The sequence below is a fragment of the Populus euphratica genome, unplaced genomic scaffold (assembly GCF_000495115.2).
Source record: "Populus euphratica unplaced genomic scaffold, PopEup_1.0 scaffold14.1, whole genome shotgun sequence".
NCBI lineage: Eukaryota > Viridiplantae > Streptophyta > Magnoliopsida > Malpighiales > Salicaceae > Populus > Populus euphratica.
In genome coordinates, this window is record NW_011499876.1 from 1 (window position 1) to 56494 (window position 56494).

General features: G+C 29.1%; 6 protein-coding genes and 1 long non-coding RNA gene across 9 annotated transcripts in view; 4 read left to right on the forward strand and 3 right to left on the reverse strand.

Moving 5' to 3' along the window:
* The first annotated feature begins 8292 nt into the window (after window positions 1-8292).
* On the forward strand, window positions 8293-9684 carry LOC105128339 (transmembrane protein 258-like). Its single transcript, XM_011029951.1, has 4 exons — window positions 8293-8391; window positions 8499-8605; window positions 9280-9358; window positions 9458-9684. Exons 1-4 carry the CDS (start codon window positions 8389-8391, stop codon window positions 9503-9505), a joined length of 237 nt encoding a protein of 78 aa, XP_011028253.1. The 5' UTR covers window positions 8293-8388; the 3' UTR covers window positions 9506-9684.
* Window positions 9685-11190: 1506 nt separating this feature from the next.
* Window positions 11191-12515, forward strand: LOC105128340 (uncharacterized). Its single transcript, XM_011029952.1, has 3 exons — window positions 11191-11551; window positions 11648-11768; window positions 11867-12515. The coding sequence occupies exons 1-3, from the start codon at window positions 11366-11368 to the stop codon at window positions 12040-12042; spliced, it is 483 nt and encodes a 160-aa protein (XP_011028254.1). The 5' UTR covers window positions 11191-11365; the 3' UTR covers window positions 12043-12515.
* A 107-nt stretch (window positions 12516-12622) lies between these two features.
* Window positions 12623-15333, reverse strand: LOC105128341 (serine carboxypeptidase-like). The gene is made up of 9 exons (XM_011029953.1): window positions 14865-15333; window positions 14566-14734; window positions 14333-14452; window positions 14067-14210; window positions 13817-13967; window positions 13612-13700; window positions 13221-13479; window positions 13009-13142; window positions 12623-12910 (listed from the first exon to the last, which is right to left on the reverse strand). Exons 1-9 carry the CDS (start codon window positions 15200-15202, stop codon window positions 12788-12790), a joined length of 1527 nt encoding a protein of 508 aa, XP_011028255.1. The 5' UTR covers window positions 15203-15333; the 3' UTR covers window positions 12623-12787.
* A 2346-nt stretch (window positions 15334-17679) lies between these two features.
* LOC105128343 (vacuolar protein sorting-associated protein 24 homolog 1-like) lies at window positions 17680-36385 on the reverse strand. 2 transcript variants are annotated; one of them, XM_011029956.1, is made up of 7 exons: window positions 36375-36385; window positions 21059-21223; window positions 20804-20880; window positions 20484-20586; window positions 18738-18859; window positions 18174-18356; window positions 17680-18082 (listed from the first exon to the last, which is right to left on the reverse strand). In XM_011029956.1, the coding sequence occupies exons 2-7, from the start codon at window positions 21168-21170 to the stop codon at window positions 18002-18004; spliced, it is 678 nt and encodes a 225-aa protein (XP_011028258.1). In that variant the 5' UTR covers window positions 21171-21223; window positions 36375-36385; the 3' UTR covers window positions 17680-18001. The 2 variants fall into 2 exon arrangements, with proteins under 2 accessions (XP_011028258.1, XP_011028257.1); XM_011029955.1 differs by lacking the exon at window positions 36375-36385 and having other exon boundaries at window positions 21059-21327.
* On the forward strand, window positions 31212-33593 carry LOC105128342 (uncharacterized). The gene has a single exon (XM_011029954.1). The coding sequence runs from the start codon at window positions 31763-31765 to the stop codon at window positions 33440-33442; it is 1680 nt and encodes a 559-aa protein (XP_011028256.1). The 5' UTR covers window positions 31212-31762; the 3' UTR covers window positions 33443-33593.
* Window positions 36386-40569: 4184 nt separating the features above from the next.
* Window positions 40570-42747, reverse strand: LOC105128345 (uncharacterized). Of its 2 annotated transcripts, XR_842837.1 has the most exons (3): window positions 42616-42747; window positions 40950-41367; window positions 40570-40919 (listed from the first exon to the last, which is right to left on the reverse strand). It is a non-coding gene; the product is annotated as an uncharacterized LOC105128345 (long non-coding RNA). The 2 variants fall into 2 exon arrangements; XR_842836.1 differs by having other exon boundaries at window positions 40570-41367; window positions 42616-42742.
* A 13225-nt stretch (window positions 42748-55972) lies between these two features.
* LOC105128344 (uncharacterized) overlaps window positions 55973-56494 on the forward strand; it is a 9989-nt gene continuing 9467 nt past the window's right edge. The window contains exon 1 of the mRNA XM_011029958.1: window positions 55973-56465. Within this exon, the coding sequence (XP_011028260.1) occupies window positions 56301-56465 (165 nt within the window). The 5' untranslated portion in view covers window positions 55973-56300. The remainder of the gene's footprint in view (window positions 56466-56494) is intronic.

Here is a 56494-nt window from a genome sequence, read left to right on the forward strand (position 1 = left end):
CCGATATGATCTAATAGCCTTGACGGGTTTAAAGATAACTTCAACTACTGATAAAAATATAATTTGACTAAAAAAATTCAATGTGATATTTTTTTAACAAATATTCAGACAACAACATCTTGGATAGACCCAAGTTAATCCAAGTTAATATTTTAAATTCACGACTCGGGTTATGAAATCATGATAACTCCATATAAAATAAATTAACATAAATTACAAAACCCATTCAATCAACCCAATATTAAAAAATAAAATTGAAGAAAAAATAATTAAAATAATAACTCGGGTTAACCTCCTAAATCCATAACTTAAGTCATGAGACCAGGATAATTCTATAAAAAATAAATAAAAAAATTATAAAGCTCAAACTCAATAAACTTATTGTTAAATAATAAAATTTTAAAAAAAATCACATTGCATACACCATCTACGTAAAAAAAGATGGAGAGCTTATAGAGGCTTGAACACCCCCATCCAGTAAGCAAATCTCTATCTTTTACTAAATCATTTATTTATGCTTCTTTTATATAAAATCTTTTACTTTCTTAATATTTTGGTATTTTATTTGTATTGAATTAGTTTAAGTTAAAGTTCTTTTTAATATTGACTCTTGACTATTTAGAAATGTTTTAAATTTTAAAATTATATTTAGATCCTTGACGTTGTATTTTTATTGTATAATTTGAAGTTAATTTATCTTTAAATTTGAATTAGAATCACGTATGTTGAATAATTAATGTTTTTTTAATTATATATATAGTACAAGACCTCATAACAAAAACTCAATTAGAACAAAATTGATAGCCCTAATTAAAATAAATTATGAATAAATAAAAAATTCATTTTAAAAAACACTTAATTGATATGCTTATGTGAAACCCTTCCTCACCTTAGTTTTCAGCTTCCATTTTTTTATGTTTTAAGCTTTGTCTCTTTATATATATATATATATATTAAAGCTTAGAATCAATCCTTATAAAGAGATATTTGAATCAAATTTCATTTCATTTGTAGACCTTGCTTATAAATATATTTAAATAAATTATAAAAATTTTGCTTTGGTATATAAATTGTATGCTTATAATCTAAACTTGTATGAATATTAGACTACAAATTGGATAACTAATTTGATTAGTATGCATTGGTAATGATAAACTATTCAACATATGTTCATCGGCCTAATAATTTTGTATAACAAGTTTGACCATTAATTTTAAATGAATGAAAATATTTAAGAATATAAATAAATTAAAGATTATGATTAATTGGTTTTTAATGTTAGTGTAATGTATAAAGATATATTTTTATCAAATATTTTTCCTATTTTTCTATGCTTGATAATGTTAGAAAAATCTTGGAAGGAAAATGAATTATAATTAAGGAAGATTATCCAAATTTCCGGTAAGAAAAACAAGCTCTTTTCGAAGTAAATGGCTTAAGTTTAATAATATTTAAAGAAAGTTTTGAACAAAGCTATGAGTCCTTCTTCTATCCATTCTTCAACTTATGATATCATTGATTTGAAAGGGATAGAGGCTATACGTTTACTTCTTTATAATTAAAACTACAGTAAGAATATAATTAATTAATTTTAAATATTATAGAACATAAAAGGCAAGTGTCATCGTCAACATTGACTCTTTTACAAGAAAGATCCTTGCTAGCGCTCGTCTCTATTTCTCAACGGTTGGCAAGCCAAGGTAGAAAAATGTTGCAGGCTGTACCCATTTGATAATTATTATATTGTTAAAACATATTAGTATATTATTATTTCTAAGTTGTTAAAATGTAATGGATGTCGTTAATTGCCGTCAATTTCTTTACAGGCTGCATTTGACTCTGGTGTTTCGACCTCTTCTTTCGTGCTTGCTAGTCACTATATTAACCAAAATACTGTGATTAATTAATTTTTGAGACTGCAAAGGAATAAGAACAAATGCAATTACAAGTAAGCGAGTAAAAATCATACGTAAAACCCCACCTTACTTCTTTCTTTTGTCTTTTTAGTGGGATTTAGCTGCTAACGTTTTTAGGGTTTTAGCTAATTGTAGTTGACGATGAAAGAAAATGATAGCACCTCAAATGATTTAAAAACCAAACATTTGCATAAACTTCGCCTCTATTTTGTTCTATCCAATGGCATGTGGTGTGGCTCATGGGTTCGGGTTTGGTTCAATCTCGAGGTTGTTTTGGATAGCTTGTGGTGATTTTCTTCAGAATAAAAGAGTTTTTGAGTTATCAACAACAATTATAAGTCGCTTATGGTATGTAAAGTATAATATTTTAAATGTGAAAGAAAAAGTACCATTTAATGTAATTTTCTCAAAAATTTAACACTTCTCCTTCCTACCTCTTATAATTTATAAATTTTGTAAAGCTTCTAGAAATATTTCTTTACTCTGAATTTTGGGTATTTTTGCTTATTAACATTGTTTTTAAAAACAATTGGCAAAATAATTCATTTTGAGACAAAATTGACAAAATAGCATAACTTTATATATGTTGCAATTAAAAAACATGACATTTAAAGTTGTCGTTGATGTAAAATGCAGCATTTCAAAAAAAAAAGGATCGTATGTAAAATGCAGCATTTCAAAAAAAAAAAAAGGATCACACAAATTATAATAACAAGAAATAAGAGAGAGAAAGAGAAAGAAAATATTATAGATGCACATCAAAATTCTGATTACGATACCACTAGTATCATCAGAAAGATCTTGATGAGATAAATTCAACGACATCAATAAAGGTCACCAATAGTAATTAAAGTGAATCACATTCTTCATCAAAAAGCAAGTGAACAATTACAATGAGAAGAGAAGAAAGAAAAGAAATGAACTCTAAAAGTACATCAAAACTTTAGTTATTACACTAAATGTATCATAAAAAAGGTATTTATGAGATAAATTCAACAACACCAAAAACAAATAGCTAATAATGACTAGAGTGGGTCACACTCTCTTTTTGAAGAAAAGAGAGTCATTTGTCACGTATGACTTACTTTAGTCACCGTTGATGATATTTCTTGATTTCATTGAGTTCATCTCGTCGAGATCTTTTTTATGATATCGTTGGTGTCATAATCAAATCTTTTGTGTTCCTTGAAGTTTTTTTCCTTATTTCCTTTTGTTTTCTTTTTTCTTGCTCCTCATTATAATTGCTCATTTGCCTTTGAACATATAGTATAGTCCACTATAATCATCGTTTATGATATTTTTTGATGTTGTTGGATTTATTTCATCAAGGTCTTTTCGATAATATCGATGGTTTTGTAATTGGAGTTTCAATATGCCTCTAAATTTTATTTTTTACTAACTTTCTTTTTCTCTCTTTCCTCTTTTCTCATAATAATTTATGTCGACTCATTTAATTTTTTTGAACATTTTATTATTCCTATAAACAACATTTTAACATATCATGTTTTTCAATTGCAAACTGTGTTATTTTTCAAATTAATTATTTTTAAAACTATGTTATTTTGTTAATTTAAAAAAAAACAATAATAATTTTCAAAAACAATTCTAAATTTTATAAGCTAAACATGTTACAAATCATCATCACATCAAAATGACCGAAGGCATATTTTAATTAACTTTTGTCAACAAATCATATGACTAAGGAAGAGTAAGCTTCACATCTCATTATTTGGATTCAATCTTTTTCATTTTCCATGATGAGATTTCCAAAATTAAAACCTAAAGTAATACAGCACATGTCAAATTCAAACCAAAACAAAAAAAAAACAACTAAAAAACACAAGATGGGTTTTTTGACATGTTAATTACGTTAATATATCTAAGGTAGCATTAATTTATAGAGTTTTATATCATGAGAACTATTATGGACTTGATGAAGTATTCAGATCACGCTGAAGAACAGTAACCAGAGCCTCTTCCACCCATCATTATCGAATATATATAAAAAATGGGGAAAAAATCTTTGGAAAAGGTCGTCGCTAGCCTAGAGAAAACCAAAACAGATGAGGACCAAAATGCAATTTCAGAAAAAAAGAGGGGCTTCTCCATGCAACAAACAAGAACAAAAGTCAAACAAGTCTCGTCTGGGATTCGAGGAGGGACTAAAGACGGACAAACATCAGTCTCGCTGTTGCTGTCTTGATGATGATGCCACAGATGGCGAACGTGTACCAGACAAAATAAGAGCAAGACAATCAACCTTAGGATGATTCGTGCTTTGTTTTTTATATTAATTATTATATTAAAAAAATAAAAGAGGAGGGTTGTGCAATTGGGTGCACCGCGGATGGTGAGGAAGACACCGGGATTTGTAGTCTTTTAACTTCTTTTCCTTTTTCTACGGAAAAATAATTATCTTATTAGCGAGGATAAAATCGTGTTTTTCATGGAATATAAATATTATTTGCAAATTGATTCCGGACAATTTAGTAAGTTTATATTTTTTTCACGATTAAATTACATAGATACTATCGAAATGCAAAAAAAATAAAAAGTTAATATAATTACATCATTATCTTTCAAGATAAAAAATAATAATAAAGAATAAGTCAAAATCAAAAGATATTTTAATATTTTCATCATTTTTTTTATACTCTATTTGGATTAGGAGTAAATTATTATTTTTATAAATTTAAATAAACAAATTAATGACAAGTGTCATGCACACAATAGTGAGAGGACATTGCCCTTTTTTTCTAGACAACACACTTAGTGAAAACATATTTTTTTGGGATGGCTCGTGTTATCCAGTTCTCAACAATTCAGTGGTGAATAAGTTCTTTTCTCGCCTCTCTTTTATCTTTCTTCTCTTATTGAAATTCACATCAGATTAGTCAAAAAAACAGGATTTTCTTTCTATTTATTTTGTCTTTCAATTGTGATCATTTTTTTATTAGTATTTATTTTTTTTGGATTTTTTTTAAAATCAAATTCATCCTTTTTTATTTGATTTTGTTTAGTTTTTATATCAAATAAGATATTCATTTTTTTATTGTTATTTTTTATCCTTTTTTTAATTTTTTTCTTTCATTTTTGGTCCTCAATATTTTATTTCATTTTTTTATATATATAGATTTGGTCCACATTCTTTTAATTTCTTCTTTTTATTTTTTTATTATTTTTTTCTTTTAATTTCTCTCTCAATATTTTATTGCATTTTTTATCCAATTTTCATCTTCATTCTTTTAATTTCTCTTTTTTCTTATCCTTTTCTTAGTTTTTTATTTTTTAATTTAGTCCCTCATTATTTTCTTTCATTAGTTTTTATATCATATTTTGTTCTCATTATTTTAATTGCTATTTATTTTTTGATGGTTAAGAATCTTGTTCAAGATTTTTTTTGTTTTTGCCTTTTACGAGATCATCTTGATTTTATGACCTGGGTTGTTGGGTTGCTAGAAAAAATACTGAAAAAAAAATAAACAAAACAAAATGAAGTGACCATCTATCTATATTCAATAAACCAATTCTATTTCATTCAAGAATAAAATTTATTTTAAAAAATAAAATTAACAAAGAATAACAAATAAAAATACATGAGGTAACCCAATAAAATAAAAAAAATGATAAAACCAAATTTATAAAAGAGCATGAAGAAAAAAGCTCAATCTCTAATTAAATAAATATTGAAAGATGAAATAAAATAAAAAAACACTAGCTTAAAAAGATTATAAAAAAAAACAAAAGCAATCTTGGGCAAACCTCATAAAGTTAGGTTAATTTTTAAAACTTGCAACTCATAAAATATAAGACATAAGCTTAACCAAGTTCAAATCCAAACCAAATAAATATTGAAGAATTAAATTCGGTAAAAAAAATATCACTTTTGAAAATTTTACAAAGAAAAAAAAATAATCAAAAGAAAAAGAATAAAATTTATCAGGAAAAAAATTACAGAAGGTGAAATAAAAAAAAACTCCAAAAACTCTCTTAGACTATAAAAAAATAACAATAAAAAAATAAGAATCAAATTCGACAAAGTAAAAAATTGAACAAGTTTGAAATTGAAAAAAAAATCTAATTCAATGAATTATTTAAATATATATATGTATATATATATATATATTTGGAATATATTCAAATTAAAAAATATTAATTTAATATTTTTTAAATAAAAAATATTTAAAAATTAGGAGCTAGGGTGCTGAGAAAGAGAAAGGAAAGAAAAAAAATAGTTATTAATGACAAACAGACCTCATATCAATACACACGTCACATATTTTAGGAGGAGATGTTGAGATGATTCTGAAGTCACATTAGAATAGCTTTTTTGGCTACTGTGATCAATTACATGCATTGTCACAACAACAAAAATTGACACGTTGATACCTGTGTAATACACACTAATTTTTTTAATTATTAAAACACTCAAATGAACCCACCCAACCAATTAATTACAAGAAAAACGAATACCTTTTAATCTAAGAGTTAAATTATTTGACATCAAAGACACCAAGATCTTTTTACTCTACAACAATATTAAAAATAATGAAAAGTCCCTTCATTTTCTGGTTAGTTTTATTTTATTTTGAGAGTAAAAATATTATTTTATCATATGTTTGTGATTGAAAATATAAAACTATCCCTAGGTATAAATTCAAAAATTGATTTCTTTTAAGGATAGTGTTGTAAATTCACTATACAACCCTGAAATTTTTATTTAAGGCCAAGAAAGAAAAAATATTGTTCGTGTTTACAATAAATTTACCCACAAACACACGATATAAAACTTTTAAAATTTATTAAAATTCTTTGAATTGCGTGTTCAATGTTGTTTTCAATCAAAGAAAATAAATAGTCTTCACTTTTTTAAAGAATTCATTCCAAAAACGACATCTTCAAATTCTTTTAAAAAGTGAAGACTATTTTTTACACCGTGCATGCAGTTTACTGCGAATGATGCTCTCCCCATGTATCGTACTGAGGCAGCCGCACCCATTTGACATCAAACATAGAGTTTTCACTATTCACGAAGGCCCGCAGCTCATAGCCCATCTCAGTTCTCAGCTTTGCTTCAAACATTTTGAGCCCACTACTTTTAAGCTTCATTATTATTTTTTAATTTTTTATGTGTTTATTTATTATTAAAAAAATAAATAAAAAGTATTTTTCAGTTGAAAAAATTTATTTATTTTTTAAAAAAAACTTTTCTTTTATTTTGGATGGAAACACTTTTCAAAAAGTTATGAAAAATTTAGAAATGTTATATTATCGGCTAATTATATCAAATTTGGTTCTCAAACTTTTGATTGTTATATGTATTTTATTTTTAATATTTTTTTTTAATTTTATTCTGTAAAATTTAATTTTTATATTAATTTTGGTCCTTATTTTTATCATTTTTATTTGTTTTTTCTTATTATTTTTTAATTGAAATTTTTTATATATCAAATTTGGTCCTCATTCTTTTAATTATTACTTATTTTATTTGAAATAATTTATGAAATGGTAATTATTATTATTTGAATTTCTTCATCTTTTAATTTTTTTATTTGTTAGATTTGATCTTTATTATTTTAATTATTATTTATTTTATTTGAAATAATTTATGAAATTATATTTTTTTTTCTTAATTTCATTCTCATTTAAATTTTTAATTTGTCAAAAAAATTTCTCATTATTTTAATAAAATTAAAAAAATAAAATATTAACAAATTATTTTTCAGCTCTTTTTTCATGAGATGATCAATTATTGAAAAGTGTTTTTCAATTTATTTTTTATTATACTACTAAATATTAAAAAATAATTTATTTTTTAAAAAATTATTTTTAAAAAACCCTATTTTTCAATAAACAAACGGACCTTATTTATATAATATTCATGGATGCATTCACGGATGAACAACCACTTTTAAAAGTAAAATTATCATGAGAAGTCCGGAGGTTTTCATCGCACACTTAATGGAATATTAAATTGACCATGGGTAAATTTTTAATAATTATTCTCTTAATCACTGGGGGTTGGGTTGGAAAATCAATGGACATATGCAATTCTAAAGCCTCTCAATTTAAAAAATAAACATTTTTTCTAGGAAAACATTTTCCTATATAAAAGGAATAAACTTTCCACTAAATTCACTTTTCATGAAATAAATACTTTCCGATAAATAAATAGACCATAGTTAAAAAAAATAAAAAGTATCCCAATTCTTAGTGCTAATCTCCTCTCCAATATTAAAACGGGCTGGACTAAGGAAGCAAGTCCAACTACCCTGGGCCATCGCATTAACAAGAAAAGGCTACACCCAACTGAATATCGGCCCAAAGTAGAAGTCCGCAGTCCCTCCTTTTATTACTACTTTTAATTTTATGATGCCAAGCATTCAAGCAGAGCAGAGTAAGTCTGGGGGCGTCGTCAAGTGAATAACGAGACCAAAACATCTCTCAAAACAAACAGCACTGATACAAGTCAATGGTAGAAGATCAATTGCTTTTATTATTTTTTTATTTTAATAGCTGAGAATTGGATTGATTTACGTAGTTGTTCTGCTTCTTGATTTTTTTTTTCTTATTGAATTGAAGGGTTCAAAGGCAGCAGCAATATCGAGTCCAGTCCCGGTGGCATGGTACCCAACCCTAGCAGTCTTCATGCTGGCCATCGGCCTTATTGTCACTGCTTCCTTCTTCATGTAAGCTAAGCTATGCTGAAATGAATTGTTGCTGGAATTATTGTTGTGCTTTTGCTTCATTAGCAGTTCCTTTCCTCCACTAGATCAGATCTACATGTGATGTAATTTGCCCAAAAAAATTCAATTACCAGTCAAGGTGATTTGTGATTTTAATTTAGGGCTTTTTTGTATTTGTTTTTCATAGAATGTTTCTGGAAACCACTTTCTAGATTTTCCCACGTTGAATTTTAGGAAAGTTAGTCAATGGAAATGGTTACTAGTCACAGCTTAAAAATTAAGGCTTTTTGTTATTATTAGGAAAACGTTTTCCTCCATGGAACTTTTCGGCAAGCAAACAAACGAGGCCTTAATTTGATTTGTTTCTCACATTTTAATCTTCTATTTATGTTTTCCATGAGGTAATACCACCAAAAGTTGCTTCAGATTAATTATTACAAACATCATCGGCATACTTAATATACTGTAATAATAAAGATTAACACTCTATGGAGCAGGCATTTCGTTTTCTTTTCTAGAACAAAGAGTTTTATTTAAATTTAAACATGTAGATGAATTATGAAAAGATCTGCTATTTTGTTTAATCATGTTGTTGATGAACCATGAAAAGATCTGTTTGTGTAACAGCACGTGCCATCTCGTTTCTGATGTTATACAAGCGTGGTTTGTTTGTGCAGTTATGAAGCAACCTCTTCTAGGAGAAATCGCAGTTTGGCAAAGGAGCTTACAACAGGAGCAATTGCCTCTTTATTTCTGGTATGATTTGTTATGCTTGTTACTCCCCCATCACCTTCTGATTTGTTATTGTTAATTCTGGTTCATTGCTCAATCTGATCTCTGATGTCGCTGGTGCAGGGCTTTGGGTCCTTGTTCCTGTTACTTGCTTCTGGTGTTTATGTCTAAGTTGGTCAATTTTGAACCAAAATTATGTCAAGCAGGATTGGCTGCATATGATGAGATGTTTAATTCTGCCAATTTAGTTGAGAACTTGGTGATCAATGATTTATGGACTATGATGTTACATCATTAATCTTTTTGAGTGATTTATGAATTCAGGAGGCTGTCCTCTTCATTTTTGCTGTGCTAATTTTCAAGGTTGCTACTACTCATCTGCTAGGATGCTCTAAGCTTCCCTTTCCTCTTCCCCATTTAAGATCCCTAGGCAGAGCCTTGACCAATTAGTGGAGACTTGAAACTTTACAATTGATAACCAGCCGTTTAATTAAGGATAGAGAGAATAACGTGTATTACTGCTTTGTATTAGAGGGATGGATGGCAGCTTGTTATTTATCATTAGTTTTTAGTTGCTCACATCTTTTCCACCGTGTGTTTGAGAGATGGATGACAAGCTCATGATTTATCAAATCAGATGGAACTGTTTGGGTTTACAAGTTCCCCTTCCCGTGAACTTCAGTTTTCAAAAAATGGAGATGAGACGTTACATCTTCTATATAATCAAGGAGATCTAACATGCTCCATTTAAATTAATGCACAGAGAAACCCTACAGTAGTGAACTTTTAGTTTCCAAAGCATTTATTTCTAAGTTAAATAAAGTATGCCTAGATCATAAGAACCTTATATTATCATATTAATGGTACATCTCACAAATCAAAACACAAACATGCCTCCCAATTAAAATATGAATTGAAAACACCGAGGGTTGATTTTCTTAGGATTCAAGGGCATTCCCACACCAAATATTCTCCCTAACATTCTCTCATGGATTTCGTAATCAAAACAACAAAGCTTCATACTTAAAAGATATCATGTTAACATGAGCTCTGATTGTATTAATTTTTAAATAATAGCCTGAAAAATCTCATATACTAAATGTTGAGATTGAGATATGTTTTCTGTTGTATACAATCATACAATGTATCAATGGAAAAACTAAGTCTTTAAAGCTTATTGATCTGATCTAACATGGTATCAAAGCTGAAATCTTGCTGTAAATCTTAAAAAAAATCCCAGACCATTTTGTAATGAAAATCGGACACACCAGAAATCCTAGATAATATCACTTAAAAATAGACCAAATCCTTCCTCAAATACAAACTTAAATACCAGACTACTTTACTACCTAGATTGGTATTAAACTAGAAAATATCATCTATGCTTTATGGTCTCAAATTAAGGAGATGTACACATCCGGAAAAGACAAACTAGGTTATATCATTAAGGATTTACCCCAACCAGCACCTACAAACCCAATTTGTAGACGATGGAGAGCCGAAAACTCCATTATTAAGAGTTGGTTTATCAATTCCATGAAACATCTTCTGATTGGAATACAAATTCATAAATAAAATGGAATCTCACGGGTCATTATTAAACCTGACCCATACCAAATCTCCAAGAAAATCTAGTTTGTTATGCGTCTTCATTAGACACCGTGAAAAAACAATTTGTATCACATCAATATATATTTTCGATTGAATTTTATATTGTTTTTCTTTCTTACTGTCTTATGAAAAATTGCTTTTAAAATCAAATTTTTAGTGTATGTCTTGAAATCGAATGATGTGAAAATTTTATTTAAAAAGTCAAAACGATAACTATCTATACTTGTGGAAGAAATTGAAGGTTAGGTGATTAAAAAAAAAACCCTTTTGAAAGACCTTGATAAAATCCATAAATTTAGGGGGTAAAATGAAAGTTATCCTTCTTTTTCCCCTTGCACAACCAAACGAGAGAGAACGGAAAACAAAGAAAGAAAGACAAAAAGGAAGGAAGAAAATAGCTATCTTTGAGGAAGCGAATCAATGGAGGATTATGAGAAGGCCGCAACAGTAATGTGTACAGTGATAGGCATGGACTACGCCAACAGTCTCTCTTACAGAGCCTGCTCACTCTGCGAGAGAACTCTTCCTGATACTCTCAATGCCCTTTGCAAATTCTGCCACAACAATACCGCCGCCTCCTCTTCCAAGCGCCTATTTCGTGTCCTTGTAAGTTTCTACCACCCCACCATTTAGTTTGCCAAAAGTTTCATAATGGAATAAAGGGTCACTAGAGTCTGTTTATGATTTCTGTTTTCTGGGCAGGTTTCCATAGCCACGGATACCAAGGTGCTTAATGTCATGTGCTTTGATAGGGCTGCTACAGTCTTGTTTGGCTGCTCTGCTGATGACTTCTTTCACTTTTCCAAGCTTCACCCTTTCGCTGGTAAAAGAAAAAAAAAGAAAAGAAAAATTTCTTGTTATTTTTATCTTCTTTTTTTAATGCAAATTCCAATGATGGGATGTATGCCTGGCTTTATGCAGCTTCCAATGCTGCTAAAATTTTGGAAGGAGAGATGTTTAGAATGACTTTGTCCAAACCAAAGAATGGTAATGCACAACACTTGCGAGCTGTCTCTATTGTACCTTTGAGGTCTGGTTTCAAGCCAGCAATTGAATCATTGAAGGAATTCTATGGGGTAAAACCAGCAACTTCTTGATTCTTTTATCCATTCATCATTGGATTGACAATGCCATCTGTTTTAGCCAAATTTTCCTTAAAAGAGTAGTTTGTGGCAAGGAGGTCTTGTGGGTTGGATACTGGTTTAAAATGATAATTTGTTTTGCTTCTGAGTTCTGTTTACGACACTTGAGAAATCAAAGGCACCGAGGCTCCTTTCTACTGAAGAAAATAATTGCTCATTGGTAGTGGCAAATTGGCTGCGGGGTGTGTATCAAGAGACACTACAGTCTTAAGCTATGCATTCCAGGTCTTAAGCATTCAAGGATATCTTTTTAGGGTATCAATTGTTTGAGTAATAAACTGGGTAGAGCTCAGCCTAACTTACTTGAAATCGTCATTCTCTGGGAGAAGTGTCTGCCGATTACCTATGTAACAGACTATATTTCTCTTTACATACAGTAATGCTTATATTTCCCGGTCTTGTATATCATAAATGGGTGATATCAATGCTGTCAAGTTGTTCAAATTGGTTTCTTTTAAATTGGTTTTGATTTGATTTGATTCATGGTCTACAAATGATTACCAGTACCAAACCCATTGAGCTCACACTGAAGACATATAAATGAAAATTGTATCTGTCTTTTATTTTGTATCTGTTCTGGAGTTGAGAACACGAATATTGAGATTAGCAGAATCTATCATTGGAGACATGCACAAAACATCATTGCTGAAAACCATGGGTGTGAGACAATGCTTGAGAATGCCAAGACAGTGGAGGCAAATTACTGGGGAGCAAGCCAATCTTTAGTGCCAGTCACGGCAAGCTTTCCTTGCATCCAGCTCTTCAGCATTTGTAATGCAGCTTTTGGCTGATCCATTGGAACCATGTGACCAGCATTGTGAACCTGGTAGTTGTAGGTGATCAAAGTTTCTTGAGTAAGAATTAAATATCATCACATCGTACACAGAAACAACAGACAAAAACAACGGGGGAGAGAATGACCTTTAGGAAACTGAGAGGACCGTGACTTTTCAGCTGTCCTGCTTCTCTGCCTTCAACAATGAATGGAACTGTTGGAGCTGCTCCGAAGTCTTTCTGGCCAGACCATGCCAAACCATTTACCCACCTTGAATTTCCTGGCAAAATACAAGCATGATACTGCTGTCACTGATCAAAAACAGGGCTAATTAGTTTGTTATACCATGTAGACTTACCCAGCCAGTTGCATATCAAATCCTCCTCTCCAGCATAAATAAGCACCTTGATACCATCCTCTAGGAGAGCAGGAACTCCTACTGCAAGATTTCTCATCCAGTCCCTTGTCATTGCATCATACACCACGCTGCTGCAGGAAACAAATTCAATATCTCCTACGCCTAGAGCATCCCTTACTGTTTTCTGGTTCAGGAATGTTTCCATGTTCGAGAAATCGTAGCATAGACTGCCCTCGCATGTCTTTCTAATATCATAGTACTGCAGACAACAGAGTTCACAAACTCACATTTACATCAAAAATGCTTTCGTGTTCCCTTGATCCATCATTAGTGTTGCTAGGTTGTTTGTTTAGAGAAAAAAAGATGTATAGTGGAGGTTGTGCTTCCTTACGTTTATATTGCCAGCAACTTGCAAGATGCTCTGAAATATGTTGTTGCAGACGTCAAATGCATCCTCACAAGTAGATACACCATCAGTTCCTGGAAAGGGACTTTTCAGTTCGATATATAATAAAACCAAGTACTGGTAATTCGGGTGCCACTTCGGTTTGTTAAACCACTACTAGGTGAAATGAAGCCGAAGTAAGAAAAGATACCACAAACTTTGATTGCTCGTTCGCAGCCTGGGATCATCTCGTTAATGCTATCGTAATCAGGTTTTTCGATTAACTTGTTGTCCAAAGCATAATCAGTGTATGCTTTATACTGAACGTCAGGTTGGGTTAGACCATTGCCAATGGCAAAACCCTATCAAACAAGTTTTAGCGGTTAGAAACAGTAGAAACCAATTCAGCAGTTATGAAACAGCTATAAAACAAGCAAGATTTGAGGGCATTGGGTGCATACCTTGAGGTTTATATGAATTCCTTCTTTCTTTTTGTTTCCTTGGTGAACCCGAGAAGCTAATGCTGGAATGTAGTGCCCAGCATAAGATTCTCCAGTTATGTAAAAATCATTTTTCGTCAACTGAGGATGCTCTTTGAAAAATGCCTACAGAATCAGAGAGAGAGAGAGAGAGAGAGATCGTGTGAATATCAAATCATTAACGTGAAACTTCATATGTTGACAAATAATGAAACGAAAAGGAGGACCGTAGATGAAAGTAATCTGACCTGCAAGAAGTCATACAAGTCATTGCTGACTCCAGTTTCGTCGTGGCGAATGTCAGTCTCCTCTGTCGTATAACTGAAGCCAGTTCCAGTAGGCTGGTCAACGAATATAATATTTGATGCCTGCCAAAGATCAATGGTTACAGAAAACTTGTTTATGCTGGAGGCATAATTATCATGTACCAGAGGAAATTTGAAATCGACGTCATCAGAAAAGTAAAAGCAGCTGCAATTACCTTGTCCCAACCGTAGTCATTCCATGAAAGAGACAGGTTGTTAGCAATATTGAAAGGACCATTTTCATAAAACAATGCCAATTCACTGCTACATCCTGGCCCTCCTGTCAACCATATGACAACAGGATCATTCTTGTTAGTCCGCGATTCGAAGAAGTAGTAGAACATCCTGCAAATAACAAGCAGCGCATGATTACATAACTTGGCTGAAAATCTCCGTGCATAAGCATCAAGCCTTCATTAATTTACTGCATCAGGCATAATAACGATAAAAAAAAATACATGCAGCTCTGAATTACCTTGCAGCTTTAGTATGGGAAAGGCGGTAGTACCCAGCATAATGGCCAAACTCTTGAACAGAAGGCCCTGGGTTACCAAGAAGATGGAATTGGAATTGTTTCTCAACAATACTTGGAGAAGAAGTGCCTAAAAGTTCATTATCATCGAAGGCAGGTACGTTGATGGCATGCTTAGGGAACAAATTAAGCCCTCTTATCTGCGTTTCTGCTTGTAGTCTTGGCAGGAAGCTGGCAGACAAGTCAAGCTGGCCCTTGGGATATCTAGCATATGAGAATTGTGAAGTGATGAGGAGAAAAAGAAAAAAATTAAAAAACATGTAAGAATAAGTCGATGCCATGGCTAACGAGAACAATAGAACATGAATGAATTTGGCATCAAACCATGAGGATTTAAATAGTTAATTCGGACCAAACTACAAAGGGTTTGTGTGTGAAAGACCAGAGAGTTAGTGTCATAATTTTTTGCCCATTTTCTAGTTATATTAATAGAATCTTGTATTGTTGGCACGCCTCCTCTTTTTTCTATTATTTTCTTCTTTCGTTTTCCCCTTCCCTTTTCTCGAAGCATCAATTGTATATCTTATGGGATAAGTCCATGGAATGTATCAGAGAAATATGAAGTCATTAATGATGCAATTTTATCATTCAGAATTTATGGGATATGTACATGTTAATTCAAGCTGTAATATATATATATGTTGTGGCTCGCAGTACATGAACTAATTTTAGTAATTAATTATAGTAATGGGATTCAACGCATCAATGAGTTAAACCTTTTTGACTCCCATGTGCTCTATTGCATTTATAATAATTAATCTTAATACGATAATTCATATACCAAATTCGTGTATAATAACGTATCTTATAATACCATATTTTAGTTGAAGCGATCGGTTATCTTGAATCCAGTTTGTCTGTTATTCAATTTTCAGTGTTAATATATTAAAGTGAATTGGTTAAACAATCAGCTCAAGATACATATTCAAATACATATTAAATAGAATATACTTTCTTGTGCTTGGTCGGTCCACACTGATTAATGGCATATGCTAATTGTCACATATATCAATACAGAAAGCATAGTTATAAAATCTTGTTTTAAGTATGGATCTATGATCGGGTCGGGATCTTGAGTTGAGAGGGTAAATTTAAATTAACTAAAAAAAATTATTTTTTTTATTCTGTATTATTATGCCTTTCTAGTTTTTTTTCTATTTGAAGATAATGGTTTTTTTTTTGTTTTTTTTGTTTGGAATTATTAGGGTTTTCTAATTTTTTTCTATATAAGATATTGTAATAGTATTTTAGCACTATTAATAAAATTAGATATTTTGAAAATCTTCTATTGATTTTGGTTTTCTTGATATTTAAGATTTTGACTTGTAACAAATTCGATTATTCTTCACTCCCATGTAGAGTTTTAAGTAGGTTACATGTGAAATCGGATGTGTTTCACAGGTAGAGTTTGTGAAAATATATGGCTTGCAATCGCATGCCTTACCTTGAAAGGTAAGCCACATCTCTAGTGGTTTATCTAGATCGTGTCTGTCAGCCCACCTAAGAATGCATGTCTTAACCTTAAAATGTCTGCTTATCTTCATCATGCCAAAAACAGAATAAAGCAAGGAAGTTATTGCCCTTATTCCCAGGAGCATGTTGTATCTCAAGCAATTGTTCCTTTTGCGGTTAAGTTGCTTTACTAAAAAGAAAGCGGGGTTGGTTGCAGAAGAGTGGTGGTGAGAGGAGCTAGAGGGATTATCTTGCGTGCAAGATATCATCAGTAACCTGGAAAGTTAATGAATTAAGTTGGGTGTCATGGTCATGGTCTCTGCAGAAGGCAACGAGCATCTATACAGAAAGTAATGAAAAGCATCAGACTTCATGGTCATGGCCTCTGCACAAGGCAACAAGCATCAATCTATACAGAAAGTAGAAAAGCATTAGACTTCACTCAACGTCCAAGATTTTATCTTTTTTATAAGGACAGTGTTGTGACCTGAAATGAGTCAGGAATGACATCTTCTGATGGAGTTTTGAACATATTTTAATACCAATATATATGCTTAACTTTAAAGACAAGACAGATATGTAAAGAGTCTATAAGAGCATGGAGTCAAGTGATTCAAGCCCCTCTTTCAGACGGATGAGCTCCATCTTTTATATTCAATCAATTGATGGTATATGAGTTCTGCAGTTTACAGATGGCTGCGGCCTAAATTCCATTACAAAATAGTGTAGATGTGAAAATTTGACAAACCTTACCCATTTATAATCATTTGAGGCAGCATGAGATTCTGCGGCTTTCAAGAATATAATTGCATTACTTTTTAAAATATTTTATTTGGAAAGCATTTAAATAATATTTTTTTATTTTAAAAAAATTATATTTAATATCAAAATATAACAACAATCCAAAAACATAAAAAAAAAATCAATTTTAAAATAAAAATTCCAAATGGCCCCTCCACTGAGAAAAGCAGTCTGCTGATGACTAAAAAACTTCGGAACCATGCGTGTAACGACAAAAATATTAGATAAAATATTAGATAATGTCCTCAGCAAACAAAGGTGACGAAAACGAAAGGTAGTTGTGCGGATTAGGTAACAAAAGGTTCTTTGCTTTCTTATGTAATTTCTGGGAGTGACTTTGCTTCTTTTCCTAACAGTTTCCAACACAAACATGAGCACCGTACTTGCGTTTGCAAAACTGTAGGCAATTTTGAAAGCTCAGATTGGTTTGAATCATTGCTAAAATTTGACATCAGACAAGTTCAAATACCAACTCTTGTCTATTGTAAGCTTTGAATCAAAAAGATTGTGCTGGCTAATTCCACAACATGATTTATTTCCACCCCACAGCATGACTCTTTTATCTTCTGTACAAATAAGGCTAATGAATGGCACTACAAACAGTGCCTTCAGTTCAATATGGTACAAATACATTTGATAGCTTAAGTAGATAGAAAAGGGCTGCTTTTAAGATAAAACATGCATTTTATCCCATGTACCATTTTCAAAGTAAAACTTTGTTGCACCAACTGCAATTTGATTCTGACTTAAGGCAGCCTTCAAGTTAATGAGTTCACCATCCTTCTCTAATAATACCTGGGAAAGATGAAGGGGTGTAAAACTTTGATTTATGATCTAACGTTGGCAAGTCGTGCCCTTATTTCTTCGAGTTCCCCCTCATCATCAACACCCTCAGCTATAGCTTCTTCCTAAAAACAATCCAGAAGGGTATTTTATATTCTTGTGCTTCAAGGCATCAAAGAAAAGAAAATAAAGAAAACATTAATATGCCACACAAACCTCTTCCATCTGAGCAGATTGCTTCACTCTCTCCTTCCTGACTGCTGCTGGTAGCTCTGCAGCAGTCTCACCAGCTATAGCAGTCAATACCTTGTCAACTTCTTCTTCAATCTCCTCTTCCATATCCTCCGAATCCAGCACACTGTCAAGGGCATCGTCCACAAATTCCTCAATCACCCCTGCCTGCAAACCACAAACAAGAACGAGAGCTCTTATTTTAGAAGTATAGTACAAAATACAAATATCTATTAGTTGTTAGGTAGTTTAGTTTGTATGGAGGCAACCAATGATAACATCAATTTAGAAAGATTTTCTTCAGTTGGCAACATCCATACATATCTATTAAGCTCAAGTGAATAAAGAAGCCACAACATATTAAACACAGATTATCCCAATTTTCCTGCCATATTAGATCAAAAATGCCTAGAATGAAGGCAAGAAATGTTGATGCACTCCTTGAAGATCTGCAGTAAATGCAACGCCTGATAAATTTCCACTTTCTTCCAAGGTTCACATTTCTTAGATTATCAGTTCATATAGCAGAACAATCAAAATCAAATGAACCTTGGTCATTTCTTTGCTGAACTCTTGCATCGTAACAGCCACATCTGGAGCCTTCATGAGATCATTGACAAGCTTCATAACCTCAGCACTCTTGGACAAATGGCCCACTGTGCGAGCAATCGCTGCAAAATCAACCAGAAAAGAATGATACCAGGAAATTCAAATAAACTATCAGAGCTCATTCTAACAGAAACAAAGGTAATGAAAGAGAAAATAAATCAGAAAGTAGACAGCATACACACACATTTATCCTATTAAACATGGTAATCAACTGTGCATACATTTTTCCAAGTACTATATAACTTGCTTCAATTACACACTTGATGAACAGCCAGCTGATGAAAACAATCATCTTCTTACTTAAAATTTATTTATGGTAAAAAGGATCGATTGTTTGAAAACAATCATCTTCTTACTTAAAATTAAAGTGTTGTTTGAAAACCTGAATTTATTTATGGTAAAAAGGATCGATTGGTCCTCTTACATCTTGGACAGATGGTTGACTCTATTTTTCCAAACATACTTCAGTTACTTTGAGCCAAAGTACAAATATCTAACTCACAATAATTATGGTTTCTTTTTGGTTCTTAAGGCAACAAGGGCAGGGTTCAAATCACATTACAACCTTAACTCTCCAGAAAAGTGAGAATAACAATGGGAAGGCACCTCTGAACTCATAATTAGAAGTTCATGCTACCAACAATCACTCTCAATGGCTGTCTTAGCGCTCCATTGTAAGAAATACATACTTCTACATGTTTCTTACAAGCAAACGAGAATTAAAAGAGAATTCACTCCCAGAATTCTCTTATATATTTCATCTAGTTTCTTCCTAAGCTATATTGACACCAAGTAACCTAACCGGTGTCTCATATCATACCACTTGAGAAATATCAAATTGACCAACAGAACACCAAAAAAAAAAGCCACATGGTTTGATCAATTGTGCTTCACAAGAAAATCAAAATTCAGGAACTTATACAACAAACTGTGTATATAAAGTACTTATGAAGACAGAACAACACCTTTGAGACACAGGAATAGCAGTAAGTCCAGATTGTATTTGAAGTGTTGAACTGTATTCTATGTGCTTGTTTGTGTTATGAACAGATCACAATAGGATTTCAAACCATAGTCAAAATTTGTCTCCCAGTCAGCTCAACAGCCATTATTCTCATTTCACGATAAATTAATACATCATTTCTCAACAATTACTTTTTCACATGGATAACATTTTTGGAAATGTCATACTTACTCCCCAAAGATAAATTATAGGATTGCATGCTGATGACCATTATTGCATATATTTACTAGTGAATACATTCAACTTTTCTTCTGGCATTCGTTTCTTCACATTTATGATTCATCCGCCTTAACATCCAAACAAAAGCCAGATTATTCAAAAATGCATTTATTGTTCTTTGTCCATAAAACTTTGCAACAAAAGGTATGAAATTTTTTCTTCAAATTATGATTTCTGAAGAATTCTAAACCATTATGAACTCTAAGTTAACACAAACTATCTGAAAGGCACCTCCTCGCTTAACCATCCCTCTCGTCAATTATGTCTGAATCTGTGTCAAAGTTGTTTCTATAATCGAGATAACTTGTAGAGATAAATATAAGTAATGACGCTGCCTAAATTCAGAGACTTATTGCAGTACATAAACAACACGAAGCAATGGTTATCCACATTTGCAAGGTACAAAGTAAAAAAAAAAAAAAGTAAATAACGAATAATCATACCGACACTTTCTCCAAGATGCATTGATATTGAATTCATCTGTGCCTTATTTTCATAAAGACGGTTTACTGTTCTTCTAGACATCACAATTTCCTTGGCAAGTGCCTGGATAGAATAAAACACAAAACATGATATCATTCATAACAATAATTCTTAATTACAGCAATTAAAGTGGAAAGGTAACATCAAGTTATATACTAAATCAATCAAAGAAAACTCCAATAAAAAATCTAACTTCGTCAAATAAATAAATTTTGAAAATTCCAAAGAGTGCTTAGCAATTGATCAATAAGAGGAATTTATTTAATAAGAAAAGTAATACCTTGGCTGAGACCATATCATTTCTTTTAGCAGCATCTCTAATTGCTTTTTGTACAGTTTTCTCTTCTCTCTGTATATCTAAAAAATATCCATCAAGAAAAGAAAAGAAAAAAACATACCCATTAAAGTTAGGCCAAAATAAAGAATACCCATTAACATAAAAAATAAAAACCCAGATCCATCGGACGAAAATCAAACTAGAAATCTTAAAATAAAAATAAAATGACCTAAAAAATAGAAGAAAAGAAAAGATTGCCTCGGATTTGACGCTCGATGTTGCGGCCTTCTTGGCGTAGCCTGCGCTGCCAATCTCTGAGTTGTTGCTGTGGATTTGGCTTTGGCTTTATTATGTTCATTACTTTCTCCATGTTTTTCCCTCTGTTTCTTAACCGTTGATCAGCTCAACAGCTTCATGTTTCTCCTTTGTTTTTTTGGTTAACACGCAGGATGTTTTTGGAGCTCATTGATACTTAATGTCGGCACGAGCTTCTAACTCAGTCCTTCATTATTAAACTCCTCTCTGTTAGGACCTTGATTAAAGGAAGCGAGAGACTTCATAGGATTTTCTTGGGTTTTATAATAATATAGTTGTGTGCACGTATTATGATAACAATATAATTTTATTTATTTTATTATTTATATTATTATAATATAGTTGTGTGCGCGTATTATGATAACGATATAATTTTAGTTATTTCATTATTTATATTATCATAATCTTTCTATTTGTAATCATAATCATTATAATTATATGTATCTGAATAAACATATTTCATACTTATAAAATACTTAGTCTATATCTTTTATAATTTTATTTTCTTACAATTTTGTATCAAGTTTTGAAATAATTTAAATCATTTAAATTAGATTTAGAAGATTTTTATCCTAAAACTAAAATAAAATATAATTGTTTTTAAAGAGAGAAATTATTTAATATAGATTATTTTCTTGATGCATATTGAATTTAATTTTGGTATTTTATAGTAGTTACTAGATTATTGTCACGCTCTACAGATTAGATTAATTTTTTTAATGTTAAAAAAAATATTATTAATTTTTTAATAAAAAAGACTTTAATTATATAAAGATTAATCTACCATAAAAATTATTGGATGCAAAAACTACTATACACAAAACATAGTTTCTACAAGAACAATGGAGGTCCATTTGCCTGTCTATTTTTCTTGGGCTAAGAGTCACCTAAAGAGCTAGAGCTATATCTAGGGGCAGTGACCAGGCCCAGAAGAAACTGAAAACCTACGGGCGTCCAAATTGCAAGCCCAAAACAACATGAAACTCAAGGTTAATGCATGGCAAAGTGCTTTCGATTTAGAATCATAATAAGGGGAGGGTTCATGGCAGCTGTCCTTCATCCTCAATTATAGCCTACAAATCATTTATGTAAGTGATTGACAGCCGAACAATCACTATTGTGGAGTGGCTGTCGTTTTTGCAATGACTGTATATGGCCTTTGATTCCACACAATCCACATGGTTGTTGCTTGTTAGTGCAAACACTGTATATAGATATGTACATGATTGTTGCTAGTGCTGACATTGTGTAGGTGTGTGTGTTAAAAATATAAAAGGCGTGGGCTTTTACTCGCAGACGTATACATAAAACATTGTGAATCTATTCTATATTTTTTAATAATTTATTTTAATTTTTAAATTTTAATTTTGAGCTATTTAATCCCAATTAAAGACCAATTACATTCAATTTCTTAGTCAATTGTAAAATTGAAAGAAAATGGACCGGAATGAAAAAATGCCAAACATAAATAGCCTACCAGAAATTTTAGAAAATATACATTTTAGTCTTCTAATTATATAATTTCAATATCCCAATATTTTTTCAATTTAATTATAATACAAAAAATTTTTTTTGTTATTTTTAATCTCTAGTTGGGGGAGGAAAAAGAGAGAGAGAGAGAGAAATTGTCAAATTCCAACGGTAAAAGGAGCAAAATATCATTAGCACTAATTTAGGGCATAAAATGATCTTTATTCGTGTCAAAGGATTTTATTTAATAAGAAAAGTTTATATTATATGTTTCTTTACTTTTAAAGTTCACGGTAAAAAGCAAAGCTCGAATAGATTTTTAGTTTCGGTTTATTTTGATTTTTTAGAATGATTTTTATTTATTTATTTTTATGAATCATAGATATGTTATCACAGTTTCTAAGGTGCTTTTTAGGTGTTTTCGATCAAAAATTAGTTGAAAAAAAATTAGTTCGAAGAACCTTAAGCATTGATTTGTCACCCACCACAAATGTCAGAATCTCAGCAAAATTAAACGATGTGTAATCTAAATTAAAAAAAAATAGAGCAAGAAACATGTCATCGCCTTATATGCAAGAAAAAAAATACAAGAGCCCCATCATGCAGGCTTTCTCAGTGCAAGCCCACGCACAAGGCCTAAACAAATGGGCCAGATGAGTTGGCCTAGCTTATCGAACCAAACAATGCCTAACCTTTTTTATTTTTTTTTAATTTATGTTTTTTTAATTTATATTTAAATTAATATTCATTATCTCTTTTATTTTGTTCAAAGAGAGCCCATTTAAAATGATAATTATTTTTTTTTATCATGCATTTAATTTTTACAAAGCTTTTTCTTATTTATCTGTAATTTTTTATAATTTTTGTATAGATCAACTTTCTTTTATATGGATGAACTTTGGTTTGGAGAAAAGAAAAAAAATATTTGAAGATAATATTTTTAATATTTGCAATCTTTTATAATATTTTTTTATTTTATTTTATTTAATCAATTAATGCATGTCTATTTCTATTATTATTTGATTAAATTAAAAAATCTAATAAAAAATATAACAAAATAAATATCTCATGATTTGATATTAAATATTATGATTGGCATCTATCTTTTGATTTTTTTTATTTTGATTTTTAATTATTATTTATTGTATGTTTTTTTTTGCATTATTGACATATATAGTGCTTTACTTCTTTAGTATAATTTTTTTTTTTTAATTTTCACTTAAAGTTTTTTAAATATAAGAACTTGTTAAAAAAAAACTTAGGGTATAATTTTTTTGTTAACAAAAAAATCTAACATGTTGCGAGACATGAGTCACTGCATTCTAATGAAGGAAATGTGTGAGAGAGATTTTATTTAATTTAGTCAAAGTAATCATTAGAAAGAGATGAGATTAGAAGCAATCAAAATCATTTCGATATATTCGACCACTTTCCTTCTCCTTTTGTTTTCTACCACTCCTTAACATCAAATGTGGTACAAAGCGTTGGAGTTGAAATTGTCTCCCATATATTTTTTCCTTTCTTTCTATTAATTTAAAATTTAAAAAATATTATCAATATTTTTTTTAAAAGGGATCACATTTATAGTTTTTAAGACTATAAAAACTAATTAATTAATGTCATTAAACTAAAACGAGTAAGTTATTATTAAAACAAAACTTTAAAACATGGGGAGGGGTAATTATTTAGGATGGACACCATGTATCTATAATGTTTCCCCATATTTTCCCTCTCAACACACAAAAAACCCTTAAAATGGGAGTATTTTTGTTTTCTTACGAGGACACAAATATCTTTTAAAAAATCATTCTAGTCACTTATAAGAAGAACCTTCTATCCAAGGGTTTTGTTGTCATTTTCTTTTTTAATAAACAATGAAAGTGCTTCAATGCTTTCTTTCATGATCAAATTTATTTGAAGTTTTTTTTAGAAACATTTTTATATTTATATCCAATTTTTTATTTATATTTTGTTAGTTTAGGTAAGGCAAGAGGCATTTCTATCTTTTTATAATATGAAATATTAAAAAAAAGTTGATATCATGTGACAAGCCTGTGTCAACAAATAAATATAATCTATATTTTTTGAACAGCATATTTCAATAAATATAATTAGGTAAATGTTTCATGTTACGAAACCTTGATTTATATTTATTTTTAATTTTATTTATTTATTTATATAAATAATTAATTAATTTAATTAATTAAATAGTGCATAAGATTTTTACTCTATAATTAAAAAACAATCATGTGTAAAAACTTCTTGATAAAGCCTGCATATCTTTTCTTCTTCCTTTTTTTTAAAAAAAAAAAACTTACTTGCAGCATAATGCAAGTTAAAAAGCTAGTTAATTCTAAATGAAAGAAGAATAAATTGGCGAATTGATCTAGCTTGGCATATGTTTGCGTTTTTTTGTTGTAGTTTAAAATGTAAATTTTAAAAAATATAATTTATAATATTTTCATAATCAAGATTTTAAGAGATATTTGATTTATATTTATTTCTTGATTTTTTTTTACTTATTTACACGAATGTTTGATTGATTTATTTAATTAGAAGTTTCCATATGCTTTTTGATTTGTTCTTAAGTTTTTTAATGAATAAAAAACAATTAATAAAACTTTTATATCTATTTTTTTTATAAAACAAAAGTCCTACTCGCACCACAATGCAAGTTAAAAAGCCAGCTAACTCTTAAATGAATGAAGCACAAGGTGACATGATAGTCTAGTTTAATATATGTTTAATATTATGGAATATAATTTAAAAAATATATATAAATTTTAATTTTTTTAATCAAGATTTCAAGAGATAATGTTTTGTAGAATTTATACAAGAATATATATATTGATTAATCAAATTCTTTAAAACTATAATTAAGATAAAATACAATTTTAATTAAATCACACCGTAATTGAAATAAACTCGTAGCAATTTAGCAAGGTGCTGTAATGGGCGAGGTATTGATTTCTTAGCAGCACAAACTGTATAGCTTCTTCTAATTGGATTATACTGATTTGATAAAAAAAGAAAGATATGCGGCAATTATTTTTTAAATATTTTTTTTTTATTTTTAAAATTTATTTTTGATATTAATCCATCAAAATAATTTTAAAAAATTCAAATAATTTAATTTAATTTTAAAAAAACATTTTTAAAACATAAAACAAAAAATTCGACTCCATAGTACCATATAATATTTGGCATAGTTATATTATAACATATCATAATTCACATATTTCAAGGAGTTGATCAACAAGTCCTTAAATGTTCGTATGTGCTCACATGTTTGAATCTTTATCAAAGCAAGTTTTATTTGACTTTTTTTTTTCTTTTTTGGTAAGAAAAACAAGTTTTATTTTTCTTCCAAAGTTGATCACCTAACCCGACCAAAACAATGACTTTTTTTTTTAATTTTATCTATAATAATGTTATTTAATTAGAAAATTCTTGAGTTAATCCATTAATTTACAGGTAGACTCGCACAATTCCAAACCTGAGCCAGAGGACAGGCATGAGCCAGGCACTGCGGATAAATGAAATCATGGGTCCTTAATTGATGCAACCGGATCCAACCTGGTTGATGAATCTCAGTTGTGCTTAATCATTCCGAAACAATTTAATTCATGCATAAATTCATACCAATTTGATGGTCGGTTTACAAGTCGGATAGGTTTTTCTGGTATAATTTTAATAAAAATAATTAAAAACTAAATATTAAACTCAACATCTTTTAATTTTGAAGGAGTTTCTATCTCTATTAATGGTCAGATGATACTATAGATATATAAAAAAGCTCATTGATACACATTTAATGGGGGTTGATTCCGATTAATCTTTTTTATGTAAAAAAATATTTAAATTTTATTAATTTTTTTAATAAAATAAATCTAATTATAAACTCAAAATAAAATACATATTGAATAATATCTTAATTAAATATTGATATAATGACACATTAGATACTATTTTTCTTAAAAAAATATATTAAGACAATAACATATTAGATCGACTCAAGTTAACCTATCAAATATATAGCATAAATTATGAGACCGTGATAACCTTATATAAAATAAATCAAAATAAACTATAAAAGTCTATTCCTAATCAACTATATATTAGAGGATAAAGTTAAAAAAAAAATTAAATTAAAAAATAACAAAAAAAATACCTGAGTCAACCTAAGTTAACATGTTAAACATGCAAACTAGATCATGAGATAAAGGCAGTCCTATAAAAAGCAAATAAAAAAATTACGAAGTTCAATTTCTAATCAACATATTATTAAAAGATGAAATCAGAAATTTTTTTTAATTAAAAACAAGATAAAAAAAACTATTTAGACCAACTTAAGCTAACCTGGTAAAATCATAACCTTGGTCATAAGACTATAATAAATTCATAAAAAAAATATATTATGATCTCTATTCTAATAGATTTAGTGTTGAAGGTTAAAATTACAAATAAAAAAAATAAATCCATAAAATCATGATAAAATTCATAGAAAGTAAATTAAAAAAACAATTGTGAAAATTAATTTTCAAACAACTTAATATTGAAAAATGAAATTAAAAAAAAATCCAAAAAAAATTGAATTGTTAAATGGTGAAATTGAGAAAAAAATTATTTAATTAAAAAAACTAAAAAAATAAATTGAGTCAACTTGGATCGATCTACCAAATCCACGATCCCAGTCATGAAATTGAAATAATCTCATAGAAAACAAATAAAAAAATTATGAAGTCCTATTGAAAAAGATATAAAAAAGTGAATATAATCAATCTAAGTCAGCTTGTCAAATCTGTATCTCGAGTTATGAGATCAAAATAACCTTATAGAAGCAAATCTAAAAAAATTATGAAACTCAATTTTCAACTAACCCAACATTAAAGGATAAAATAAAAAAAAACATTCAATTGAAAAGGTAAGGAAAAAAACTAACTTGTGTCAACTCATGTTAATTTATTAAATCTGTAACCTAAATAATGAAATCATGAAAAATTCATAGAAAATAAATCAACAAAAATTATGAAGCCACACTTCCAACATATATAATATTAAAAGTTGATATATAAAAAAAAACTAAATTCATGAGACTAATATATATAACCTAATAAAAATAAATATGAAACAAAATATTTAAAATAATCTAATATTAAATAGTGAAAAAGAAGAAGAAGAATGGATGTTTGAAGTATAAAATTTAAAAAATAACTAAAAACCACCAAAAAAAACTCAAATAACAAAACAGTATTCAAATTCAAATGTATAATGTTTTTTTGTACGTGTGGCTACAAGCATATTTATGAAACCTCTTATCTAGGATTGAAGCAACCTAGATCCTTGACCGAGTTTCAAATAAACAAAACTTGGAATTGCAATTTATTTAATCAAACCCGGTTAACCAGAACCTAATATATATATATATATATATATATATTATTTCTTAATGAAATGTTTATTAACTTTTTGATACAATAGCTATATACAATCTACATTCACACAAGATATTTTTAACTATTTTTATATGGAATAACAGCATAAATTCATATAAATTATTTTTAAATTTTTTTATATGAAATATTTAAATTTCAAATATTTTTTAATATTTTTTCAGATTAATCTTTGTGACTTAGAACTGACCTTTTAGAATTGTCCAGGTTTAATAACTATAACTATAATAAGTTAACTATAAACCTTTGAGTATTTTGATAATTAATTAATATTAATACAGAATCACGCACAAAGCGCAACACACCCATTCATTTCTACACTAAAGAAGTGCGTGGCGAATTATGACAAAAAAAAAACAAATTTCAACAAAAAGGAAACAAATTTCACCTGTCAAAAATGCTTGATACTTTTCTAGCATGAAATAGCTTAAATCACAGGAACCACTAAAAATATTAATTTTAAAAATATTAAAAATAAAGATTCATAATATTAATTTTAATAGTATGTTTGAAATAATAAGAAACTTGAAATTTTCTATGTTTATTTTTTTAAATAAAAATTAATAATGACTGCAAGAATAATCTTCATTTAATAGTAAAATTGATAAAGATTATTACAATGGTGTGATGGTGGAGGAATAAATCTCGTATCCTCCTCCTCCTCCTGGCTTGGTGTTTGTATCTCAAGGAGCTACTATTTTTTTTAATCCAATCTACTTTAGCAAAAAGAAAAAGAGTACGTCACTAGATGTAAATGCGTTTTAAATAAAAAAAAATTAATGATTTAAGTTATAGTTTTGATTGAATCAAATAAATTAATTTTATTTTAATTAAATGATAAAAAATAGATGAAAATAATAAATCAATACTTTTTTAAAAAAGTTGATCATGATAACTTAAAAAAATAAATTTAAAAGTACAAAATTGAATAAAAATGAATAAAAAAACTTGTTAGAGTCAACTCAAAGTAGAACAAACATGTTATCTAGATAATAAGAGTCCAGTTAACTCAAATTAACTTATTACCTATAGCCCATATCATAAAATTAGGATATTCCAACAAAAAAATAAAGAAAATCAAAAAGATTTTTTTAAAAAAATAATATCAAACGATCAAATTAGAAAAGAAAATAAGCTAAAAAAAAATACTGATCAGTATTAACTTTTTAAACCTGTGATCTATATTATTATACTGGAAACAATATACATGGAAAAATAGAGAGACACAATCCGTGATAAATTAAATATTAAATAATAAAATTAAAAAAAATTATACAAAAGGATCCCTAAAAATATAACATTTAGAAAAATGAAGATAAATTAAAATAAAAATAAATTAGAGGGCAACTAAATTTTTTTGATGGAAGAGTGAAATCGAAAAGGAAAAATACTTTAATAAAAGAATAGAAAAATCAAAAGAATGAGAATCAAATTGAAAAAAATAATACATCATAAATTTGGATTGAAGGATGAAATTTAAAAAAAATTACAAAAAGGTCAAGAAAAAAAAATAAAAAAAAAATAATAACTAAAGTAAAAAAATACATGAAAAATTAGGATTGAATGATAAAATTGAAAAACAATCAAAATTTAAAAAAAAAACCATAAATAAAAACTAGAAACCAAAAGAACAAGGTCCAAATCCAAAAACAAAACAAATTTAAGAGCAATTCTGAAAATTTAGAATGTAGTCGTAAAAATCGAAAAGGAGAATGAGAAGAAGATAAAAAAATAAAAGGCTCATGCCCCCAAACAAAAGGTTCTTTTTGGAAACATACTATCCAAACATGATAGGGACGCCAAAAAGATTCAAATACCATCTTAGAAAACGTTGAGCGAGGTATCACACGCCACCCAAAACCATAACAATCCCTCACGCTTCAACGCTTGCAATACATGCATCAATGTTTTTTAAAATATTTATTAAATATTAGAGTATAGATTTTTCTCATAATAAATTTAATGACATCATGAAATGTTACCAACAATTACCAACAATAACCAGAGTTGGTCATACTCTATGTTTAAAGGCAAATAATCAATTACAATAATAATAGAAGATAAAAAAACAAGAAAAAGACCTTGCAAACACAATGAAGCTTCGATTATGATATTAGTAGCATCATAAAAAAAGTCTTGATGAGATGAATTTAATAACATTAGAAAAGGTATCCCAACAATAAATACAGTGAGCCATATGTGCATGGAGAAAAGAGTGTGGCCCAATTTGGTAATCATTGATTGTTTTTTTTTAATGTTTTTCAATTTATTTTGTTGAGATTTTTTTGATAATATTAGCGATATATAATTAAAACTTTAATGTATTTGTATGTTTCTTTCTTTCTTTTTATTTATTCTCTCTCCTCATTTTAGTTTATCACTTATTTTGGGATAAAGAGTGACACCCACTTCACTCAATAATAATGACTTTTATTAATACGGTTGAATTTATCTTGTTCATATCTTTTTAATAATATTAATGATATCATAATTAGAGTTTTTTTTCTTATCATGATATTTATAAAATTGTGCTATTTTGTTAAAAATAAATTCTATTTGTGTTATTTAGCAAATAATTTTTTAATTGATATCAGTAAGTGAAAATACCCTCAAGTAGAATGCAAATAAGGGGAAATGATGAGCAACAACAACAATTTCTTTCATAAGATCCGGGTAATATGAAATACTCCAAAATTATAATGAAAATGGCTTTTTTTTTTTTTTAAGATTAAATTCACATCCAAGTGGAGGAGCTACGTTTTGGTCCGTGAGCCATATCCCAGACAAGGTGAGATTCATAAACAAACTGGTTAGTAAAAGATTGAATTCAGTGCACTCTTGCCTAACAAGGAGATCTGTTACGCCTATACATGACAAATTTGAGTTCAAACTTCAACGATCTGTTGTCTCCTAGTCATCTCTTCCCTTAAAACTGTCAAACCAATTCAAGGGGGCCGACAAAGAAAGGCTTGAGAGTCTAGCCCGTTGATTTGCACACTACGAAAATACTTTTCCATGGCAAAAGAAAATTATTTTACCTAATTAGCCGTTCCATTCTTAAAATAAATTGAAAAAGAAAACCACCAATTAATAATAAAAATACGATTTCACCTCATCCTCAAGGGCGACAGCTTATTATCTGTTCAAGGATAGCAAGTTTTTAGATGACGTTTGAGAAAATCGTGATGGGGAAAATGACAGCGATGAGATGACCCAGAAAAAATATCAACTTGAAAAGAAAAGGAAGGCAATCAAAAGTTGTGGGCAATGAAAGCAAGAAAACCAGTTGAAATATTACCTTCAAAATTGTATCTTCTTTCCTTATTTCTTCCACTAATTCTTCATGAATTGGGAACTCCAAATCTTACTTCATCTTTATAAGAAAAAGATAAAAATACAATGAAAATAGCCCCTTCCATCAACAAAGCAAATTAGTGTAGCATATAGGGGGGGTGAGAGCAGAGGAAACACCATCCTGCCTTCTCCGAGTATTTTAATTTTCTCTTCTTGTTTCCTTCCTTCTCTCTCTCATTCCATGCTCCCTCCCTCCTTGTCATTTCAGAAGGTAAAAACAATCTCTTGGATTCTACTGTATGTGTATTTGAGTGCTCATCACCATCACCATCCTTCATTTCTTGCAGAACTGCCCCATCTTTTTTTTTAGGAAGAATCCAAGATCAATCCTTTGTGTCTTCTAGCTGAAAAAAATTGGAGGGGAGGAAAAATGGTTGACCTGTGGGAATTCGCTGTACATGCGATAAATGGGAGGTGGTTCTCTGTTTTTGCCTCTTTTTTAATCATGGCTGGAGCTGGTGCTACATATCTGTTTGGCACCTACTCAAAAGACATAAAAGCCACACTTGGTTATGACCAAACCACTCTTAATCTCCTAGGATTCTTTAAGGATCTGGGTGCCAATGTCGGGGTCTTTTCTGGGCTTCTAGCTGAAGTGACACCAACATGGTTTGTGCTTCTGGTAGGTTCTGCCATGAACTTTGCAGGGTACTTCATGATTTGGCTAGCTGTGACTCAGAAGATAGCCAGGCCTGCTGTTTGGCAGATGTGTTTGTATATTTGTATGGGAGCCAATTCCCAAAATTTTGCGAACACAGGAGCTCTTGTCACTTGTGTGAAGAATTTCCCAGAAAGTAGAGGGGTGATGTTGGGTCTGTTGAAGGGTTTTGTTGGGTTAAGTGGAGCTATCCTGACACAATTTTACTTGGCCATCTATGGAACTGATTCAAAGTCTCTCATTCTTCTCATTGGATGGCTCCCAGCTGCTTTATCTGTGATTTTTGTGTATACAGTTCGGGAAAGGAAGCCTGAGAGGCAACCTAATGAGCTCAGGGTTTTTTACCATTTTCTCTACGTGTCAATTGTGCTAGCTTTGTTTCTCATGGCTATGAATATAGTTGAAAAACAGGTTGATTTCTCTAAAGCAGCCTATGCTGGAAGTGTCGCTGTAGTTTGTGCCCTGCTTTTTATACCTCTCATTATTGCCATTAGAGAGGATTGGGTCCAATGGAACCTCAAGAATCAAGATGGAATGAAGCCCGCAACAGAGACAACCGTTGACAGGGCACTAGATATTGCACCAGAAGTGAAGTCTGAAGTCTCAAAAGAGAAAGAGGAGAAGGCTAAAGAATCTTGTTTCGCCAGCATATGTCATAAGCCAGAGAGAGGTGAAGACTACACCATCTTACAAGCACTTTTGAGCATGGATATGCTAATCTTGTTTGCCGCAACATTTTGTGGCCTTGGTGGAAGCTTAACAGCAGTGGACAACTTGGGCCAGATTGGTGAATCCCTAGGATATCCAACTAAAACCATCAAATCCTTCGTTTCACTAGTGAGCATATGGAATTATTTTGGAAGGGTATTTTCTGGATTTGTTTCTGAAAGCTTATTAGTGAAGTACAAGATGCCTCGGCCCCTGATGATGACATTTGTTCTCCTTTTGGCATGCGTAGGCCATCTCCTCATTGCCTTCCCCTTCCCGGGTTCAGTCTATGTAGCATCGGTGATTATGGGGTTCGCATTTGGTGCACAATTGCCATTGCTGTTCGCTATAATCTCTGAGCTCTTTGGCCTAAAGTACTACTCTACATTGTTCAATTGTGGACAGTTAGCTAGTCCTCTTGGGTCATATATACTTAATGTGAAGATCACTGGACACTTATACGATCATGAAGCACTGAAGGAGCTAGCAAAGAAGGGTATGAATAGATCATCAGTGAAGGAACTAATCTGTATGGGGTCCCAGTGTTACAGGGTACCCTTTATAATTCTGTCTTCTGTGACATTGTTTGGTGCTCTTATTTCACTGGTTTTGGTGATGAGGACGAGGAAATTTTACGGCAGCGATATATACAAGAAGTTTAGAGAGATTCATGGAGTGAGCTGAGATCGAGAACAAGCTCAAATAAGATTGAGAGAAGGTGATCACAAGAAGGCCACTGTACTTGCCAAATTGATTGTATTACCATTATTTATCTAATTGGGAACTTTCATGTTCGTTGTCTCATTAAAAAAATTTAAAGTTGTGATATTTTCAACATAGATGCAGTGATATCAAGCAGCAGTCAGAAAGGGTTAAAAAAAAATTCCTTCCACAGGTGCAGCGTGCCAACACCAACGATAAAAAGTGGGGAAAAAGAAGCATAATCCCTTGCATAAATGCAGTAGTTCCAACAGCAGCACCGAAAATTCCATCAAACTTTGTAGAAGAAATAAAAAAACATGGATTATGTGGGTTTCACGGGAGGATTGGCATCCCATCTGCCTGGAATAAGTTGATAAAAATAGGCGAAAGTTCTAAATATGATTGCTTGGAAGAAGAACATAAGAAATTGATGCTTTCATTATCAGGATTAAAGAAATCATGGTGTGTTCTTTTCTGGGCTTCACGGGTGGATTGGCATCCCATCAGCCTGTGGTTGTCTGCTAGTAAGTTTCCACATCTTGTCAAATGTAAACAGCGAATTCAATCATTCAATGATGGTCATGTCAGCCTCTCTCCACACGGGAGCAATCAAGCACGGCAAAAACAGCAGTAATATTCCCGGGTTTTATTTTGGTTTATAGTATGATCCATATCTTAAGCTAGATATTGAGATATGATTCAAACATATTTCACTAAATAAAAATATCGACATATATGGGCCACATATATTGTTATTGTTAGTAGATTGTTTGTCCACGCTATACTTCTTATATCAATTTTCTTGAAACAAAATAAAAGCTAATTTGTTTTTTATTAAAATATTTTAAATTATACTAGAAAAAATATAGATTGAAACTCAATAAATTTATTTTGATTTGATTTATTTTTTAAGTTTTAATATTGGTTAAAGTGTGTTATAAGGCCAGAAATGGAATTATTTAAGATTTTAAGATATTTAACCCACAACATTTTAGTGCTAATTTATAATTTCAATTTGTCATTAACTAGCCATCTTTAGCGTTTTTAAATTGGGTCAAAGTAAACAATCATTTCTCTTGGCTATGTAAAGAAAAAAACGACGACAAAACGAAACTTATATTTCCTCAAATTCTATCTCGATTGAGAGGTACAAGTTTATTTTATATATATATATCGTTTCCATTATAATATAAACTTTGATTTCTCCCGTGACAACATTTTCTCTCTCCTCCTGCCCTCTTTCTCCTTGTTCATCTTATCCATAAAAAAATAATAAAATAAACTAAGGTCATTTATACAAAATTTCAAAAATCTCACTAAAAAAGTATATTAGAAATTTAATATATATTTAATGATAAATTAGCTGATTTAGAAATACAAATATAAATTGAAGAAATATCTCATATATAAAGATAAATTGAGTCACTAACCTTTTTTTCTCTCTAAAAAAAATAACATAATATTTTTTTACATTTAATATCAACTACTTCAACCATGTCTTTAAACTCTTCACCAACCACCATGAATAGAGGTAATGAAATATTTTAACAAACAAATAAAATATTTATTGTTTTCATTATTATTCCTCCACCATCGTCACCACTCCCTTTTCTTTATTAAATATATTATTATTATTATTATGTTACTTTTCCACCTCTTCCTTTTTCTCCTTTTAGTCTGCATCATTATTAATATCATTACTATCATGATTATCTTTATTATTTTTACCATTACAATCTACTTTTTCCCCTTAATTTTTTCATGTATTTTTTAAAAAATAAGAATTTTCCAAGAAATATGTTTTCAATGAAATTCAATCAATTCTTGTCGCTTTTAGTTATTTTATGAGATAAGATGGATAAGAAAATAAAAATAACAAAATAACATAAAATAGAAATAAAAAAATAAAAAAATAAAATTTTAGGGATAAACGATAAAGAAAAAAGGAAAAGGGGTTTGAAGTGACGAATGACTAAAAATTATAATGGAAGATCACGCAAATGAGAAAAAAATAAATAAATAGGAGAGGTGAACAAAATAAAAAAACTATAAAACTATAGTAAAAGATTTTAGATGATTAAGAATAGAAAATATAATTAATTTTAAGCATAAAAAATTTCAATTAGAAATCCATAAATAAAATCTTTTAATATTATTTTTCATTCTAACTTTTCTTTTTAACTACATAAACAATATTAATAGAGGAACTAAAGAAGAAGATAAGGACTCATATATGCAAAGAGGCCACATAGTCCACCAATAGCAAACAACCAAAAAAAAAATAAATTAAAACTCTAGTCATTTAAAAAATTACAATTGTCTTTAACCCTTTTTCCACACATTATTGTGGACTCCCTGTTACCTAATGCCAAAAACATTGGATTTGGAAAAAGAATTCTTGCAATGAAAGTTATCAAAGTAACTTGTTCACAATAAATTTAAAAAATATAAGAAAAAAAAATCTTAAGATTTTATTGTAATTTTAAAAGTACAAGATATATAAAGAATAGTCTTATACCACTCAAGGAATCACTCCTATATTAAAATTTCACCAATTAAAAATTGAATTTATCACAACAACCTACCTTATAGAATTACAATCATATCTTAAATAGTTTTACAAATAATAGTTACTTAATAACTAACAAATCCTAAATACTAAAAAAAAACTAATTATACAAAAACAACAATAGTTAATATTAACTACTATTACCACTTGGATAATTGACATCATTTATTGGAAATCAACTACTTCTTGAACATACATTGCTCAAAATATATCGATCTATTAGAACTTGCATTAACACAATCCTTAGCTTTAGTACCATCTTTCTATTTGTTAAACTCAATCTTTTTCTTTCCTTTGACTTTCTTCCTGATGTCCTATCTTGATTCTTAGAACTTGCATCATTACCCTTCTCTTCTTTGATCTCATAGAATAAACCCCTCATTGACCGATCTATCTCTCTATGACCAACCCTATTATGGTTAACAAACTGTAGTCTTTTCTACGCCAAAATAGATCGTTCATGGCACCACATAACAACCCTGCTGACCAACCTTCCCTTCAAATAGCAGCCTCAAATTTTCAATATTAATTCCATAAATCTATATAAAATCCAAAACATCCTCGAGTTTTAATTAACCTAAAATCCAAGCAAAAACTAATATAAAATCAACCCAAAATTGAAGCTTTTCCTTAAAATAAATAAATTATACTACCAAATTTAGTACAAATTACATATCATTTTAGATTTGAAAATTATATTGCCAAATTTTTATTTGTAGTCAATATGACTTTTCCCTAGTTTATACTTTTTATGCCTTATAGGTATTGGATTAGCCTTTTAAAATTTGTTCATTGGGATAGTGAGAGACTTTTGTTATGACCAATAGGTTAGTTAACCTACCCATATTTAATGACTAGAACCATTATTTTGTTGTCTCCATATATACTAGTAAACCTACCCATGTTTAATGGCTAGAACCATTATTTTGATGTCTGTATATATACCATTAGGCAAGCCTGATGCCATGCTTTTCAAAGATAGGTGACAAGACAATCAAGATTGTGAAAGATACTCAAGAACAACCTAATGAGATTCTAAAACTAAAAATAGAAAGGTAATATTTAAATAGAAGATTTCAATGTGAACTATTTTATTTGAAGCATTTGCATCCTATTGTCAATAAAGTTATAAATTCATAAATAAAGCAAGCAAAAATGACATCACAATAAGTTTGGTCATTACAAGCTTCCAAGATAAAATGTCATGATAGTCGAGTATGTTAATTTTTTTTATTTGTAATTTACTTCTCAAAAGTTGGTTCATTAGCATTAAAAGGAAATGAGATTTAGTTGTGATAAATTAATTATGATTATTAGAAACCCTAACTATTTTTTATAGTTTTAAGATAAAACATTTGTAATGTTAGAAGAAAGATATTATTACCGTAAAGTATTTTACTTAAGATAAGTTGTATTTCTACATCTCTTTTATTTCTAATGGAATGTCATGCCTAATACTATTGGTCTATCTATATAGATAAAGATGAGTCTATTGTAATTAGTTAAGCCTTGAGAGGACACATAAGTTGAATCCTAATCATTTTAAAGTCCCTATCATATATGTCACTCTTAATTGCTTGGTGAATTGACATATCTATAAATTATTTACTCTAATTATAACTTATGACTATTAATGGTCTATCATACCATGTCAATAAATAATCATATGGGTCTTTAGTTGGCTCATTGAACCCAACCCAAATCCCATGAGGATTTGTCGCTATCTATTTTATATATGCAATAGTGGCCCGTGAAAAATGACTTGTTTAGGATGATTTAACCTATATTATTAAAGTTTACTCACAACTTATTTTAAACGAGGTTTCTCTGTAAAACTAAATAAAATTCTAACTCAAGCGACAATAAGTGAAATTGTTTCTAATTTATAAATAAAATATAGGTTAGATTTAAAAAATATGTTAATTAACATGGAAGGGTAATATTGAATGAAAGAAAATTTTTATTGAATAAAGTATGTAAAAAGAAAAAATCTAGAGGGCCAAAAAGGAAATATGGAATAGTGGGGGGGTAAATATGCAAATCATAAGAAATTGGATATATAACTACCCAATTTCTTCTCTTATAGTCAGTGGTTCTTCATGCTTAAAGGGAAGGATTTGCTCTTTTTTTTCTTCTATTCATTTTCTACTAAATTACATAAAAAGAAAGCTGTAATTAAGGTATAATTAGGAATAAAAAAAGTGTTTAAAGGTTTGTAGGGTTATTTTGAAGAGAAACATTAAAAGTTAAGGTTTAAGAAGGAAGAGAAAAGAACTTGAAATTTTCTTGCATTCTATCCTTGAAACATTATTCAATTGGAGTAATGGACCTATCTAATATGATTAATTGCTTTGATGAAGAAATACAATTGTTAATATTATATGAAATTGGGGATTTATGATGTGAATTGTTGTAATGATTGAATGATGTTTATAAGCATAAAATAAGATTGGGTAATTGGCTAATTTCAAAAAAATGGAAGAAACAAATCCTTAATCCTTAACGAACATATATGACCAATAGGAAGAAATTAGGAAAAAATGGAGAATTAAAAAAAATTAAAATTGTGTTAAATGGCATGTATATAAATGTAAATGGAAGGAAAGAATGAGATTTTTCTTTAAAAAAAAAAAAAACAAAGAAAGAAAGAGAAACCTTCCATACACTCTCCAATGATTTCGGCCAAGACAACCAAAAAGAGAAGGGTTTGGGTTTTGACCTTGTCAACGTGGAGAAATATGTTCACTTGAATTGGTTGACTTGTTCTAGAATTAAAAAAAAAAAAACATAAAGAATCAAAAAGGAAATCTAACTAATTTTACAAACAAGAAATTTGGCTAAGCATATGTTTGAATATTATGTTTGTTTAAATTAAAAGGTACATAAATCATATTGAGTTGTGTTGATTTGTAAAAAGAAATTTGAATAAAAAAAGAAAACAACTATGGACAATATAAATAACAAGAACGAGGACGTGTTAATGCAAATAAGTAAGAAATTGAAATTTATATGGAAGATGAAGTCGATCCTTATAATAAATGAATGATTAGTGATTTATTATTTTTGTTGGTATAGGAGCAGCGAACCATATCACGTGCACATGTGTTAGATAAATGCTCCACACATTCTAGAAATTTATGAGTGATTTGATCAATAGTTACATGTTTCTTTAATTATATTATAATTAAATCTAAAGGATATGAATGGTGAATTATAAAAACTAATCTATGGTTAATGAGATTAGTGTACTGAGCAAATTGAGAAAACTAATCCCTATCTAAAGAGATTAGTGTTTTGCTTACTTGGCAAAGTAAAGACCTACTGGGCGGATTAAAAATACTGATTTGGCCAAGTGGTAAGAACTTAGGATCAAGGGGTTTGCTCCCTCTGTGGTCTCAGATTCGAGTTCTTGGTTGCTCATATGATGGCCACTGGAGGCTTACATGGTCGTTAACTTCAGGGCCCGTGGGATTAGTCATGGTGCGCGCAAGCTGGCCCAGACACCCACGTTAATCTAAAAAAAATACTGATTTCTTGGATAATGGGATTTGTGACCTAAATATGGGTTTAAAGTCTCTTGAATTGGCAACCGAAGAAACTAAATCCTTGAATGATGGGTTTACTGCTTGAAGTGTTGGACAATTTAAAGAATTTAAATAATTTAGTTATAAAATAAATGCTGGAATGAACTAATAATAATGGATATCAACATGCCTAAAGTTTTTGTTATGAATAGTATTGGATGATGAAGAAAAAAGATTATATGAATACTTGAGTATATACAAGTGTAGTTTTTTCCTTGGTAATCAACACTTATAGGATCGCTGCATTGTAGGACCAATTGCTCCCAGGGTGGCTGGGCTGCTAAAAAATAAATGTTTTCTTCTCTGCTGGAACTAATTGAGTAGTTTTTCTCTTTTAATCCAGAATTTAAGAACATTCTTATGAGCCGTGATTAGGCTTTTTGTGTTCAAACCATGCAGGTTCAACCATGGATCTCAAGAAAAAAAAGGGTTTAAGCTAAAGCATCCCCTGAACAAACGATTTCCATCTTGAACATTTACACAGGATGCTTGTCCATGAAAATAATGTTGCACGAACATTCAGATACTCAGATCCATAGAGTGGCGCGGCTAGCAGATCTAATAATAAACGACACCATTTTTTACGCTGAAGGTACCAAGAGTGGTGCGATTGTTAAAACCAAGTTACAATCATACTTGTCAAAATAGCATATGTAATTTCATTCACACCAAGCAACCATATCTATACATATTACATAATATTTTGGTAGTGGTCCATGTCTTTTGGTATTTTTATTACCACTAACCATACATAGATATGAGATTTCAAAAAAAGAAAAAAACCTAGGATCACAAAAAGGTTTACATACTCTAATTTCATGTGCACATCTACAGCATTCAATTGCTGCCCGCACTAATTGTCTAGCCAGCTAATCATAATCCTTTACTTAAGTGGTTACTTTTTTTTCTCATGGGTCTTATTGTTTATATGGGTAGCATATACTTTACACGAGGAATGAGCATAATTGTATGAATCATTATAGAAGGCAATTCTCCAAGCTTATGGGTCTTTACGATGCGGTTCTAGCATATAGGGATCTTTGCAATGTAGTTCTCCAAATATATGGTCTTTATAATGTAGTTATTCAAGTATATACAGATCATAGCATGGCAGAAGCTGAGTCAACTAGGTCGCTTGTGTAACCTTCCCGAGCCATTGAAGAGAATCATTTACTAGATAAACACTGTCTGGTAACAAATCCAATGAGACACCAACAAATGATTCTCTTCAATGGCTCAGTCAGATTACACAAGTGACCTGATTGACTCAACATTTGACTCTTTTTTCATGCCATGATCTGCATATGTATGGATAACTACATTGCAAAAACCATATGCTTGCAAAACTACATTGGATAAGCCCCCATATGCTTGCAGAACTGCATTATACAACAATTCACTGCATTATACAACAATTCATGCAATTATAACAATTCCTCACATAAGCCCATATAAACAACAAACAAGACTAATAAGAAAAAAATGACCACCCAATTGCTAGGTCAAGGACTATGATTAGAATAACAAGGGCAAGAATTATAGACAAGTGGTGTGGGCAGCAATTGATTTGAAGTGAGCAGCTTCAAGCTTAACTTCACATGCACTCCATGCAACATGAACGAGCACAGTAACAAAGAATATGGTTATGATAGCATCGGGTGTTCTAAACGGAGAGAGTTCCATATGTCAACTGGATAAAAGGTAGCCAGCGCCGCAACGAGAGAGAGAGGAATCTGGTATGTTTGTCCATTCCCCTATAAATGTTTGTCCATTCCCCTATAAAGTTAAAAAATGAACTGCTTTAGATCCAGAAACAAGTAATAAATCTAGAAAGTTAAACTAAAAGAATTATCAGCATGAAAACAATGACCAACTACTTGCAGTGTTTTTTTTCAGAGGGAACGGAAGGAAGGGGTGGGGTTCCCCTTCATCATACATGCCACATGACCTATAACAATCAAAAGCCCATAAACCAACTTAGTTGATTCAAAAAATGAAGGCCACTTATTCTGGTTTTGTCCCAAATGCCGCTGCAACTTAATGCTGTTGCAGAGCATTCATGAAGCATCTACCGTGCCATGGTAGTGCCAAACTCAGATACACATCTAACATCCCAAATGTAAAATTAGAGCATCATGTTTCAAGCAAAAGATCAAAAAATCATAGTAGAGATCCATCAACCAGAGGATCTGTGGCTTGCTAAAACTCATTGATCACAACACAGGAGGCAGAAAAGAGATGGGCTTGTGAAAGCGCCTATAGGTGATGGGTTGTTTAAGGATAAAATCGTTTACGCTTGTAAGTCTAAGAATTCCTGACCAAATTGCACCTATTTGTAGCCATTTCAAGATTTGATTTCAAGCTTCTCTTTTATATTTCTTTTTTCCTTCTCTTTCCGGACTGAATCCATTCTTGGATCAGTCTTTTCTCCAAACACTACACCTACCTCACCCGTTTACCTTACATATTCCATCAAACACTTGAATTCTATATTGTATTGCAAAATTTATATTCAGGGAAGCTTCCCATCTGAATAAATTTGAGGGATACCCATGGATTTATTTACTGTGGAAGGCTTGAGCCACATACAATTTATCACACTTACCCACTTATAAAAATGTAAAGAAGGAAACAGAGTGGATCTGGTTGATTGGTCTAATTCCTTCTCTCCTCTCCTAGATCTGCATGGTTCAACTAATGAACTTAATTCCTATCACTGTACCAGAAGTTTCATCATCCGTAACTTCTTACTCTAAACATTACCCAAATACCCCTGAATTCAACCCAAATTAATTAACAAATTCTAGATTCTTTTGAGCTCTACACCCTAAAACCTGGGAAAAAGACTAAGATCTACCCTTTTCACATGTATCTATACAAGAAATCTCAGCAAATCTCAACCAGAAAGAGACTAAAGACAAGAACCCATGAATAGCAAACAAATTCACCTAGCAATTGAGCTTCATGGCTCAAAATACAAACTCAAAAAGCAAAATACTTACTTGTGAGATTCTCGGAATACAGCAATCCTCTCTCACAATCTCTTTTCTGGAGCAAGGGAGAGAATGGGAGGACGAGATCTGTAATTTTGTTAATTCATAAAAAACAAAAAAAGGATGATAATGTTAGGAAAAAAGAAAACCAATAAAAAAAAAGTAAAGTTTGTCTTTGGTATTACGCCAGTATTTAGGATTATGATTTAAAAAAAAATATTTTATAAGAATATTTTTAATTGAACTTAATTTTAAAAAGTAGATGATTAATTAAAATTGTGATTAAAATTAATATTAAATTTTTTTTAATATATTTGATTAATAATATTTTTAAAATTGAGGTTATAAAATAATTTTAATATATAGATATATATTAATACTGATAATTTTAAAGTTAAATATTATAGAATTAACTACTTCTATTACATTATGAAATAAATAATATTTGATATAAATTATTTTTTATTATTTTTAAATTATTTATAATTTCATTATATAAAAAATTTAGCCGATAAAAATTATAATTTTTATAATTTTATGAGCGTATAATAAAATCAGATAAAATATTATCAGATATAAAATTAATATTACAGTACGAGTAAATTTAATTTACTCTATATTAGTTTTTTGAAAAAAAATATTATTCATATCACAATACAGATTAATTTAATTTATTTTAAACTAAATTTTTCAAAATAAAAACAGTTAAAAAAATTAACACATGAAAAAAAACTAAATTATACACATGAGCAGTGCAATTTACTATTAGAATAGTGTATCTATCACATGTTAAAACTCTCATGAAAAAACAGTATTTTACTACTTCTAAAAAATCATAATCCCGCCACATACCTACCACATATAAATGGTGGAACTCATCTGTTTTGATTGTTTAACCATTTGTAACCAAACAACTATTTCATCTGTTTTTAAAGAAATGCGAACGCTAACATGTAGTTAAACGGGCCATCCGACCAATAATATAACATTTTACCTACCTAACATTTTTTGTTTTTTTTGGGTGGAGTAAAACAATTTTAGAAAGGTTTTTTTAATTTAAAAATATATTAAAATAATTTTTAAAAAAACATTATGTAACATATTCTATAAATATTTTAAAAAAATTAATTCAAAATAAAAAATAAAATTTAATAAAAAAATCAATTTAACTTGGCTCCCAAAAAAACCCTAAAAAAGGTATTTAATAATGTTTCACTGGGAATGAACATTAAAGCAACTTTTTTTTCGACCTTTTCTTCTTTTAATTACAACCTTCAATTACTTAATTAAATTACTTAATTAAATGGAATTAAGGTTGCAATTATTGTAGAATTACTAAATTAAAAGAAGGGGAACTAAACTACAAAACACAAAAAATAATAAATTTGATCTAAGATTTAAAATTTATGCTAATATTTATTTTGATCTCCAAGGTTTTTTATTTGTTCTAAAAGAAAGTGAGACTTGTTGGAAAACAGAGGTAGAAAGAAAAGGTAGCTAGTTGTCATGATTCCAATAATAAAAACAATTAATTTTGATGTCCAGTTATTCCATTTCACTATGAGAGTTGGACGATTATGGCTATTCACTTTTAATTTGTTCGAAAAAATAGATCAGGCTTGGAAAGATTTAGGATCTTGGGTTGATTTTTCTTCTTTGATAGATTTTTGGCAACTTTAAAGGCACAAATGAGTTTATTGAGTAATATATATTGTTTTTCATACATTTTCAACTCAAAATTGATTTAAAAATACATTGTTTAGTCCAAAAAATAAAAGGCCATTTTCTACCCAGTTTTTGGCCAATTAGACAATCAAAACTATGCAAGCAAACAAATTGCTATTTATTTCAGCATATAACAGGCCGCGTGCTTTATATTTTTTTTAAAAAGATAATGGGTGAATAACCCTTTATTAATAATAATAATAATAATAAAAACAAGATCAGGTGTATGGGTTTAGCCTCCAAGTCCATGTGCACCTAACTTGCTATTAAAGGATCAGGCAAGCCTCACTTTTTTATTTTTATTTTTTTATTATTTGGTTTTGACTTGATTTGCTCCAAGTCCATGTGCACCTAACTTGCTATTAAAGGATCAGGCAAGCCTCACTTTTTTTCTTTTTAGTTTTTTTATTTGGTTTTGACATGATTTTTAAATAATATTATGAATTTTTATTTGAGTTTTAATAATTTTTTTCAATTATTATATATCTAATATGAAAATAATAATAACATTAATAATAAATTGTTCTTTAAAATTCAATTTAATTTTTTTCATTTTTTAAATTTCTAAATAGATTTTGAACATGATTCTAACACATTTATGATTTTTTTAACTTTCAATCACATGTAAAATATGGACAAAATATTTTGATTTTTTTTAAATTTGCTTTAGCAATCATAATTTTTTTTTTATCAAGAACAATGATAAACAAGAAACATGTTAATAAGAAAATTGATTTTAGACTTGATAAATATATGTTTTGTGATTATTTAAAATTATTCACTTAAAAAAAACACTATTATTCTGTAATTAGATTAAAAAAATTGAAAAGTCAAATGTAACATGAGATTAAATATCTTAATATACATCTTTATTTTAGATTCATGACTCAATCTTATATTTATATTAACAAATTTATTATTATTTATTAACACATATAATTTTTAATTTATTTTATTGAACACATGTATTAACCTTCTTTTGCAATGAAAATGAATATTGATGATTTTTTTTCTTTCAAAATGATTGTGTTTTTAGGTTTAATAACAAAATTAAATAATTCTTTAGGATCTTGATAGTTTTTTTAAAAAGAGTTTTAGCCCCTTCATTGCATAGCGCGAACATGCAAATTGGTAACATACTAAATAAAATGACCAATAAAATAACATAAATTATATATAACAACAAAATTAAATAGAACTCAATAATATAGGGGCTAGATTATTTTTTGTCATCTTTGTCCATAGCATGCGTGATTCGTATATCAAGTTTGGTGCCCCTTAAATAGACTTAATTGTTATATATTTAAAAGGTCTTAAAAGAAACAAAAGAAATTTTAGTAAATGAGACTTTTAAAATGTTTAAACATTATAAGAATGACATTGAAAATCAATTTAACAATAAAATAAAAGAAATAAAAAGTGATAAAGATTAGGAATACAACACCTTTTGATAATATTTTTTTAAATGATATTATTTACCAAAACCACTGTTCATTATTCACCACATTAAAATGATATTATTGGACATAAAAACCAAACACTTATAGAAATAATGCATGCTATGTTGATAAGTTATGGAGCCCTTCGAAACTTACATGGAAAAGCAGTTATAATTGCCAATTATATATTTAACAAGGTATCCCATAAAATGTTAAAAGAAAAACACCTTATGAATTGTGACAAAAAAAAGAAAAAGCTTTCTACATATAACTCAAAGTATGGGGGTGTCTTTTAAAGGTCTAGTACATAATCCTAAAAAGCTAAAGATAAGATTGAAAACTATAGATTGTGTTTTTATCGATTATGTGTAATAATAATGTATATCAATTTGTTGCACATAAGTCAAGTATAAAGAACATTCATCCTAATAATATAATGAAATTAAAGAATGCTACATACTTTGAAGATGTGTTTCCATTAAAAAAAACCTAAAAAAGTTATTCACTTATGAGAATGATAAATGTGTTAGTTCAAGTGGTCATATTCAACTAAAAGATGATGAAGTTAAGCATAGAATGAGTAAAAAAAAAAAATACTTGTTAGAAAATAAACCTCAGACGTACTACAAGGTAATGTCTTGTCCTAAAGTATACTAGTGGAATGAAGCCATCAATATTAAAATATAAAATATTATAAATAATCATACATGAAAAATAATAGATCTTTTACCTGAAAGTAAATTACCAGACCATAAATGAATCTTTAAAATAAAGATGCAAGATAATAAAACTATTAACAAATACAAAACAAGACTTGTTATTAAAGAATTCAAACAATAAAAAGGTGTGGAGTATTTTAATATATATTTTCTATGTCAAAAATAACTTCCATATGAATGCAAATAACCATTTTATCTCTTAATAATCTTGAAATACATCAAATTAATATAAAAACAATTTTGTTAAATGATGACCTTAAAAAAAATGTTTACATAAAATAACTTAAGTGGTTTGTTATTAATGGATAAGAAAAAAAATCTTGTAAGGTTGTCGCATCATCATGTAATTTGAAATAAGCATCCAAACAATAACATGAAAAATTTAATAAAGTTATTGTCAAATGAGTTCAAAAGCAATGAAGTTGATAAATGTGTTTATGTGAAAAAACATATGTCATGACCCAATTCTGGATTATTCCCTAAAAATTCACTTTTTCTCAAAATAAAAATAATAAAAATAAAATAATGGTTGGTAACTTGGAGAAAGCAGGCCGTAATTTTTGAAGGAAATTCAAGGTCTAATTATACCCTATTATGCTAAAAAACTGATAAAAAATACAAATTCAAGGTCAAATTAAATGATTATTGGATGAATTTGCATAAAAATTACGTCCAATGAAATAATTAAATTTTTAATAGGCCAATTTGATTTAATCATGGGCCAAATTAAATTTTAATTATGTTTAAGAATTAATTTGGATTCAATTGAAGGATTTAATTTAGTGGAAAGACTTAATTATACTTTAAATGGGTCAAATTAATTTTGTTCGGGGCTTAATTGGTGAAAACTTAAGTTTGAGAGCCTAATTTGGGCTTAATTGAGAAGATTGAAATTTTAAAAGACCAAATTTAATTTTTACCAAGTTAGTTGATTGTAATTAGGGATCAAATTGCAAGAAAATTGAAGTTTTGGGGTCAATCAGGGGTTAAATTGAAGAAATTCACATACAGGGACCAATTTGTAAAAGGTGTCGGACTACAGGGGGCCTAATTGATGAAAATCGGGGGTTAAATTGAAGAAATTAAAGTTTCATGGTTAATTAGGGGTTAAATTGCAACAATCCAAGACCAGGAACTAATGTGCAAAAGGCGGGTAAATCCAGGGTTCCAATTGAAATTCGACAAGGGTGTAATTGCATTAAATCAAAAGTTTGGGTCAATTAGGGGTACAATTGTATAAAATCAAAAGTTGAGGACTGCTTTAGACTTCAGAGAAATCCCTATTTAAAACCTAAAACAACACCCTTTTGAGTTATAAAAAAAAAGAGGGACCAAACAACGTGTCATCTGATTATTATTCATTATCTTCTCTATTTTTGCAGAAAATTGGTCCGGTCATCCTCTTTGTAAGTGCATTTAATGCACTTAACATCCACTAAATTTGCCAAACCATGCCGCAACCACCCTGTCAGATCAACTCTCTACCATCACCACTACAGCCACACGGTGTGCCACCGGTCAGACCGCCAGTTCCTTCAACGCTAGGTAAATCTCCCTCCTTACTTATTCTTCTTCCTTCCTTTTGTCATCGTTACACGTGAAGAGTGCAATGTGAATTATAATTCATGTTGCACTATTTTGTGCAACTTAGTCACTGGGCTGCCAGTGACTAAGTTGCTTTAGGCTAGACCTATTCTAGCTCAACCAAGTTGATTGGGCAAAGTCTAGGTCCAGCCCGTCCCCAAAAAAATATGTTAGGCCGATTTCGGCTCAATCTCTTTGGGCTATATATATATATAATGAAAAAATAAAAAAATAATTTTTTTAAAATGTGATGTTCTTAAATATTTTTCTACCAATTTTGCATAATATCGGGTTGTATATTTATATTGTAAAATACAAATCCGGTATTAAAATAACAATTTTCTCCAAAAAAAAAATGAAAAATTCCAAAAAAAATTGAAAAGCATTTTTGAAAAATTTGTGATTTTCTCAAATATTTTTCTATAAATTTTGCATAATATCGGGTTGTATATTTACACTGTAAAATACAAATCCGGTATTAAAATACCTGGTTTTCTTCAAAATATTTTAAAATAAAAAAAATTACAAAACAATCTCAAAAAAAAATTTAAATCAATATTTATTTTAAAAAATTATTTTCATGCATATGGCCAAATCGTAAAAAATTTCAACGCATTTTTTTTTTTTTGCATATTTCTCATATTTTGAAAGCCTAAAAATAGATATCATAATCAGTTTATGATCACCCATTTGGATTTGGCCAAAATATCATAATTTTTTTTTTAGTTTTCTATAGGATTCAGATGTAGATTTTAATATTTATAGGTGTAAAATTACATGATAAAGTACACCCTCGGGTATTAAAGATACAAGGTGTAAACAAATATGATGTTAAAATTTAGACTTTAGAACGGTTAAGATTTAACCCGACAGGGTAGAAACTTTCTCATGAAGAGAGATCTGCCCTGAGTCTTAGAGAAGACCAATAAATGGAAACTCAACCTAAAAAACAATCAAACAACAATGCAACTTACTTTAGATAGGGTGCGTTGGGGGTGATGCGTGTTTCCCTTGCACAACTAGTCCTTTTCTTAGACTCTCGCAGACCATAGGTTCCTAGTAACCATAATACTAAGTGGTGACTCCTAAAAATTAATCATAATTTTTTCTAGGACATAACACCCTCTTATCAGGAGGCACGATAGAAAGCCTTCGCTGTCACCAGACGACGTCGCCCTCACAACAATATAAATAAAGATTATGTCATGATTTGTCTCTATATAGATATATGCTTAATTAATCTCTAGTTGCTTGTCATCTTTGTTTCATTTAACTTATGATTATTTGATTTATGTATATTATTTAGTAAAGATATTATTTAATATGAGTAAAAACTAAAGTAAAATTAACAGAGATTTGGCAAGACTAGTTTCACAAATGAACACCTCATATCTTATAGACCACTAGTTTGATTTCAAAGATAGGATTGGATAAGAGCCAATTTTTAGTCAAAACTAGGTAAATGTATATATGAAAAATATCATAGCTTCTGCTTTTCACATTTACAAAGATGAGCAAACACGGTGAATATTTTCATGAATATTTACAATAGAAAATCCTAACTTTTATATTTATATAGATGGAATTATATATGTATTTATTACATTGAACAAAAACTTTAAATTCTATTGAGATTTTATGTTCATAATTTTCTATATAATAAAACACATTGAATACTATTAGAATATAATTCAAAATTAATTATCAGTGTCCAACATATATTAAACTTAGAGATAAGCTTCTTGTAAATCCAAAGTAGGGTTCTCATTACTAGTATTTTTAATTACATGTTTTAACCTCATTCCACTGGTCATTTTATGAGTAGATTCACTAAATTATTCACAGACTTCACATAAAAAATAATAATTACCCCATTTGTAATCAACTTTCAAACATATTCATGTCGAATACTTATATATCTTGATTTACCATTATAAATATTTCTATAAGCTCAAAACATAGTTCATTCACTATCATAGTACAAAAAGATAACTACCATTAGATTGTGGTCACTACTTAATATCTAACAACACATTTCTTATCCATTCTACTTCTTTACCTACAACAGTCATATTAATAAATTCTAATTCCATGATAGAATAAGAGATGCATGTTTGTTTCTTAGATACCTAAGCATATTGCACTTTCTTTAAGTGACAAAAAATCATTTTTATATAGACTTATTATTACTTAAACTAGTTCATTCTGCTTCTTTATCTACAACAGTCATATCAATAAATTCTAATTCCATGATAAAATGAGAGATGTATGTTTGTTTCTTAGATGTTTAAGATATTACACTTTCTTTAAATGACAAAAACTTATTTTTATATGAACTTATTATCACTCAAACTAGTTCTCCAACTTTCATCACAACATTCTTCCATCATAACTAAAAAAATCAAAATTAAACAAGCCTAAATTGATCATTTTTTTTAGAAAACCAAATATTTTTTTTTTTAACTTTTTAATGATTTGTATTCGGCTTGTTTGTATATCTTGATAACATACACAAGACTTTCAATGGCAAGCCATATTCTAATTGTGTTACTTTTTTATCATAATTATCATTAAGCTTCACACTAAATTCAAATGAGTATTAACCTCTTTTATATTAAAATGCTTATACTTATTAAGAATTTTTTCAATATATTGTGACTAATTAAATGCATAATTACTATTATATTTCTTAATTTTGATACCTAAAACTGTATCTACTTTATCAAAATCTTTCATTTTAAAAATAAAAGTAAGATATCTTTTGGCTTTAACTATTCCAATCATATTAGTGCTTAAGATTAACGTATCATTTATGTAGACCTAAATAATTACACCAAACTCTTTTGTAAATTTAGAATAAATACATTTATCGACATCAATGTGATAAAAACTATTTAACAAAATTGCTTTGTCGAACTTCACTTGCTATTTTTTTGAAGTTTGTTTTAAATCGTATAAAGATTTTACCATTTGTAACTGATTAAGTGCATAATTACTACTATATTTCTTAACTTTGATGCTTAAAATTGTATTCACTTCATAAAGATCTTTCATTTTAAAAATAAAAGTGAGATACCTTTTGGTTCTAACTATTCCAATCATATTGGTGTTACATATTAACATGTCTTTTATATAGAGACAAATAATCATATCAAAGTATTTTATAAATTTGGAATAAATACACTTATCGATACCATTGTGATAAAAAAATATTTAACAATATTATTTTGTCAAACTTCAAATACCATTGTTTCAAAGTTTGTTTTAAACCATATAGAGACTTTACCGATTAATAGACTTTTTTTTTTCTCATTTTCAAGAAGTATAAAACTATCAAGTTGCTTCATATACACTTTCTCCTTTAAATATTCATTTAAAAAAGTCATCTTAATCTCCATTTGATAAACATATAATTTATAAGTTGATGCTGAAATAAATAAAACTATAATGGATGTAATTCTTGTCACTAGAGACTAAGTGTCAAAAATTATAATCAACATATTTTTTGAGTAAAGCCTTTAACAACTAATATGGCCTTGAAAGGTTGTATAAAAATGTTAGTATTATATTTTCTTTTAAATATTTACTTATATTTTACTGACTTATAACCTGGAGAAAAATCTACCAGGAATTAAGTATTGTTAGACAATATTGAATCTATTTTATCATTTACTATTTTTTTCAAAAATATAACATCCTATAAAATATAACTTCATAAAATGTCTTTGGATTATCTTTCATATTTAGGATCATAAGTTTCCTTTTTAATATTGTGTTTCTATTAACTTTTACTAACATTACAATTGAATCAGTTTAAATGAAATATGTATATATCTAAGTGTTTTTCCTTTAACTTTTTAACTCATTCTAGGCTCACTTGAACTTGTTACTTTCGAGTTTTTATGTTTTTTTCACTTAAAGTTAAGATGAGAGTTATTACTATTAGATTTGGTTTTTTCATTTTGAATTACTTATAATTTGTTTTTTAATAAATTCAACATGCACAAATTAAACTTTCACATTATTTTCATCCAGAAGCCTATAAGCTTTTTAACTTGTGCATAACTAATAATAGCACTTTTAAGTTCTCTAAGTCTTAATTTTGTTCTTTGAGTATCGAAATATTTATACTACACTCCCGCACTTTAATATAATTCAGATTTGATTTTCTACCATTCCATGCTTTATAAAGAGAAATATTTAATTTTTTAGATAATACTCTTTTATAAAAGAGTAATAATTTATCTCTTTAATATAATTCAGTATTTTTTTAAATTTGGTTACCGTATGTCATTTTATAAAGTGACATGCAGTAAGTAGAGCTTTACCCCATAAATTATTTCGTAACTCAGCATTTAAAAGCATGGAACTAACCATATCCATTAAGGTCATATTTTCCCTTTGAGCAAGTTTATTATGTTGTGATGTATAGGGTACAATCATTAGATGAATTATTTTATTAAAATATAGAAAACTTCCTAAAAACGTATTCACTACCTATATCACTTCTAATAATTTTAATTTTCATATATTTTTTATTTTTTATCATTTTCTTGAATTTTTAAAATTTCTCAAAGGCTTCATCTTTAATTCTTAACAAATAAATATAAGTAAAATAATAATAATCATTAATAAAATCTATAAAATATCCTTTCACATCCCTTGTTAACGTATCGTTTATTTCACAAATATCAGAAAACACTATACACTAATTTAAGTAATTAAGAATTTATTTCAACCTTAGAAAAAGATGTTTGTTTTAGTCATCTTAGCTTGAATATATACTTCACATTTATCATTATCAACATGCTTACACATATATTTCAAATATATATAATTTAGATGATTTAATCTAGCATGCTAAAGAGAAGAAGTAAATTTAACCATAGAAACATAAACAACATTGATTTATTAATATTGAACTTAAACATGATATAACAAGAATAACTCTTTTTCCACAAACATCTCACTTTTAATTACAATAACTTTACCCGACTCTAAAATAATCTTGAACCTTTTATTGCTTAAAAGATTAGCAGATATAATATTTATTTTTTAATTTTAGAAATATGAAACACATTGCCAAATATAATTTTTGTCTAGAAGTAAAGTGCAATTTAACAGTTCATTTTCCTAAAATATTGGCAGGATTATGGTTGGTCATAAAGATCTTATCAAGTTTCTTTAATTTTTTTATAAGTCTTAAACCATGCTTTGTTGTTATAGACATGAACTATTGCACCAAAATTTAGCCTTGAATCTAAATCTTCACAATGGTAATTCTCATATTCAATTCAATAATCATTCTAATTTGAATGCTTGAAACCATAGATAGTAATCTATACTCAAAATATTTTAAAGTAAGGGAATGATTAGAATTTGATTTTTTATTTTTATTTATAATGTGCCTCTAAGGCTTCCTAAATTATCTTTAGCAACTTTAATTTAAAGAAGATGCCATAAAGACAACTAGTCAAAGTGTTTAAAATATGCCTTTGACATAACACTTCATCTTCCTCACATCTTAGTCTTTTAGTCTTAACAACAATAGAATCATCTTCTTGTGATTCAAGTAGTGCAGATAGATTCAAATCAAGAATATAGTAAATCTTTAATAAAGTAAGCAGGAATATTATTTTGCCCATTCACCTTGTGTAATTCGTACCATCAAAACAATCCAATTGAGTTTTGACATTCTCAGTTACTATGTTTGTCTCTATAATAAACACCTAAAGATCATTAGTAAATTATTGGGGTATGGAAATAAATAAAAAGTAAAATTAATTGGCTTAGAGCAGTGAAAACACTATCTTTAAGCTGTTTATTTATTTCATATAGAGACAACACCTTTAAGATATAAATAAACTCCTTAAACCTCTTAAATAATAAGAACAAAAGGAAAGGAAAAGAAAATACTTTTTTTGTATATCATTTTTCTTTTTATAGTAACAGGTTTATATAGATTTGAAATATTATAATAAAATTATATGATTGTTAATAAAACTATATGACTATTAATAAGATAATTATATTTTGAATTAAATTGAATAGTTGTTATTCAGTTTTATTCTACCAATGACAAATATCAAATTAATTATGAAAAAAAAATAACCTCACTAACAAATCAAGTCTCGAGTTACAAATGCTAAGTATCATCTTTTAATATTATAAATATTCATATAATGACATTAAAAAACTCACTTGAAGAGCCTATCCATTGTAACTTTCACTCAATTTACTACGTTATAGAAACTTACACTTAGTGTTTCTTTTTAATATGAAATAAAAATCTTTTTCTTTATTCACTTGTAAACTACACCAACACACTACGTTGAGAGTCAAATAAAAAGGAACGTAATAAAAGATATCTAAGTTGTAGAGAATTATTTGACTTTGTTATTGAATTTGGCTTAGTAGATCAACCTTAAATCCTCTCAATTGGAATCCTTGCCTAACTTAGATTTAAAATCAAACCATATGAGAGTTGTTCTGATATGACTCAGTCAACATGACTAGTCCAAAGGCAACCTGACCATTTTAGGTTTGTGGATGAAATTAAGAAACAAATTATTGAAATTGACATATAAAAGAAAACTCTCAATCTGACTCATTGCCTAGCTTAGGTTTAAATTTAAACCAAGCAGGAGTTACCCCAATATGACTTATTCAACTTGATAGGTCCAAAGCTAACCTGACCAGCCCAAGTTTATAGATGAAATTGAGAAAAATGGATGAAATTAACATAAAATATAAAACTTTTGATGTTCATTATCTAACACAAGTTCAAAATTAAACTATGTGAGAGTTGTCCCAATGCAATCCAATCGACTTGGCAACTTGGCCAACCTAAATTTGTGGTGAAATTGAGGAGGGGGGGAGAAAGAAATGAAATTGACATAAAAAAATAAAACTCTCGGCCTAATTCATTGCCTAACATGAGTTTAAAATTAAATTATATGGGAGTTATCCCAATATAATCCAATCGACTTGGCAACTTGGCCAACCTAATTTTATGGTGAAATTGAGAACAAAAAAAGAAAAACAATTGACATAAAAAATAAAACTTTTGACCTAGTCCGAGTTTAGAATTAAACCAAATAGAAGTTGCCTCGATGAGATCTTGTTAACCTGACTGGTCTAAAAAAAACCTAAACAATTATTTTAAAAATTTTGAAGATGAAATTAAAAAATAACAAAATTAAAAGAAAAAAACAGAGAAAATAAAAAGAAAATGGGATTTGTTTATATAAACAATAAAGGTCCATTAAAAATCTCAATTTAATTATTATAAAACATAATTTGATATAAATTAATTGTCTAGAAGGTTAGTGCACAATCGATTTTTGCTAACGTTCAAGATTATTTACTTCTTTGGTTTGATATCAAAAGCAAAAGCAAAACGAACTATCCTTATTTAAATAATTTTAATTATTTTTCATATTTTATATTTTAACATCAAGATTTTGAGTATATAATAACCAAGAAATATTAAAAAAAAATCTTTTGAAGAAACTAAAGAAGTCTTAAGACTATTATTTATTTTGAATAAATGAAAAAAAAGGAACAAATGAGCTAATTACATATAATTTGAATTCATTAAAGAAAAAAGGATTAAATTTAAATGAAGCATAATAAATATAAACGCGTGTGTTAGTATATTAAATAGAACAACAATTATAATAATGATTAGACAAGGGGGGAAAAGGTTGTTAATTTGAAAAGGAAAATTCAAGAAAAAAAATGCCTATAAAAAGAAAAAGGAAAAGGAAAAGGAAAAAAAAAAGAAAAAGAAGAGATTCTGAAGTAGGTTTGGAAATTCAAAAAAGAGGTTCGGATAGATATTGGCGCTTAGCTTCAGGTAGCCGTTAGAGCTCCGAACCTGCTTACCATGCATACGGTAATGTTTTCCTTGTATTGGCCCTCTCTCCTTTATTTCTGTTTCGTTTTCTTTGGACCAAACCAAAAACTTGATTCCACTCCCAAATTAAACATTTTCCCTTTTCGTTGATCCATTCCTATCTCTCTTTATCTCTTTCTGTAATACTTTGAAACCATTTGATTTCTTTTATCAACGTTGTCTTGAAGATTTTTGGTTTCTTTTTCTTTTGCTCTAGAAACCAGTTTTGGACCCAAAAACACCATCCGCTTCACTTGCTTTTAATTTCTATAGAAATCACATTTTCTTCCATATCCTTTGATTGGGGTGTCAAAGAGGAGTTAGAAAAGCATGAAGGGAGAAAGAATGGAAAAAAGATCATCATTTGGTACAATAATGAGGAGAAGGCTCTCTGATATTACCAACACTCAGTCACAATCCAAATTTGTTGGCCTCATAGAAGAACAACCAAGGATTCCTGAATGTACTCAAGACTTAATTGATCAGCTTTTTTTGGTACGCATATCATTTTCTTTTTTCTTTTG

What these genes read in the sequence shown, in the direction of transcription:
- LOC105128339 (XM_011029951.1), top strand. An exon ending in GTCACTGCTTCCTTCTTCAT is followed by an intron (nt 8,606 to 9,279) that starts GTAAGCTAAGCT and finishes TTGTTTGTGCAG; the next exon opens with TTATGAAGCAACCTCTTCTA. An exon ending in CAATTGCCTCTTTATTTCTG is followed by an intron (nt 9,359 to 9,457) that starts GTATGATTTGTT and finishes TCGCTGGTGCAG; the next exon opens with GGCTTTGGGTCCTTGTTCCT.
- LOC105128340 (XM_011029952.1), top strand. Translation starts at nt 11,366, where the DNA reads ATGGAGGATTATGAGAAGGCCGCAACAGTAATGTGTACAGTGATAGGC. An exon ending in AGCGCCTATTTCGTGTCCTT is followed by an intron (nt 11,552 to 11,647) that starts GTAAGTTTCTAC and finishes TTTTCTGGGCAG; the next exon opens with GTTTCCATAGCCACGGATAC. An exon ending in CAAGCTTCACCCTTTCGCTG is followed by an intron (nt 11,769 to 11,866) that starts GTAAAAGAAAAA and finishes GGCTTTATGCAG; the next exon opens with CTTCCAATGCTGCTAAAATT.
- LOC105128341 (XM_011029953.1), bottom strand. Translation starts at nt 15,202, where the DNA reads ATGGCATCGACTTATTCTTACATGTTTTTTAATTTTTTTCTTTTTCTC. An exon ending in ACTTGTATGACTTCTTGCAG is followed by an intron (nt 14,211 to 14,332) that starts GTCAGATTACTT and finishes CTGATTCTGTAG; the next exon opens with GCATTTTTCAAAGAGCATCC. An exon ending in GAATTCATATAAACCTCAAG is followed by an intron (nt 13,968 to 14,066) that starts GTATGCACCCAA and finishes CTTGTTTGATAG; the next exon opens with GGTTTTGCCATTGGCAATGG.
- LOC105128343 (XM_011029956.1), bottom strand. Translation starts at nt 21,170, where the DNA reads ATGGAGAAAGTAATGAACATAATAAAGCCAAAGCCAAATCCACAGCAA. An exon ending in CATCGAGCGTCAAATCCGAG is followed by an intron (nt 20,881 to 21,058) that starts GCAATCTTTTCT and finishes GATATTTTTTAG; the next exon opens with ATATACAGAGAGAAGAGAAA. An exon ending in TCAGCAAAGAAATGACCAAG is followed by an intron (nt 18,357 to 18,737) that starts GTTCATTTGATT and finishes TGTGGTTTGCAG; the next exon opens with GCAGGGGTGATTGAGGAATT.
- LOC105128342 (XM_011029954.1), top strand. Translation starts at nt 31,763, where the DNA reads ATGGTTGACCTGTGGGAATTCGCTGTACATGCGATAAATGGGAGGTGG.